The following is a 72,089-nucleotide window of genomic DNA, read 5'->3' as shown; positions in this document are numbered from 1 at the left end:
TCTTGTTAACTTCCTGTCTCGTTGATTTGTCTAAGGTTGACAGTGGGGTGTTGAAGTCTCCCATTATTATTGTATGGGAGTCTAAGTCTCTTTGTAAGTCTTTAAGGACTTGCTTTATGAATCTGGGTGCTCCTGTATTGGGTGCATATATATTTAGGATAGTTAGCTCTTCCTATTGAATTGATCCCTTTACCATTATGTAATGGCCTTCTTTGTCTCTTTTGATCTTTGATGGTTTAAAGTCTGTTTTATCAGAGACCAGTATTGCAACCCCTCCTTTTTTTTTGTTCCCCATTTGCTTGGTAGATCTTCCTCCATCCCTTTATTTTGAGCCTATGTATGTCTCTGCATGTGAGATGGGTCTCCTGAATACAGCAGACTGATGGGTCTTGACTCTTTATCCAGTTTTCCAGTCTGTGTCTTTTAATTGGAGCATTTAGTCCATTTACATTTAAGGTTAATATTGTTATGTGTGAACTTGATCCTGCCATTATGATATTAACTGGTTATTTTGCTCGTTAATTGATGCAGTTCCTTCCTAGCCTCGATGGTCTTTACATTTTGGCATGTTTTTGCAATGGCTGGTACTGGTTGTTCCTTACCATGTTTAGTGCTTCCTTCAGGGTCTCTTGTAAGGCAGGCCTGGTGGTTGCAAAATCTCTAAGCAGTTGCTTATCTGTAAAGTATTTTATTCCTCCTTCACTTATGAAACTTAGTTTGGCTGGATATGAAATTCTGGGTTGAAAATTCTTTTCTTTAAGAATGTTGAATATTGGCCTCCACTCTCTTCTGGCTTGTAGAGTTTCTGCTGAGAGATCTGCTGTTAGTCTGATGGGCTTCCCTTTGTGGGTAACTCGACCTTTCTCTCTGGCTGCCCTTAAGATTTTTTCCTTCATTTCAACTTTGGTGAATCTGGCAATTATGTGTCTTGGAGTTGCTCTTCTCGAGGAGTATCTTTGTGGCGTTCTCTGTATTTCCTGAATTTGAATGTTGGCCTGCCCTACTAGATTGGGGAAGTTCTCCTGGATGATATCCTGAAGAGTGTTTTCCAACTTGGTTCCATTTTCCCCCTCACTTTCAGGCACCCCAATCAGACGTAGATTTGGTCTTTTTACATAATCCCATACTTCTTGCAGGCTTTGTTCATTTCTTTTTCTTCTTTTTTCTTTAGATTTCTCTTCTCGCTTCATTTCATTCATTTGATCCTCAATCGCTGATACTCTTTCTTCCAGTTGATCGAGTCAGTTACTAACGCTTGTGCATTTGTCACATATTTCTCATGTCATGGTTTTCATCTCTGTCAATTCGTTTATGGCCTTCTCTGCATTAATTATTCTGGTTATCAATTCTTCCACTCTTTTTTCAAGATTTTTAGTTTCTTTGCGATGGGTATGTAATTCCTCCTTTAGCTCTGAGAAGTTTGATGGACTGAAGCCTTCTTCTCTCATCTCGTCAAAGTCATTTTCCATCCAGATTTGATCTGTTGCTGGCGATGAGCTGCATTCCTTTGGAGGGGGAGATGCGCTCTTATTTTTTGAATTTCCAGCTTTTCTGCCCTGCTTTTTCCCCATCTTTGTGGTTTTATCTGCCTCTGGTCTTTGATGATGATGACATACTGATGGGGTTTGGGTGTGGGTGTCCTTCCTGTTTGATAGTTTTCCTTCTAACAGTCAGGACCCTCAGCTGTAGGTCTGTTGGAGATTGCTTGAGGTCCACTCCAGACCCTGTTTGCCTGGGTGTCAGCAGCAGAGGCTGCAGAAGATAGAATACTGCTGAACAGCGAGTGTACCTGTCTGATTCTTGCTTTGGAAGCTTCCTCTCAGGGGTGTGCTCCACCGTGTGAAGTGTGTGGTGTAGGTCTGCCCCTAGTGGAGGATGTCTCCCAGTTAGGTTACTCAGGGGTTAGGGACCCACTTGAGTAGGCAGTCTGTCCGTTCTCAGATCTCAACCTCCGTGTTGGGAGATCCACCGCTCTCTTCAAAGCTGTCAAAGAGTCGCTTGCATCTGCAGAGGTTTCTGCTGCTTTTGTTGTTGTTGTTGTTTAGCTGTGCCCTGTCCCCACAGGTAGAGTCTACAGAGACTGGCAGGCCTCCTTGAGCTGCTGTGAGCTCCACCCAGTTCGATCTTCCCAGGGCTTTGTTTACCTACCTAAGCCTCAGCAATGGCGGGCACCCCTCCCCCAGCCTCGCTGCTGCCTTGCGATTAGATTGCAGACTGCTGTGCTAGCAATGAGGAAGGCTCCGTGGGCGTGGGACACCCCTGGCCAGGTGTGGGATATAATCTCCTGGTGTGCCCGTTTGCTTAAAGTGCAGTATTGGGGTGGGAGTTACCCGATTTTCCAGGTGTTGTGTGTCTCTGTTCCCCTGGCTAGGAAAAGGGATTCCCTTCCCCCTTGCGCTTCCCAGGTGAGGCGACACCTCGCCCTGCTTCAACTCTCACTGGTCGTGCTGCAACAGCTGACCAGCACCGATTGTCCAGCACTCCCCAGTGAGATGAACCCAGTACCTCAGTTGATAATGCAGAAATCACCTGTCTTCTGTGTCGCTCGTGCTGGGAGCTGGAGACTGGAGCTGTTCCTATTCGGCCATCTTGCTCTGCCCTTTCTCCAGGTGATTATTTCTTAAAAGTTATTGTCAGGGACTACATCTGTTACAGTTTGATTGCAATATCAAATTAAAAAGTGTCAGTCATACGGTTGATTCCTAGAAACGTCATGAAGTGGAGTTACGTTTATGATCCACAGTCTGGTCTTTGGCTTCAAGAGTCCAGAAACATAATCTCAGGGACCCAGTCTCAGTGACCTACTTATAATCAGCAGACTCACAATGCACTGGTCAATAAGAAAATTAAATGTACTCTTTTATAATAAGATATTCAATTGTAACATGAGTGGTAATTTTCTTCTTAGAGTGATCAGTGCCTTTTTGTCCTATAGAAAAGGATAAAGGGGAAGTGAAATACGAAGAAAAGGTTGCTGAGTGCATATAAAATCAGCACAAAGGGTGTGGCTGCTCCTGCTATGGCAGTCTGATGCACTCATAGCTGCAGTAGGGACATGCTTCCAAATCCACAGGGTATTGAATTAGCCGGTATGTGTCTGCTAACACTTGGGCTGTTCTGCCTCCCTTTGTTCCTTGTTTTCTTTAATATCCCATACAGACAACTTATATCCTTTTGAGACTTTCTTCCTGTAACTATTGGGCTAACTGCACTGTTAGCCCACCATATTACCTAGAGAATTGTAATAAGAAGACACAGCCTTTATCTTCTTCCTGGGGAGATACTGGAGACATTCTGTCTCCTTTCATTATGGTAATTTTCTTTTTTAACACCTTTATAGAGCTATAATTTACATAACATACAACTCAACTACCTAATGTGCAAAATACAGTGTTTTGAGTATATTACTGAGTTATGCAATTATCACCACAATCTAATTTTAAAACATTTTTATCGCCCCAGAAGGAAATCCTGTACCATTCATAGTCATTCAGTATCTCCCACTCCCAGACCTAGGCAACCATGAATGTCCTCACTGTCTCTATAGATTTGCCTGTTCTGGGCATTTCACGTGCATGGAATCATGTAATATGTGGTCTTTTGCAATGGGCTTCTTTCCCTTACCATGATGTTGTCAAGGTTCATCCATGCAGTACCATGTATTCATTAATACTACACTCTTTTCTCTTTTCTTGGCTGAATGGACATACAACATGTTATTCATCTGCTCAGTAGTTGGTAGACGTTTCGGTTGCTTCCACTCTTGGCTATCATGAATAATACTGCTAAGAATACTAGTGTATAAGTTTTTGTGTAGATACAGGTTTTCATTTCTTTTGGACATAATGAAGACAGGAATTTCTGGATCATACGGCAACTCTACATTTAATATTTTGAGAACTCCAAAACTGTTGCTCCAAGTGGACCAGCAATATATGAGGGTTATGATTTCTCTACATCTTTTCCAACACTTTTATGGTCTATATTTTTTATTGTAGCCATGTAGTGGGTGTTGAGTATGATCTCATTGTGGTTCTGACATGCATTTCCCTAGTGACTACTGATGTTGAGCATGTTTTCATGTGTTTATTGGTCACTTGTATACCTTTTTCAGAGATCTCCCTATTTAGATCCTATGCCCATTTAAAAACTGAGTTACTTTAAAAATGGTTATTGAGTTGTAATTGTTCTTTGTATATTCTGGATATGTCTTTTATCAGATATATAAATTACAGATAATTTCTCCATTTTGATGACTTTTCTTTTCACTTTCTTGATGGCATCATTTGGCTAAACTTTGTCAATTTTTCTTTTCAAAGAGCCAACTTTTGGTTTTGTAGATTTTCTCTAGTGTTTTTGGAATTCCTATTCCATTTATATCAGCTCTAACCTTTATTGTTTCCATCCTTCTACTAGTTTGGAGTTTTGTTTGTTCTTCTTTTTCTAGTTTCTATGATGAAAGTTTAAACATTTATGGCTATCACATAATTTAATTCTGTTTTTGTTTGAGAACATACATTAAATTGTCAGGTACAGTGAGTTCCTCTTCAAAGGTGAAACTTCCTAGTTCTTTGTATTCAGATTCAACTTCATTGTACGTTCTCACCCCCAGTTACTTGCTCTGTAGACAACTATTCCCACTAGTCCTGACCTGCAACTCACCTTCTCCATTCTTTCTTGTTTCTCATCTTAATTTGTAGCTAGCCACACCCTGACATGCCCAGACATGCCTTGTACTTGTTCTGTAGAAAACCCTTCCCACCTTAGTAATGAACAGTCTCTCCATCCCCTGCTCTCTTCACAAATTGTGCATTTACCCCAATTGGAAAAGTTTAGGTCTTAGCCAATTGGGATAGTTTAGATTGTGTGGTCCAACTCCAGCCAATGGGGAAAGGACACAGAAACAGAAGCTGCGTTAGAGACAAAAACCCTTCTCTCCTTTGTTTGGGGTGCTTGTGCGATCATGACTGATGCAGGCAGCACCCTTCTGCAGAAGTAAATTTTGCCTTGCTGAGAAATTCTCTGTTTGAGTGCTTGTTCCCTTGGTGACTTCGAGCTCTCATTTCCAACAATTTGGGGGCTCATCCAGGATCCCATTCTCCTCAGGGAAAGGGTCAGTCCCCTCTTGTGAGGAGACGCATCCCGCTGCTTCATTGTGGTGGCCTCAGAAGTGAGAGATCGAGACCCACCCAGTGTGATGAATAAACCTCGGCTCTCAGCAACATGGGAAGAAAGGCCTACAGATACTATGGTGACTAAGTAACTGTGTGCACAGACCAAAGTAAGAAAAATCATGGGGGCAGTGAAGTATTCTTTGGTGGTTGGAACATCTTGAAGGTAGAAAGTATATGAGTGAGACACACAATTGAGTGCAAAGCAAGTGTGGTCCTAATCTGCGGTTCCATAGTCACCTCATATGGCTTATGACAGATTCCTCTCATGAGGTTTATACTGACATGCCCATGCTAAGAGGGACTTAAATTTATCCCAGGGAAGTAGCCAGAGATGAATGAAGCAAAAGAAAAGGAGTGAAAGAAACCTCCAGTAGGGGGGTTGAGCCTCCAGGGAAAGGGTGCAAGAAATCTCTGGTAATATAGGTTGAGCCCCATGACTTAAGAAACTCAGGGAAACACCTAAAACTTCCAGAATGAAGGAGTGTAAGAAACCTCCGGTAGTAGGGTTGAGCCTTCAGGGAAAGTGTGCAATAAATCTCTAGTAAGAGAGATTGAGCCCCATAGACTCAGGGAAACACTGAGAAAACATGAAGGACCTTAGGGAACTGATAGTTAAACGGATTTGGGAATCAGTACCTGAAACCCAAAGTATTTTCTGACCATTTAATATAAAGCAGGGAAAAGGTGAAGGGCCCATGAGTTTGTTTGTTTGTTTGTTTATTTATTTATTTTTTTGAGATAGAATCTCCCTCTGTCACCAGGCTGGTGGGCAGTGGCACAATCTTGGCTCACTGCAATCTTTGTCTCCCAGGTTCAGGCGATACTCCTGCCTTAGCCTCCTGAGTAGCTGGGGTTACAGGTGTATGCCACCACACCCAGTTAATTTTTGTATGTTTAGTAGAGAAGGGGTTTCACCATGTGGGCTGTGTTTGGCCAGACTGGTCTCGATCTCTTGACCTTATGAATCTGCCTGCCTCGGCCTCCCAAAGTGCTGGGATTGCAGACGTGAGCCACTGTGCCTGGCCGAGTTTTTAAATAGACTCAAAGAAAAATTGAAAAAAATATGCAGGCTTAGACATAGAGGATCCCCTTAGGCAGGGGAATGTTAAAGCTCCATTTTGTTACTAGTTGGCCAGATATCATGAAGAAATTACAAAAAAACACAGAACTGGAAAGATTGTCTTACAGAGAAATTTTAGAGGGAGTCCCAAAAAGTATGTGTAAGAAGGGATGAAGAAAAGCAAAGCAAAAGGCAAAAATCATACTGTCTGCTCTAGAACAAAGTACCCAAGGCACCAAAACCTGTAAAGAAGTAAGCCCCTACTAAGGCCATATAAAGAGTATGAAAAAGCAAAGCAAGGGTACTTAAAAATAGGGAGAGAAAAAGGGCAAACAAATGTTTCAAATGTGGAAGAACAGGTCACTCCAAAAGAGAATGTCCTGAATGGGAAAAAGAAAACAAAGTCATCCTTATGGCCTTTGAGGAGGAATAGGGAGGTCAAGGGCCCTGTTTCTTTTATGTTGAGTCCCACCAAGAGCCCTTGATAAATTTAGAGGTAGGACCCACTTCTTTACCTTTTTAATGAACTCACGAGCAGCTTGCTCCTCTGTTTGTTATACTCCATCTGGTGTACTTTGTTCAAAACTATCCTTAATCAGAAGGCAGGAAGGTGGTTTGCTGACTCAAGGATTTTAAAGTATGAGGCTATATTATTAGAAAAGGATGATTTAACCTTAACCACTTAACAATTCACTTAACCCTGCTGCCTTCTTAACAGGGAATCCAAACCCAGAGAGCCATGGGCACAAATGTTTAGATCAAATCAGTTATCAAACCAAAGTTAGACTAGACCTAAGTGAAACGTCTTTCCAAATAGGGCATCACCTTTCTATAGATGGCTCTTCCCAGTTTGTTGAAGGAAAAAGGCATAATGGGTACTCCATAGTTGACAGGAACACCCTCACAGAAATAGAATCAGGAAAATTACCAAACGACTGGTCCACCCAAATGTGCAACCTATTTGCCCTAAATCAAACCTTAAAGTTTCTACACAATCTGGAAGGAACAATTTACACTGACTCCAAGTATGCCTTTGAAGTAGTCCATACATTTAGAAAAATCTGGACTGAATGAGGCCTTATTAACAGTAAAGGTCAAAACCTAGTCCACAAAGAGTTATTAATACAAGTGCTACATAATCTCCAGCTGCCAGAAGAAAGAACTATTGTTCATGTCCTACCATGAGGACACCAAAATAACCCTTCTTTTGAAAGTCAAGGAAATAATCTAGCTGACCAAATAGCCAATGAAGCTACCTCTTCCCAAACTGCACCCATTTTCCATCTAACCCTTCATCTTCCCCCTCCAACCACAACCCCCATCTTCTCTTATGCAGACCAAGAAAAACTAACAAAATTAGGAGCTAAGGAAAACATAGAGGGAAAGTGGGTACTACCAGACAGAAGGGAAATGTTGTCTAAATCTCTTATGAGAGAAATACTATCACAACTTCATCAGGGAACTCCTTGGGATTCTCAAGTGATGTGTGATGTTGTTCTTAGAGTTTATGGATGTATAGGAATCTATACTCTTGCCAGGCAAGTCACAGATAGTTGCATAGTATACATAAAAACCAATAAATAAAACTTAAAGACCATTCAGGGGAAGAAACCCAGGGTCGAGGCCATTCCAAAGTGTCCATGTTGACTACACTGAACTACCCCCAATAGGCCACCTTAAATATTTACTAGTCATAGTAGATCATCTCACCCACTGGGTAGAGGCTATCCCTTTTTCAAGTGCAACAGCTAACAATGTGATCAAAGCCCTATTAGAACATATCCTACCAAGGTTTGGTTTAATAGAGGATATTGATTCAGACAATGGGACCCATTTCACTGCCCTCATCATTAAGAAGTTAAGTCAAGCATTAGGAATAAAATGGGAATATCATACACTATGCATGGCATCCACCCTCATCAGGCAAAGTAGACAAAATGAATCAAACCCTCCAGACCCATTTAAACAAAACCAGAAACCCAGAAACCAGCTACCTTGGACAAAATGCATTCCTATCACCTTGTTAAGAGTCTGAACTGACCCCTGAAAAGACATAGGCCTATCCCCTTATGAAATGCTTTATGGGTTGCCTTACCTAAACTCTACTACTGGCCTTCCTGCTTTTGAAACAAAAGACCAATTTCTCAAGAATTACATATTAGGTTTGTCTTCCACCCTCTCCTCCCTTAGGATTTAAGGTCTCCTGACACAGACCCCACCCCTCAAATTCCTGGTTCACCACCACCAGCCTGGAGATAACGTCCCCATCAGAAGTTGGAAAGAGGGAAAGCTCAAACCTACAATGGAAGGACCTTATTTAGTGCTTCTAATAACTGAAACAGCAGTCTGGACCAGTGAAAAGGGTTGGACTCATTACCCCCGGGTCAAAAGAGCACCATCTACTTCCAGACCCACCCCAACCACAGTAATATTGAAAAGAACAGTTTAATCTGTCTCTTCCTCCTTTTCCTCTTCTCCCCAGCTACCTCACATCTTATTATTAATATAACTAGGTCTAGTTCCCCTCAAACCATTACGTTTGATGCTTGACTTGTTATGCCCTGTGGAGATCTCCAAAGCCAAAGGAAGCTAGCCTCTTTAGAAAAGTACCTTTGCCCTTCCAGGATAAATAAAACTGCCTATAAGAATGACTCTTGCACCAAACAAGCACAAGGCAGTTGCAGTTATTGGAAGTTCTGTTTTGGCTGGGGAGATGTGGTCTGGACCTTCAAGTATCAAGGCTGGACCTCTCCAGGAGGAGGCTACACTAACCTAGAGCCTTACATCCACTTTACCAAAGAGACAACTCCCTCTAATTGTTAGCTCCAACAATGTAACCTTGTGCAAATCTCTATTACTTTCCCCACCTCTACCGACACTAACCCCACTCTAGGTTGCTTCCATGGCCTAGGACCTGATGTTCCTATCAGGACGCTATAGGATCCTTTGAGATGCACTTCATTGCTCCTCCACCCGCTTCCCTTCCTCCTCCTTCTGAACTTTCTTCCAATCAAACAGCTGTTCTTTCCATACCCAATGACAAAACTATAGTAGACATTGTAGAAGTTAAAGATTTAAAAAAAAACTTTAGCGATTGAAACAGGATACCATGATGCAAATGCCTGGCCGGAATGGATTAAATATTCTGTTCACACGTTAAACAAAAGCGGCAGTTTATGCTTGTGTGGCAACGAGACCAGAGGCCCAGATAGTCCCCTTCCCACTTGGGTGGTCTTCTGATGGACTAGGCATGAGCTGCATGATGAGTCTCTTTCAAAACCCCACAGCCTGAGGCAATGAGGCGTGCAAGAATCTCTCACTGCTATTCCTTGAAGTTAAAGGCTCTGTGGGTCAGCTCCGAGGGCCATCTGGCCTCCAGCTTCTGATGTTAATTGTACCTCGTGTCTCTCATGACAGGGGGAAAGATTAACCTCCCTCAGAGACCTAAAAGAATGCAGTGAAACCAAGCCTTTCCAGGAGCTTACTAGTCAAGCTGCCCTTGCTTATTCCCTAGGGGATGTGTGGTGGTATTGTGGTGGACCACTATTGGGTACTCTGTCAAAGTAAATGGAGAAGCACTTGCGCTTTAGTCCAATTGGCCGACCCTTTTACCCTGGCATTTCATCAACCAAACAGGAAAGAAAATCACAAAAAAAGAAGTCCCCCCCTTGGGTCTTTTGACCCTCATGTTTATGTAGATGCCATCGGAGTTCCACGAGGGGTGCCAAATGAATTTAAAGCCTGAAATCAAATAGCTGCAGGATTTGAATCTGCATTATTCTGGTGACCAACTATAAACAAGAATGTAGATTGGATAAATTATACTTACTATAATCAACAGTGATTTTTCAGTTACATAAGAGATGCCAGCTGAACAAGTAGGCCCTACCAGCCAAATGGCCTGGAAGAATAGGATAGCCCTCGATATGATATTAGCTGAAAAAGGTGGCGTATGTATCATGATTAGGACCCAAGGCTGTACTTTCATCCCTAATAACAGTGCCCCCGATGGAACCATAACAAACGTGCTACAAGGTCTCACTACCTTACCCACCGAGTTAGCTGAGAATTCTGGAACAAATGACCTCTTCACTAGTTTAATGGAAAGGGGGTTTGGCAAATGGAAGGGACTCATGATCTCAATCTTCACCTCCCTTGCAATTGTAAGAGGTGTACTTATTCTTGTAGGATGCTGCATTATACCCTGTGTCTGTGGATTGGTCCAAAACTTATTGAAATACCTCTCGCTAAAACCTTCTCCAATTCTCCCCCACCTTATTCAGATAAACTGTTACTTTTAGAAAATCAAGAAGAACAGCAAAGTCAAAATATGTTAGACAAATTTGAAGAAGAAGAATTCTGAAAATCAAAAGATGGGAAGTTGTTAGGTACAGTGAGTTCCTCTTCAAAGGTGAAACTTCGTTGTTCTTTGTTTTTGGTATCAACTTCCTTGTATGTTCTTACCCCCAGTTACTTCTCTGTAAACCACTATTCCCACTAGTCCTGAACTGTAACCGCTGTGCCCTGACATGCCCAGACATACTTTGTACTTGTTCTGTAGACAATCCTTCCCACCTTAGTAACTAACAGTCTCTCCCTCTCCTCCTCTTTTCACAAACTGTGCATTTACCCCATTTGGAAAAGTTCAGGTATTAGCCAATTGGGATAGTTTAGATTGTGTGGTCTGACTCCACCCAATGGAGAAAGGACACAGAAACAGAAGCTGTGTTAGGGATAAAAACCCTTCTGTCCTTTGTTCAGGGTGCTCTTGTGATCGTGACTGATGCAAGCAGCACTCTTCTGCAGAAGTAAACTTTACGTTGCTGAGAAATGATCTGTTTGAGTGCTTGTTCTTTTGGCGACTCTGAGCTCTTATTTCCAACATATTTAAATATGGTTGGAGCCATATGTGGCTTAGAGACTAGTTTTGCCCTATATTTAACTCAGGACTTCGAGCTCAGAGATTCCCTCTCTGGTCATTCTCAGAGGCTAGTGTTGGGCAAGCACATAATCTTCCCGACCATCAGACATGACTCTGGTTTTGGTTGGGCCCTCTTTGTTTTTTACCACTAATTTCCCCATTTACCTTTTGTTCTTCTCTGTGGTATCACCTCCAACTGGCAGCCTCCACTAATTGCTACTGATTGCTTTATTGATTTTTACATTGTCCTGGGACATAAATTGTTCCATTGTCTGATCCAAATATAGCCAGGTCCCATGGCAGGGTAGGGTATTGCTCACCTTTGGGTCTTGGTCTGACCCTCCCTGAGGAAGAACTTCTGTACCGTGGAGCAGAAGGTAGGCTGCAGTGGGGATGAGGATTCACTCTTCACCAGCTGCTCCATCTAGATCCTCCTTATGGGCTAGAGCTGCATGGGTGTGGGGAGTGGGGAAGGGGGAAAGGTTAGGAGTTAGTGCTGCCACTGGTACTGCCATTGCGCAGTAAGAATTTCCTGCAGACAACCTTTGAGGAACTTGAGATCTGCCAATGTTCACAGGCTGCTGAAGCTACCCCAAGTAGTTCTTCTATCCCAGAAAGCTGGGGAAGAAAGGGGCTACCACTTCATTGCTGAGAAAACCTGAGCAGCTCTCAGAAACATAGAGCTGTGCAGGAAAAGCAAATTTCATTCTTCCTTATCTTCTCTGCTCAGGTGTTCCCTATGGTGTGGGAGTTGACGGTGGGTGAATAGGAGCCTTTCTCGGCTTCTCCCATCCTCCTGGTACAGGATTTCCACAAGATGAAGTTGTATGAAATAGAATCTGTCGATGTTCCCTGGCTGCTGAATCAGTAGGACTAGGTCTTCTATCCAGGGAGCTGGGGGAGACAGAAGCTGCCACTCAGCTGCTGAGCCTACTGGAAAAGCTCTTGCACAGGTGGAGCCGTGCTGTATGTGTGTGTGTGTGTGTGTGTGTGTGTGTGTGTGTGTGTGTGAGAGAGAGATACAATTTTGTTTTTCTTTTATATCTGTTATTTTTCTCTAATTTTTGTTTTATGTACATTTTCTTTTAGTTTTTCTTTTTGATTATTCATCAGTGACTTTTACTTTCCTGTAGTACCTACCTGCAGGAAGCTCTCATGGTGAAGGGTGACATCAGGATCATATTCCATGCATCAAAGCTCTGAAAGTCTCTGCCACACAGGCAGAATTTTACAATTTGAAATGACAAAAATTGGTCTAACATGATCAATATTGAGAAATAGTCACGTATACTTATTGGACTTTAAAAGACAATTTTAAAATCTATGAAAAGTTGAGAAAATGATCAAGTTTTATAAGAGGAAATGCAGGTAAGCTGGATTCACTTCTCCATGGCAACATATAAAGCCAAATGAAAGGGAAGCAATGCCTACAAGATCTTCAAGGAAAGAAAGTGTGAGCAAATAATTTTCTATCTAGCCAAACTAGGTATGTTTTAAAATAGGTTTTAATACATAAAAGTTCAGAAAATACAGTTTCCTGAGCCATTTTAAAAAGTGACGCTGGAAAAACTTCAGTAAAACATAAATTGGCTAAGGAAGCCAGAGCAAAGGTAATATCAGTGAGCACTGATAATATGTATCTGTAAAACTAAGATTAAAAATATATGAAAATTAATGCGACAGATTATAATGGAAATGTATGTGCCTTGAAAATCTGGAAATGATACATATACTAGTATATGAATATGAAAAAGAAGGTAGCAAAAAAAATGTGAAGTGGCATAGTTTTGCTAATTGCCTAATTTGTAATGTCTGGGAATCAAAAGTATCACATGAAGGTGCAAAATCAAGTATTTAAATCATAAACATGTTTCACAGTCCAAAGGTGAAAACTAAGAAATACATTGGCTAAATCTTGGCAGTGGAAGGAGAAAAGAAATATGCCAATTTTTGTCTTATATAGAGAACTGTATTAATTTCCTATTGCTGCTCTAACAAACTACCACAAACTTAGCAACTTAAAACCACATAAATTAGGCTGGGCACTGTGGCTCATGACTGTAATCCCAGCACTTTGGGAGGCCGAGGCGGGCAGATCACGAGGTCAGGAGTTTGAGACCAGCCTGACCAACATGGTGAAACTACATATCTACTAAAAATACAAAAGTTAGCCGGCATGGTGGCATGTACCTGTAATCCCAGCTACTAAGGAGGCTGAGGCAGAAAAATCACTTGAACCTGAGAGGCAGAGGTTGCAGTGAGCTGAGATCGCACCAGTGCACTTCAGCTTAAGTGACAGAGTAAGACTCTGTTTCAAAAAAAAAAAAAAAAAGAAAAGAAAAGAAAAGAAAAAGAAACCACACAATTGTATTATCTTATGGTTTTGCAGGTCAGATGTCCAAAATCGATTTTACAAGGCTAAGGCCAAGATGTTGGCTGGGCTGTTTCCTTCTGGGGATTCTGAGGGAAGAATTCATTTCTTTGCCTTTTTTAGTTGCTAGTAGCCACTTGAATTCCTTGGCTGGTGGAATACAAGTGGTCACTAGAAACTGAAAAAGGCAAGATGAACCCTTCCTCCATCTCCAGAGTGCATCACTCCCATCTCTGCTGTGTCATCAGATCACCTTCTCCTCAAATCTGGCTCTTGCATGCCTCTTACATTGGGTCCCATGGGTAACCCAGGGTAATCTCACCATGTCATGATCCTTACATTACTGGTAGCTACAAAGTCCCCTTTTCCATATACAGTAACATGACATTCAGGTTCTGGATATTAGGACATGCACATATTTGGGGGCACTTGTTCAGTTTACCACAGAAACTATTGTGTATTTTATTCAGACGCAGATGATTAAGGTGATTTTATGTAATCGTGATTATGAGGATAACCACTTCACCTTTATAAGCATTGTTATGGACTAAAATGTGTCTCCACAAATTTATATGTTGAAGCCCTAACCCTCAATGTGATTGGATTGAATTAAATGAAGTCATAAGGATGGGGCTTTAATTCTAAAGGACTGGTGTTTTTACAACAAGAAGAAGAACTACCAGAGCCCTCTCTCTCTTTTTTTACATCCATGCAGATAAAGCCATGTAAGGACACATCGTGAAGGTGGCCATCAAAGAACAAAGGAGAGAGGCCTCACCAGAACCCTCCTATACTGGTACTTCGATCTTGGACTTCCAGCCTCCAGAACTGTGAGAAAATGAATTTTTGCTGGTGAAGCCACCCAGTCTGTCATACTTTGGCATGCCAATCCTAGCAGACCAATATAAACAAAACCCATTCTAAGTATCAGAGGAACTAAATACAAAAACAAGAAAAAATAGTACCCTATATTATTAGAAGCTGTAAAACAAAACTCACCAAAAACTTTACAAAACCCAGAAAACTTAATGCAAAATAATAGGAGAGAATTAAGTCAAAATGTGTCTGTGAAATTAATAAATACAAATGGGCTTAATTTACCTACAAATACAAAAATATTTTCAAATTGAATTAAAAAGCAAATCTCAGCTCCATGCTACATATAAGGAACACTCCCTAAATAAAGAGATTTAGAAAAGTTGCAGATGAAATAAAACATTATACTAGAAAAAGGCAAAGAAAAAGAAAGCAGAGGTAGTGATGTTGTCCTAACACAAAGGATTGAGTTGTTAAATCAGAGTTCCACGAACCAGACAATCTACTATATATCAAACTTTATTAGTAATTTCCAAGTGACACAGCTATAGCAGGCAGGTGTCCAGGACATTCAGATATTCACCAGGTCCCTTTTTCTTGCACTGGACATACTCTTTGGCCAACTCATAAGATGATATTTCTAAACGGGTCTGTGGTCACTTTACATGCATGGCAGAGAGCATTTAGGTTATGAAATGCCTTTATTTTATCTCAGATTTATATAACTTACATAACTTATGTGACATTTTCCAGGAGACATGGCTCATATGTTCAAAGATTCTCAAGTTATTTACCACAAACAATCCTAGAACAGGAACATCCTGCTAAAAGCATTCAATAGATAAGGACTCTTTTCTTAGCTATTTCAATTATTCAACGTATTTTCAAAAGCATTTTTTAAGGTATGTTTACAAGGTGATTACACTGAGCTAACTGCCTCCTTTATTCCCAAGGAGTTTCTCCCAAATCCTATAACTGAAGAGAAATGGGTTGCAGGATAGTTGCTTAACTCCATCCTTCCCAGATATTACTATCAGACAAGATGAAATGTGGGACAGAAAGAATTAAATTAGTGTTAATAAGTGAAATTGTGCAATGAAAACATAACAATTGTAAATAACAATGCATCAAAAAATATAGCAATAACATTCATAAAACAGAAATTGCAGAAGACAGGAGAAATACAATTGTGGTGAGGGAATTTAGATCACCTCTTTCTTACAACACACATCAAGTTGACAGTAAATAAATAAGGATATAAAAGACTAAAATAACATGGTTAATAAGTACATGTAGTTGACATTTACTAAACTCTGTATCCTTAAATTGGATAAAATATCTTCTTTTTCAAAAACGTATGGAACATTCACATTTACCATCTATTGAGCCACATAAGTAAATTTCAATATACTCCGAAACAGGAGAAAAGAAAAAAGTTCAGACAATTTGATCATAGTCACATAAGAGTAGAAATAAATTTTAACAATTAGAAAACAGAAAGATTTCTCCTTTTGAATATTTACAAAACTCTCAAGCAACTCTTAGATCAAAGAGTAAATAGAAACCAAAATTAAAGAATTTCCTGAAAGCAAGACAATGAAAATATTGTGTTTAAAGACCTTTGAAATAAAATAAAATGAGAATTCAGAGGAAAATTCAAGCCTTACATACTTTCAACTATTGAAAAAAGGAAGAAATAAATTATCCTCCAAATGGAAAAGATGGAAGAACAGGAATAGATTAAACTGAACAAAACCAGAAGAAAGGAATTAGTAAAGGTAAAAGCAGAAATTACGAAGCTTTTAGAAAGAAATACGATAGACTAAATTCAAATTTGGTTCTAAAAAAAAAAAAAAGAGAAGTGATAGAATAGGTAAAACACTATGTTTGAAAAGGGGAAAATTTCAAATATAAAAATTAAGTAATCATAAGGAAGGAAGAAACTATAGGAAGATATAATTTGCCAAAATTAACACCAGAAAAGATTTTCCAATTTTTTTTTCTGATTTTTTTTTTCCAATTGCATCCTGGTAAAAAGAAGAGCAGATTCTTATTGAACCTATGCAAAAATCTATATGGCCATTAAAAAGTAGAGAGATTCAATAAGAGAAGTGAATGCTGTGGAGAGTGAGAATCAGATGTCAATTAAAAATAATTTCCTTTTATAAAGTTGGAGTCTACTAAATTGCTACAGGTTACAAATAGCTCAAAGATATCTAACGGGTGGTGTGCAGGTAAATGTTTAACCAGTGGCTCTTTAGAAAAAAAGAAAACAAGACCTTGACTGATAGTGTCTGCTAGCTTCTGTGGTTTCAATACTTCCCTATCATGGTTGAGTAAGCAACCAATGTGATGTCACTGCACACAGCACACCATTATACAGTACCCACCATGTCCATATAATAGACTTCTCCAGAGCACAGACGAGAGTAAAGCACAGTAAAATAGTGAGGAAGTGATTCATTTGTTTGTTTAATATCTTTATTTATAATATAATTTATTAATATAATAATGTGATTTTATAGTATAATATACTTTTATAATATAATATATAGTTAACATTTATATAATTTAATTTTTAGTAGAGTCTGTTTTTAACAACAGATCAAATGTTCCCAAAATGTTAACAGCTGATTTTAGCACACTACTTACTTTAACTATGCTTTGATTAAATCATCCCCCTCTGAGAATTATAGGTATACCTGCACTCCTGCCCAATGATGTAAACACACAGTTGCAACATTGCTTGTGATAGCAGGAGATGAAAACAACCCAAGCTTCTATTTGTGAAGGATTGGTTACATAAACTCTGGTATAGCCTCAAAGTGGAATGCTCTGAAAAAGTTAAAAAAAATTTTTTTTAATTGAGAAAACTGTGTCTCAGTACAGAAATATCTCCAGAATGTACAACTACATTAAAAAAAAATGGTGGGGAACAATTAATATTTTTATGTAAAAAAATAGAGTACATAATTTGATTTTGTTTGCATAAAGAAACACAACTCATGTAAAAGAAACTGAGAAAGTTAGTTTGCTTATATGAGATAGGAGTAGGATGGGAGGAGGAGAATAGGAGAGAGCAAAGCTTCCAAATATCTTTGTAAATAGTTTTGACCTTTGGTTCATGTGAACATATTAGCAAAACAATTAATGATCTTTTGTTGTTGTTGTTGTTGAGACAGAGTCTTACTCTGTTGCCCAGGCTGGAGTGCAGTGGCATGATGTCAGCTCACTGCAACCTCTGCCTTCCGGATTCAAGCGATTCTCCTGCCTCACCCTCCCAGGTTGCTGGAATTACAGGGGCACGCGCTCATGAATGACTACTTTTTTGTATTTTTAGTAGAGACAAGGTTTCGCCATGTTGGCCAGGCTGGTCTCGAACTCCTGACCTCAAGTGATCCACCCGCCTCGGCCTCCCAACGTGCTGGGATTACAGGCGTGAACCGTCACACCTGGCCAACAATCTTTTTAAACTAAAATTTCTTTTTAAAATAAAAAGAAATATTGCTTGTTTTGACCTATACATAATTTTTTTTATTGTTTACCATCTAAGCTTGATAAATTATCCTATATAACTTTGAATGTTACTTTCACATGTTTCATGTAATCCTGTTCATGTCAATTATTTTTCCCCAAATAAACATATTTGCTGTATTCACTTATTCGATATTTTTCTTTTCATTGACTGTGGAATCGATGAGTCTTTCCTTCTACTTGCTTTAGTTGTCCAAATACACCCTTTTTATAGAGAAGTTTAACATACCAATATTGACGCAGTTTTTCAAAATCGTTTCCGTTGTGACCATTTGTTCCTGTTTTAAAATTACATTAGGTAGCTCTTGCACAGTAAAGACAATGAAGCCAGAGTTCATGCTTCAGTGTTAAAGAGAACACTTGACAGTCTTCTCACATTTTAATTTCACTCTTATGACTCATCTCTGCTTTCATTCAAACTAAAATTTTTGTGCAACCTGGGAAGGTGAAAAAAAATCACTGGGTTGGAATTCAGGAGAAAGATTCTGTTCCTAGTCCTCCATTTATTAAGTGATCATGGTTCTAGGGCTTAACCTCTTGGAATGTGTTTTCTTAATTATAAAATAGGGATAGTCAGTTTTTTTCTGCATAAAGTGCAAGGAAGATATGACCAAATATGGTATTTTTAAAATATGAAGTGCCTTGATGAAAGCAAAGACTCAAACAAATTCATGATATTATTATTACCATGACCACAGAGGTGCCTTAATATGCTGCTTAGATTTTGAAATATAAAACATGTCAATACCTTTGAAATAAAGCTGGATTCAAATTTTGCTGTGTCATTGAAAGTATTTATGTCAGTTCTATCTCTGTTTATTTTTAATCTCTTTACCAAGAGTAATATTTTATAGTACCTACTCCCTCTGCTGTTTGAACGTCCTTGTTTTCACATTGTGTTAAACTGTGAGTTGGGGGCAGAAATAAATCACACAGAATTTGCCTCTGTGTCAAGTGAAACATGCTTGCAATTATCTCGTTCTTTCTTAGGGTAGATTAGTCAAACATTCTCTATTCTTTTTTTTCTTTTCTTGTAGTTTGTAGAACCATGCTTTGATCTTCTTTCTAAATATGATTTTTTGAGTGCAGTCTAAAGCTTTTAATTTGAATGGCACATGCTGTGAAATGCTAGAAACTGAAGATCTTTTTCTTATAAGACAAAGGAGTCAGTAGACATGGTATTATTAGATGTCATGAGCTACTGCGGCTTCTCCACTTAGAGGATTTTTGTTTCTAGACTCTGAGTGCTAACTGAATAATTGTGAACTTTACTGTAAAATAAGTAAAATTTTGAGCAATCACTGCCTTCAGATACAAAGCTTATTCCAAGTATATTGCCTTTGGGGTCATGAACTCTTAAGTTTTGTTAAATTCAGTGAATTTATTGATCTTCATAAATGTGCACAATGCTATATGGGATCCAAAGAAATCCACCAACCAGTTTTCTCTAGACTTGCATTCTACCACCTTGGTCATAATTATACTTCAAGATTTATGTAAGAAAAAAGAAAACAAAATGCTCTCGAAGTTGGTAAATTAAATATAACCACTGTCTTAAGGTAATGCTAGCTTTCCAACACATGCTTATATTCTATAAGCATTTTTTCTGGTCCCGAGGCCATCCATTCTCCTTTGCTTCTTTAATGTGAAATGTAACATATAATTTGTCCTTTTTTTTTTGAAACTGGGTCTCACTCTATCACCTAGTCTGCAGAGTAGTGACACCATTATAGCTCACTGTAACCTGGAACTCCTGGGCTCAAGCTGGAGCTACAGGCGGGCACCATTCCTGGCTAATTTTTATTTTTATTTAATAATTTTTGATTTTTAAAAAAATCTTTGTTGTACAGGGCTGACCTCAAAAGATCCTCTCTCGCTGGTCTCTCAAAGCACTTGGATCATGGTGCGAGCCACTGCGCCCAGCGTGTCATTATTTTTAATTCATCCAGTTAATTTATGCTTTGTAGATGCCAGAAATTGTATTGGAGATATGAATAAAAGTATCAGTATGAATATTTATTAACTGAAAATGCTTTTCTCTCTTTGCATACAGGACAGTGGGTTTGGTGAGGTGGAGGGTGATCAGAACACTTGCATGACCAGACCAAGTTCTGGGGGACTGAGCACTGTGGGTTTGGTAATAAAGACCCGCTGTCCCAGGGTGAAGTTTGTCTTCCCTCTGCAGAAGCTGACAGCATGGCCGCCTTGTTAGAGCGTTTGCATGCCAAGGAGCCAGGTGAGTGGGGAGGAAGAGTTTAATGTCTGCTGGTTGCCCAGGCTACACTCTGGAGATTCTGCACAGCCTCTCCCAGTTCATTCAAGAGCAAGGCAAAATGCAGCCATTCAGGGACTGAGGAGTCCCTCACTCCCAGGGAAGCCAGTTATTCTCCAAACTAGCAGTCAACCAGTCCCTCTCTGGGCAGTGCTTTTGTGCATCTGCCCTAAATGTCCTTGCTTGCTCAATTGTGCATCAGTAATTATGGTAATTCCTGAAGATGAAAAGCTCCCGGCCTTCTTGCTCTCCCTGGAGACTCATGTCTTCATCCATAAACTGAAACTGTAAGGCAGTCATCTGAACTATGAGCAACACTTTCATGTAAAGAATGTGTTCAAGCCCTTTAAAATGGCCTTTTTGATTCAGTTCTCGGAAGCTGAGAATGGAAAGTGCCTACAACTACACTCCAAACCAGAATTTTCAAGTACAGTGAAGGCGGGAATGATGGAAGTAGAGAGGCATCCACTTGTCCTCCAGACCCACTTGAGGGGCATCATATCAGAGCAGGAGAGTCAGTTCAGGCAACGTTTGTGAAAATAATCCTTGAAGGGGTCTGATCTTCCTACCATGCCTCTTCTAAGGCAGATGAGGAGCATCCCCACACTGGGGAAGAGAGTGTAATTCCCAGAAACAGTCTTAGTAACCATTAGTGTGAGGTATTGACAGGGGCTTGGGTAGGGGTAGAGGATCCTCCTGGACTTGACAGAAAACACACCAAACAGAGAGAGAAAAAGAAAAGATCCCTTGGAACTTGAATATGTCTTTGTGAAAGGATTATTTATTTTTAAAAATAATTGTCTTAATTTAATTTGCCTGCAAAAGGATTTGGACAAAGTGATTTTGGAAATTCTATTACAGAGAATCTTATGAAAAACTCAACTTTCTAAAAACTAGGCAGATAGAGGCCGATCAACTGAGACACAAAGTGGCTTTGCCACGTGTGACCCATGGCCTGGCCACACTGGAGCAGCCGGCCACTGCAGCAGGAGACTTCTCTCCCCACAGTCACCACTAAGGATGACCTTTGGTCAAAATCCAGACTAGTGATGACCTATATAGTGTGTGGAGTTGGCTGTGTTTTAACCTCAGTGGAAACATACTGAATTTCGACGAGTAAAAGGGAGAGTAACATCACACAAGCTAAGGGCCTGAGACCTTCTCTACCAGAGAGAGGGCACCTCCATTCCAGAGTGCAAAATTCTCCCATGGCCAGTGGCAAGGGGTGCTTTTTGTGTTCCCGTGGTTGTGATATAAAGTGGGGTGTGGCCCTGGGCAGTGAGAGAGAGGCAGGTGTCTTTTGCACTAGCCATGTGGCATACCCCTACCCTCTACCCCAGGGTAGGAGCACCTTCAGCAGACACTCTGAGGCTCAGTGGGTCTTTGCCCTTTCACTATTTTATTGTCTGTTAATTTCTGTTCATTGAGCAAATATAAAATGTAATTTTAATTGTAGATAGCACTGGTGTCTCCAGTGGCATTCTCTTTGCCAAATAACTTATTTAACTTCTTGGCCGTGTGGACACCGTTGATCACCTCTCCATCCTGAAATTCTTTCTCCTCTTGGTTTCTCTGACTGTTTCTTTTCTTCCTCCTTCATTGATGCCTGTTCTTCATCAGTGTTCTTTGATAGATCCCTATTAAAGCGCATGCTTTCTCTAGCATTTTCTCATCAGCTTGATTTTCTTACCATGTTCACTTTCCACGCCCTTATTCACCTGCGTGGCTCTGCCCTGTGTCTCTCCAACACAATCTGCCCAGCATTAGACAGCCCTGGACCATGCACACAAATGAATGCCTCACTGGTGCCTCAAGCACAGCCTTCCAAACCCAAGCTCATTCTGTTCTTTCTACAGCTTGCTGTGATTCCTCCTGTATTTCTTATTTCAGTTAATGGCACCGTCATTCACTTGGTCACCCAAGCATAATCCTAAAGTAATTATAAACCCTTTCTCCTCCCTTACTTCCACACTCATTCAAACCACTTCTTGTCAATTTGATTTCCTACGTGGTTCTCAAAACTATCCTATCCTCCCAAATCTGCTTAGCAATTGTGTTGTTTTAGGGTTGATTCACCTCTCACCTAGATGGTTAGGAGAGCTTTACTACTGTTCTCTGTCCAAAGGTGTCCTCCTCGCATCAGTCAGAGCCACTTCCACCACACGGTCAGCTCACAATCCCAGCACGGCCGGGCCGACCTACTCTTCCCAGAGTCTGCGACCTGCCTGGCCCGATGCACCACTTTCCTTTCCTCACACCTTCTGTAACACTGCAAGCCCCACACCACCACGTGTCAGGCTCTCACACCTTTGCATGTGTGCCTCCATGCCTTTTCTTCTTGATATATTCTTGCTCAAATTCCAATCCCTACCTTAGTGTCATCTTTCTTCTACTACTAGAGATAATCTAAACTTCTTTTGAAATAATTCTGCCCATACGTCTTATCTTATATGCCATTCATTGCTTTGTGTTGCCAAACTTTCTCTCACTCCCCAACTTAGAGTCTGACATGTGACTGGCACTGACTTTTCAAACCTGTGGATTCAATGCAGTCAAGAGTTTCAGTATAAGCAGTTTCAAGTTTAAGTCTACAGCCGTGAGAAAGTCCTGGTTGCATGTCATCTATGTCACATGCAAATGCACAACACCTTTAGCTGCAACAACACACGATTCCGATTCAATATGGAGCTCCTCACACCTACGCATTCCCTCCAGTATGTTCACCAAACTAAAGACAAGTGATAATTCAAAGACCCCAATCTGGGCATGCCACTCTCCTGCCTGAGAGCCTTCACTGGCTCTTTATTACTCTTAGGCTGAAATCCAAAATCTTTGACATTCTTGACAAGGTTCAGCATGGTCTGTGCCGTAACTGCTCTTGATCACCAGGCTCAAGCACCTCAGCCTCGTCAGGGTGCCACAGAAATGCCCCACTCTTGACCATCTACATTCTTCACATATGCTGTTCCCTACCTGGAATGCTCTTTCTTCCCCCTCTCCTGGATAACTGCCATAACTGCAGTCCTTAAATATCAGCTTCAATGCCATTTCAAGAAGGCCTTCCCTGATGTTCTCTGACTGAGCAGGGTTCCCAGACACCAGGTCTTCTTCAGGGAATCTGCACACAGGTGTAGACTACACTCCACCTAAGTGTGCAGTATCTCACAGGATGCTTCACGCTGAAGACAAGACTGATTTGGGTATTTATTTTGACAGCTTTCTGACAGATATAAGTGCGTTATGAAAGGGATGCTATTTTTAAATTTCATGCAAATTTGCTGCATTGGCTATCACTGTTTATTAAACACCTTTTCTACATAACATTTGCCCAAGCTGGATGGATTTAATTGTTGTTAATTATTTATTAATTATTCCTAACATTAAAAAAATTTAAGTCCCATCTCTCACACTAGATTGCACATCCTCCTTGAGAAAAGATTGTCTCTGTGTTGGTATTGTTGTACCCCCAGAGGGTGCCTTTTCTTCAGCCACTTGGGGATACTCTGCAATATCTGCTGAGTGAAGTGAGCTGAAGCCAGCTGCATCCCGGCTCAGCAAGACTCCATTGGCTGCCCTGGGGTCTTAAGCTAACGAAGTTGCTCCCTCCAGCTCTGCACTCATTGCTGCACAACAATATCTGTTGTTGGAGCCACAAGAAATGGAGTTAATTGCAATTTACTGGTAGGTTATCTAGTCTATCTAACAAAAATGTCAAAGCCACCCACCAACCAAGATGCTCCTTAGCATTGTAGCATTATCCAATAAAAACCACCACATTTTCATCTTTAAAAGTGCTTTCCATGTACTTAGTTATAAGCATAGTGTTTGCATTGAGTAGAATGGCCAAGCCTAACCACGCGTGCTTTATATCAGTGTGTACCAGTGCACAGCATTTTAGCAGTTTATTTTTCCTTTCTATTTTATGAGCTTTTATCCAATATTATGATAAAATTGCATATTCCCAAGAGCATGACTCAACAGAAGCAGCTGTACTTCCTGGATTTAGAGACTCGGGTGGGTTCCCCTGGCAACCTGAGCCACCTGAAGGCTTCTCCATGCTCTGTTCATTTTGTCTTCCCTTTGTTTTGGCCATTAGTTTGGTAAAAAAGAAAGATAAGAGTGCTCAAATGAAATAAAACTACTTTTATCATAATTAGTCTTGTTTTACCTTCAAAAGACTGTCTCAACTAGAAGAGGCCCCCCCCTTTTTTTTTTTTTTTTTTAAATCAATGAGAATGAGAACCTCCTATTATAGTTTGGTAACCCCAGGCTGGACTTGTACCCCTGCGTTTGTTATGGAAGGGAACCCCGTCTGCACTCATGATATATGTGAGAAATGGAGTTCAAGAGTCTGAATTGTTGAAATTGTATCAACTTGGTAACTTCTTTAAAGGTTTTCACCTCTTTACAATTTTACCTAAATCTTTTCAAATAATAACTTTTCCTTTCTTTTTCCATCTTTGCTGAATATCCCCTTCCTAAATGTATTTTGTCTTTGGAGGGGAAAAGTGGTTCTGTATTTGTCTTCTTACATGAAATAGTTCTATTCAATAAGCATATGGCAAGAGCCAGAAACACCTGTGTTTGAACCCAGATCTAACATTACCAGCTGTGAGACCCACCTGTGCACTAACCAAAGAAAACAACCAATGTGGTAAATGAGTACAAAAGAAGCCTAGATAGAAAATACGGGCACCTTCAAAAGTGTGTAGCACAAACACAATTGTATCTTTGATGCATGGAATCATAAATAGACAAATAGGTAATAGATAAAAAGATAGATGGATAATTTTGAACTTCCTTTCCTTTTGACATACTATTTTTACTTTCTTTTTAACACTGACACCGCCCAGTTTTTGTTAGTTTCAAGTAAACTATTTGCTGGATTGGTTTGGTGGCAGCGTGGGATCACTGTGGCAGGAAAGGAGCTCCCAGACATGCGGGGAAGACAGTCTGCCATCTTCCTTATGAAGAGGGCACACTTAGACACGCGGAGGTCTCAGCAGGTCTGATGTGTTACTGAAGCAGATGTGATCCTCCAATGACAGTTTGCAATCAGACTTAAAAGAACTCTAAGACTTGATAATAATTTTCAAAATTATTTGAAGGAGTTGAAGGGTTGAACAAAGAGAAGATTTCCTTATGCTCTTCATATTACACTGCTCAAAAGAGTTGTGCATCTGTGCATCTCTAGGCGGGAAGACGCTGGTGGTCAAATCCCACTTTGGGGTCATGGCGTCTTGCAAGAGACAGGAGCTCCCTTCTGCCCTCAGCTGATGGAGGGAAGGGTTGTATCAGCCATTAGTGTGCCCAGGTGTGGCATGGACATTACCTGTGGAATGCAGTGGGGACCTGTGTTTGTCAGCCTGAGGCAGTGAATCCACTGGGAAAACTGAGGTGCCTAAACCCCGAGTCTCCCCCAGGCCTGCCTCCAGTACCCTACGCAGAAGGGGAACTTCCCCACTTCCTTTCAGAACCTTCATTTTAGGGGCTGAGCCCTTGCTCCCCTTGGGTCTTGCCGGTCCCTTTGCCTGAGAAGAGAGTGTCTCTACTCCAGCAGAATCTGACAGCGATCCTTGGACTAGCAGAGTTATGCAAAGAAATGATGGTGACAGTTTATTTATGGATGCTCAGATTCGCGGCCGGCCGTATGATGGAGGCGGTGCTACTGTGAGGGAGAAGTGAGGAGAACATGATGGCTGCAGGGATAAATGTAAAACAGAGGCATTGTCACCTCCTTAGAGCACCACCGAGGCCCGGGTAAGGAGAGTGTTTTGCCCTTCTCAGATACTATCAGCAATTCAGGTAATACCCGTAAGGTGCAGTTTGTCTGCAGCCTGTCATCCCAGTTACAGCAGACGGAATGGAAGAGAATACAAGGAAATATTCTATTTATGTGTCTTTTAAGTCATTATTTTATGAACTGGTCTTATTCTAACTGGATCATTTTGCTACTTTCTTTGTATGGGTCATTCTAATAAGAGTAGTTCCTGACTGCGAACTATGCAGATAACAAGTTCTAGACACAGTATGAAAATCCAGGTGCATACTTGCACAAAATAGGCACGCCCCTCCTTTTTACTAAATCTAAATGGCTCAGTCTCAGGTCTCCGGGAAGGCCGCATGGCCGGGGGCTAGCTTGTGTGCCGCTCGGGCAGTTAGTGGGCCGGGCGAGCCTGCGGGGCTGGAGGGGACTCGGGGCTGAGAGGCTGGGGAGTTGGGGGCTGACTCCGGGCGGGCGGGGCGGGGCAAGGACCGGCCGGCCTGGGGCGGGCGCACCAGCCGAGCTCTCTGCCCGCGGGTCCCCAGCGCCCAGCCGTGTCCCGGCGGCGTCCCGCCCCGCCCCGCCCCGCGGAGCCGCCACCAGTAGTGGGAGCCGCGCACTGAGAGGCGGGGACTGCGCTCAGCGGAACAGCAGCCCTGGGACCGAGAGTGGGGCCGGGGTCCGAGATCAGGTGACGCCAAGAGCTGAGTGGGACTCTTGAGCGCGCGGTTCAGCACCTACCAGGGCGTCCCCTAAATTACCTCGCCTTCGCCTGTCTCTGGGAACCAGAGGTAAGCTTTGGGCTTTCGAGGCGCAGTTCTAGCTAGACCTCCGTTCTGGGAGGTGGGAAAGGGGCTTGACCCTGGGGGCTCAGATAGGCAGTCTGGGGACAGTTCCACCAGGGGCTGGTGCCTAGAAATGGTGAGGGAGGCACCCCAGGAGCTGAGAGAGAAGGAGTGAGCGCTCTTCTCCCCTCTCTGGCACCCAGCGGCGCGCCTGCTGGCCGAGAAAGAAGCGAGAAGTCTGTCCTCCCTGTCCTGTTCCCGGCGACTTGCGGCCAGGGTGGGGGTCCGCAGGCTCCGGGTCCCCAGCGGCGCCAGCCAGGGCGGGGGCAAAGTTTGCCTCTCCGCGTCCAGCCGGTTCTCTCGCTTCCGCAACCCCGCAGGTGCCGCCTGTGCTGGTCTTCCCGCTGCAGCCGCCCCACCATGGACTCCCCGGTCCAGATCTTCCGCGGGGAGCCGGGCCCTACCTGCGCCCCGAGCGCCTGCCTGCCCCCCAACAGCAGCGCCTGGTTTCCCGGCTGGGCCGAGCTCGACAGCAACCGCAGCGCCGGCTCGGAGGACGCGCAGCTGGAGCCCGCGCACATCTCCCCGGCCATCCCAGTCATCATCACGGCGGTCTACTCCGTGGTGTTCGTTGTGGGTTTGGTGGGCAACTCGCTGGTGATGTTCGTGATCATCCGGTGAGCGCGGGGTCGGCGCGGCGCGGGGGGCTGGGCAGGGCAGGGAGTGAGGGTCGGGCCCCGCCACTGTAGCGGCGGTGGGGGCAGCTAGCCAGGCGATGGGAACTCTGTTCTGTGAAGGATGCTGGAAGTGCTACAGGGCGGCCTCCTAGAAGAGGTGAAGGATTTTCTGGGAGTTTCTGGTGGAGTGCTGAGAGGTTCACACAGGCGAATCCGAGCGGCCAGGGGCATCTGGAAGATTTCAGAGTGACCCCCCCGACTCCACCCTAGGGCCCAGCGTTTCTGCTGAAAACTCTATGAGCAGGGCAAGGTGCCAGAGTGCTGACAACAGGGTCAGGGTCTCCTGGTGAAGGGGTTAATCCATTTACCTGGTTGCCTGCGCCAGTTCGTAGCACTTTGTTTTGCCCTTTGCAAATATTTCTTAAGAAAAATTTCAAGCCCACCCAATGCACTGAAGATAATTCCGAATTTCCTGTGACTCCTCAGTCTGGTGTTTTGGCTTATGAAACAAAAGCTGATATATGATCTAGCATTGTTGATATGCATATAGGAGCCTTTTTAGTACCAAATGTCATCCCATTTGTTAGGAATATCAGTAAATAATATTTATCTTCTAAAGCATGGCCTGTGGAGCTTTTCAAAAACTGCTTTGCTGTTTTTTTTTTTTTTTCCACCATGAGAAATTGAAGGTTTTATTTTATTATTATTTTTTTGTGTGTGGAAATTTCTTTAGGTCAACTTCCAATAATAAATATCCCAATGTCCACGTATATGCTAATTTTCTGGTAAGCAAAGTGATTCTGACTTTAAGAAAGAAAAACGAGAAAAGAAAAACCTAACTTTGTTCTGCACTCTTCTTAAGATAGATGTGTTTCCTTTTCTGGAAGCACTAGAGTTTTGTCAACACACCTGTGAGAGGGAGTAGGACACTTGTGTTCCTTTGAGGAGTCTCTGTGAAATAAGGGTGGGGTGCAAGTCACCCTGGCTAGGGACTCTGAAAGGATGAATAACTGATTTTTTTTAAAGCTTGATTTTAGTTTTGAAACAAGCCTTTTGTTTATTATGAACTTTAGCAACCATATCATGAATGATAGCATAAATCTTTCCCTTGGAATATTATCATAATAAAAATACTGCTTTATCTTTTGTTTTTTATTTTGTTTTGTTTGCTTGAGAATGTCAGGTCTTTTATTCCTATGTATGCTCTGACATTAAAAACCATCATTTAAGTCTCCAAACACTTATTATAAAGCTCATTATACCAACAACTAGTGTTTATAGCTTGGTGCCCTTGTTTTTCATAATTGCCTTTTGCATTTCGCAGGAATTCTATCCATGATGAGTAAAGGTTATAGAAGAAGGTAATATTTTAAAAGTAAATTGTTTGTCCAAGTCATTAGTAATCTCAGGGCTGGCCTCCACTAAAGAGACAATTAGACAAAAGAAAAGACAACTGTATTTTAATTTAATTAAAATTTTTAGGACATCTTTGGTACAGAAGCCATTTTTTTTGGTGGTGGGGTAATAGAAACATTGTTACACAAAAGAAAGCTCTAAGAAAAAAAAAATTAGCTCTGTTTCTACCCATATCATATTTGGGTGCTCAAGTAAAACAGATACATATTATTGTTATTTGAATGAGCCCCTGAAGTCTCCAGTTTGAAAAGAGCTTTGTAGTTGCTCTACAACCTTTTACAGACTAGGATTAAAAAGAATGAAGAATCCTAAAATAACATTTAGATGTTATGTGCAAATATAACTCCGTGGGGAACATTTGACATGGAAGAAGGAAAAAAAATCCTGTGGATTAGCTAGGACTTTTAATGGATAGATTTCCCAAAGATATCCAACACTAAAGTGTGTTATAAGGGGATAAGTTCAGCTAAAATTATAAAAGGAGTTGGATAGTTCACATACATTGTTCTCCATTCTTCCACTGCATTCTCAATACTTAAAGGTTACATTTGATGATAAACGAAAAGCGAAGAGTTCTACTGCCATCCTGGAGTGCCAACCTACTGAAATCTAGCTAGTTCACTTATGGCTAGGGCACATACATCTCAAGTTCTTCACAAGTAAAAGGTTAATGTCTAGTGAACCTAGTTCACTTAAGTCTATAGCTAAGAGGGAAAAGGAGTATTTAGCATTATTTCATAATGATAGATGGTTCAAGGATTGAAAAATAAAACCTTTGAAGAAGAATTGATGTACTTGGGTTTATTTATCTTAGGAAATGAAGAGACTGAAGTTGGAGAGAGGGTGGCATAAAATGGCTTGCGTTGTGATCATCAGGCTTGAGTGCAAACCAGGGTGTGGAGGCCCCGCAGCCCTTGTAACTGAAGAGACTGAGTAGCTGTGCTTGAAAGATAGAGGATACTATTTTAAAATATTTTACATGGGAAGGGCTCCTAGCATAGTTCAATCTCATAGAAAATAATTGTAGAAATGGAACTTAGATGGTCAGAGTGTGGGCAGGCGCAATCTAGACTGTTCAGCTCAGACCTGGGGAGGCAGACCTGTGGAAAAAGATTTGGCTACTTTTAGGCCTGCCTTACAAATAGTTTTTCCCACCTCAGGTCCCTGGAGTGCTGCCTCATATCTTCTGATTTAAAGTTTCAAGAGTTCTCATCATTTAGTGTGTACCAACGGACATAATCCCTTGATAATTAGGGCACATTAACTTTCACTGTGGAGACCTTAAAATGTAAATGCTCCAGCCTCCTCACTCACCAGGCTTTGGAGTTTGTGGTTGTTGGGTGTGAATAGGGGTGTGACCCTCAGGATTCTTTTTTTTTTTTTTTTTGAGACACAGTCTGGCTCTGTTGCCCAGGCTGGAGTGCAGTGGCATGATCTCAGCTCACTGCAACCTCTGCCCCCAAGGCTCAAGCGATTCTCTCACCTCAGCCTCCTGAGTAGCAAGGATTACAAGCATGCACCACCATGCCCAGCTAACTTTTGGTAGAGATGGGGTTTCACCATGTTGTGCAGGCTGGTCTCAAACTCCTGACCTCAAGTGATCTGCCGGCCTTGGCCTCCCAAAGTGCTGGGATTACAGGTGTGAGCCACTACACTCAGCTGACCATCAGGATTCTAATCCTGTGGTCTCATGACTTCCTCCTGTGCAGGATTCCCCCGTGCAGTCTTCATTTTTTATTAATTAATGAACACCATGACACCCACAACCCTCTGCCCTGCCAGAGGCAGCCCTACCTCTGACATTGTAAACATCCATTCTCCCACTCTTACCACAACTGCATACATGTTCGACTCTCCCCTCCCTTAAAGAAGGTGACTGACACTTAATGAACACTTAATATGTGTCAAGCAGGTAAAGCTACCTTCTTCACATGAATTATTTAATCTTCGCAACTATAGGTATATCATTACCATACCCACTTAATAGATGAGGAAACTAAAGCACAAAAGATTGAAATAAACTAAGGTCACACCTGGGTAACTCACGGGGCCAGAATGATCCCAGCGGCCTGACCATAGATCCTGCGCTCTTACCCATTCTGCTTCTCATTTCCCACCATACCACTCCTGCAAATGTTTGGATTCTTTCTTTCCAGGAGGTTCTACATTTTCTCCCAGACTATCTCTTTTTCTCTTCCCCATCCTAGACTCCATGAGCTATCACTTAAAGCTCTGTCTTGACAACACACTCAAGTGTCCTGCCTTCTTGTACTTCTGCCAGTGTCTTCCACTAAAGCCTTAACCCTTGATCAAGCCAGTAACCTACCTTCCTTATTCCTATACCCAGCTAGTTGGATGCTGTTGGATAAAATCAATTTTATCTTTGTCAAGACAAAGTCACCACCTTCAAGTATATCTGACCCTAATTCTCCCTAGACATTTTTCTGTGCCCCTCTTCTATTTTCCAGAAAGAGCCAATTCCTTCTTTCATTTCCCATTTTAAAAAATGAATTCAAATCTACACTTATTCCAAACCCTCCACCTGATCATATTCTCTTCATGGTCATATTCTTTACTCTCTTTATCATATTCCCTTCATGAGTGGTCTTACCCAGTAGTTCACCAAGACACTGGAGTGCAGCCCTCAGGAACACTGCTTCTCTACATACGCACACTGGCAGCCACCCTCCCTGCATCTGTTTTGTCTCACAGGAATTTTCTCCTTCCTTCTATCCAAGGCTAATTCCTGCTCCTGGGTTTTGAAGCTCGTTGCCTTCTGGGGTCTTTACCATATAAGCTATCTCCTTTCTACTGTGTCTGCAATCTCTCCCTCTTCACCTGCTCTTCAGCACATGAACATACCCAAGCGTCTGTCATCTTACAAATAATCAACAACCCACTGTCCACCAACCCTCCATTTTCCTCATTTCCTTAGCTAATGTCCTTTCATCCTTCTGCCTGTCATGGGTAGGCAAGCTTCTTGGAGGAATAATCCCTCCTCTTTGTTTCCTTTTCTTCCACCCGGTCCTCTGCCCTGAGCATTTGAGCTCCCCCCATGCTCCTTCACCAAAGCCCTGGTGTGTGTTTCAGATGCTTGTTTTAGGTCACTTTCACTTGGTTTGTGTGGAGGGTCTGGCATGCTTGGGTGACCTTAGGGCCTCACTTTCTCGAATAGCACCCTCTTCTTGGCTTCCCCCGCATCCTCTGGCATTCTCCTTGCCCCCCTGCACAGATTGCCCTTCCTCTGATGTTTCCTAAATGCTCATGTTCTTCAGAGCCTTCTCAGCCCTCTTCTGTCCTCACTTTGCACATTCTCTGTATTAGTCATGGATCAGCCGAAGAAGCAGGACCAGTAGGGGATGTCCATGTTAAGAAATTTCTCACAAAAAAGTGGCATAGCTGACTGTGGGACTGGCTAAGATAGGAAGTCAGGAGAGACAAGCTGCTGCTCTCCAGGCAGGATTTCTCCTTCCTCAGGGAGCTTCGGCTCCGCTTTTAAGGTTTTCACTGATTGGATCAGGCCGCATTTTCAGATTACCTAGGATGATCTCCCTTGCTTAAAGTCAATGATTATGGACTCTAATCACACCTACAAAACACCTTTGCAGCAGCACTGAGATGAGTATTTGAAAACCTGGGGACTATAGCCCGGCCAAAGTGACTCATCAAACTGACAATCACACTCCCTTTCAATGGTTTCATCCATTCTTGTGGCCATAACTGTCAGGTACATTCTGACAAATCCTAAATCTAATTCTCTGTCTCTCTCCCAGTTATCCATTCCTTTCTGCAGACTCAGCTGGCCTCCTTCCTTCTAAATGGCTCATTGTGATGATCTCCCTGGCACTTCAGGTTTCTAGAGCCTCCATTAGTTTGCTGAGGCTGCCATAACAAAGCACCACAGACTGGGTGGGTTAAGCAACCCCTGTTGTTGACTGTCTCACAGTTCTGGAGGCCAGAAGCCTGAGATCAAGGTGTCTGCAGGGCTTTCCCTGAGGCCCAAGGCCTCTCTCCTCGGCCTATAGATGCTGCCTTCTCCCTGTAACTTCACATAGCCTTTGCCCTACACATCTGTGTCCTAATCTCTTCTTATGAGGACACCAGTCATATCAGACTGGGACCCACCCATATGGTCTCATTTACCTTAATTATCTCTTTAAAGCTCCTGTCTCCAAATGCAGTCAGCCCTCATTCTATATCTGTGAATTCTGCATTCATGGATTCAACCAATCATGGCTGAAAAATGTTTTTTTTTTTAAATTGCACCTGTACTGAAGATGTACAGACTTTCTTTCTTGTCATTATTCCATAAACAGTAGAGTATAACAACTATTTACATAACCTTTGCATTGTAGTAGGTATTATAAGTAATCTTGAGGATCTGCATAAGTTACATGCAAACACCACCTCATTTTATGTCAGGGACGGGAGCATCCATGGATTTTGGATCCGACGGGGAGTCCTGGAACCAATCCCCCAAGGATACCGAGGCAGGACTGTACAGTCACATTCTGAAGTACTGGGGCTTAGGACTTCAACATAGGAATTTTGGGAGGGCATGGTTCAGCTCAGAACACTGCCCATCCTCTTTCTGTTCTCCTTAAGAGGGCACTCTGTCAAGCTTCAGTTTTCACAACAATTATGTATATGTTCTCGTTTTGTTTATTTTTGTAAATTAAATGTAAGCATAAACAAGAAAAATTTGTTAAGAAAAATAGGAGGAATCAGACAATTCTTTGATCCTTGGTCTTAAGTTTAGCCTCTTCCTTTTCTCATTAGTTGTAATTAATTTGTTGCTGTCAGAATACAGACCTATAGGGTTCCATTTCTCGTGAACCATCCTCTGGGAGACCTTTGCTTCCCTACAGTTCAGCCTCAGCAGTATTGAAACCTCCCCAAAGGGAGAACTTTGTAAGGGGCCTAGAAGAAAACAAAACTGCAAAGGTACTATGGAAATGGTTACATTTCCTGACCTCAAATTTCTGCACCAAAGGGAGCCAACTCACCCAAACTTGCTAGGCATAGAGCTTGGTCCTTATAAAAATACTCATCTTCTTGCTTATAAATAGTGGGATACAGTGTTTCTTCCCCAATCCACTGAACAGAAGTTCCAGGCTTCCTCTGCTGGGATCATCCTAGGCTATGTGCCATTTACTGACTCATTCAAGTCACCCCTGAGCCAGTCTGGGCCTCATGGTTGTTCTTTTCTCAGTCTCACCAAAACTATGTGGCTGTCTTGGAACTAGAGAAGTGTGGGACGGAATGGGGTGACAGAGTGTCTGGCACAATGCCTGCCTCTTCTCTCCCAAGTTTCTTCTTCTTCCTCCTTGAAGTACCTGTTGTAATCACTGTTGAATTACTGATAAATTGTTGTAATCACTGTTAAATTACCTGTTGTAAACACAACTGTAGTTGTGTGTACATACATGTTCCACATTCTCACAAGTGTCAACATAGCCTACCTTAGATAATATCACCAAATCACATGTACAGAGGCATTCAAAAAAAGCAGAGGTACAATATCGTACCTGTATAATTCACCAATGGCTGTTCCCTACAGGACACCAGTCTTATTTTAGGCTTTGGTTAATATAGTATGTTCTAATTTTTCTTGAAACTGTCTTTAATTTCTTGATCCTGTCTTTAAACAGTTTCTTTAATACAAATGTAGCAAAAATAACTTCAGAAATTATTTTCAAGAGACTATCTTTCATTTCTCAAAGTAATTTGTATACATTTGACAATCTTTTGAAAGAGAGAATTACAACTGCTTACATGGATTAACCAAATTATTTTCTCCCCTGTGGCATGTGTGATCGCAGATGGAGGCCAAAGCCTTGTGGCACTGTTTTCAGGGATCAGAGACTATACAACTGCAGAGAGAGAGAGAGAGAGAGAGAGAGAGAGAGTGAGCGCAAGAATTCAAGAAACCAGTTGGGTGATCAGGTATAGAGCTCCTAAACTTTAATAGACTCCAGGCAAAACTGTAGCCTTCAAAATCATTTCTTGATTTGTTGACTTTACGTGTTTTCTGATGCCTGTCTCAGAGTTAGTTTCAGAAGGAATTTGCTTCTCACTGGTACAGAATAGCTCCTCTCCATGACTCATTCAGCTGCATCTCATCAGCAGCAATATTTTCATGTGGCTGTGCAGTTGGCACCTCCCTTCATTCCCGATTAACTTGGATGCACTTAATTGTCGTGGCCCCAGGAGTCTCTGTGTTCAGCTAAAAACCTCAAATTGTATGGCTGCAGAACAGTTGCCTTTTGAAGGTTTAGCTTATGTGGTTTCAGTGGTGCAAGTAATACATGCTTAGAATCATATTAACAAGAGATGGTTTCAGAATAACATTTATTTATTCCTCAACAGAAAGATCAGCACTCGTCCCTTTTTTTCCCTTTCTTTGGAGGGGATGCAGGTTTATGTATTTGGTAAGGAAGGCTTATATATGAAGAATAGATTTTAGGAGGGGGATAATACTGTAAATGGCTTGTTTAACACTTGCCTTCTCCATTGGCCAAGCAGGTTGGAATTTCAATGGAGGACAACAAAACCATGTGATGAATTCAGAGATCCCAAAGGAACTGGTTTGAAGTGGGCAGGGAAGCCTTGGATTAAGAATGGCTGGAGTTACATGCAGTCAGAGATCAGCTATGACAGGACTGATTTTCAGAGCTCCTGTTGAGCTCACACAAATTCACAACACACCTATGAAATGAAGATTGTTAGAACTCGTTTACAGTTGAGGAAATCAACTACAGAGGTTTAATGAACTGCCCAAGGGCAGGCAATTGTTAAATGATCAATCCAGTATCACAGCCCAATTTGCTTAGCCCTGAATCTTCTCAGCGCCCTCTGCCTGACTGGGTTGCTTCCTGTCCAGTGGAGGACTGGCTTCATGGGAAGAGGGCAGCACAGGAGGGCCATCATCCCCCTCTCCATGTGCCCACACTCTGTGGCTTGCTCTGACTTAGGTCAGGTTTCTGTATAAAAATAGGAAAATTAACTTTAAGTATCCATATACTGCTAGGCATCCAGGTAGTTGTGCCCTAGGAAAGTGCACGCCAGTTATTAGCGAGGTGCCATTTTCTTACAGGTGCTGTTGGGCGTGAGAAGTGCTCACCCTGCATGTACCCCTGAATGCACTAGAACATTCCTTCTGGGGGTCCAGAGGCGCATGATTCCCCAGCCGGGATAACTGAGAGGAGGAGCTTAGCAGTTCCCGGGGGCACTGCCTGTTCCCGTGGAATCATCGCTTCCAGTTACCCTTCCTTCCTTGCTTGCTGCCACTCTGCATGGACAGCCTGCCCCTGCACAGGGCTGTGCATCCGGATCCTGATCGCACGTGGCTGCCTGCTGTTCTCTTGATGGCTTTGCACTTTGCATGCAGGAGAGTGATTCTGGAGAGCTGCAAGGGCCTGGCTCCTATGTGAGCATGACTCCTTCAGAATACTACAGACTGAGGGATATCAAAGTCAGATCCTTTGAGAAGCAGTGAATTTAATTTCCTTATCTTTCCTTTCCATTTTCCTTGCTTTCTCTTTTTGCTTTTTTTCTCTTTTCCTTTCCTTTTCTTTTCTTTTCTTTTACCTTTCTTTTTAAGCAGACAAACAAACATAGAATCTGTCTCTTTGTCGCCCAGGCTGGGTGCAGTGGAGCGATCAAACCATCCTCCTGCCTCTGCCTCCCTCCTTTCTTTTCTAAAATTAATAAACTACTGCCCCTTTAGAAAAAAAAAACCCTACAATTTCAATAGTAAATAACCCAGAAGAGCGTATAGAAGTTAATTTCATTGAGGTGAACGGAAACTAACTGAAAATTTTAATGAAACAATCTATGTTTTTAAGTAAGTTCCACTGAGAAGTGACATCAGCACGGTCATCAATCTTCATTTTATTTTTATTTTTTAAACAGACTTTCAAAAAAGCGGTTTTAGCTTCACAGAAAAATGGAAGGGAAGTTACAGTTCCCATATACCCCATGCCCCCACACATGCACAGTCTCCATTCTCACATTCCCCCAGAGTGGGGCATTTGTGGGACCGATGAGCCTGCATTTACACATCATCACCCAGAGGCCATACTTTACATCAGGGTTCATTATTTCCCCCCCCAAGATTTGGTGAGGCATAACTGACAAATAAAAATTACATATATTAAACATGTACAACATGGTAATTTGATACACATTAATTTGTGATTACCACAGATTACACAGCCATTACCACACACAGTTACCATTTTGTGTGTGTATGGTGTGTGTTGGGGGGGGTGAGTACACTTAAGATCTACTCAGTCAGCAAATTTCAAGATAAGCAATACAGTATTGTTGATGCTAGTCCCTGTTGTACATTGGATCCCCTGAATTTTTTCATCTTATACTGAAGCTTTGTATCCTTTGACCAGTACTCTCCGTTTCCCCCACTGTTTCTGATCATTTTGCACATAAAATCTAGAATGTCATGCATCTGGAAGACATGCCCAGGAAAATGCTCGTTGGCCATACAGAGAAAAGAGCTCCCAAACTCATCTCTCATCATGCTCATCTTCCATCATTTGTGAAAAAGGACTGCATTTTCCCTGCTGCTGCAGAGCTTTCCTCCCAATGAGTTTGGTGTCCTGGGCATCTTTGGATTCCAAGGGCAACTCTAGTGTTGTAAGAGAGCTCCCAGCTTCCTGTGGGTCAGTGGCATTTGATCACATTTGTGTTTTCACCAAACAGCATTTGTTCAGGTGCATTCTATGGACCTTTAGGTTTTTGCTGTATTAAAGGAATCTATTTAGAAAATCACCAGGGCTTTTGTTTCGTTTTGTTTCCTGTTTCTTTTTTACTATACTGGAGCTGAAGTTTGAATTCCCACTCTCACTAGTTTGTGGTTTCAAGCAAGTCAACTACTCCCTTTTAACTCAGTTTCCCCACCCCCAAAAATGGGCCTATGGAAAAATTCCAGAATGTACATGACATTGTTTTGTCCATTGAGGAGTAGTACTTAATGTATTATTACAGTATTTCTGCCTGGGCCTTGCCCTGTTTCTCATGCTAAATGTTTTCTACCCTCATGATGCATACGTGACCATCCTCATCAGAATGCTTTTTAATCTTGAACTGCAGGAAGTGGCAGTATTTATTTCTCTGATAAAATACCTGATTTTTAAAGAAACTTGGAATAAGACAAGCCTGAGTTCCTTTACTTATTACATATAGATTCCAAGAACTGAAAAACAGAGAGTATTTTTAAGATGTTTTCTCAATCTTTTTTTCTTCAGAAGAAAGTGGGGGCAGTGGTATCTTACGGGGTTGTGATATGGCATATTAGGGCTGTGGTAGGTAATGAATAATAACAGTAACAATAGCAGGAGCAGTCATGTGACAATGAAGGCTGGCGTTCACTAAGCAATTATCAAGTACCAGTCTGGTGCTAAGTAATTTTATGCATGTCTCATTTAATCATTATGACAACTTCATCAGACAATATGAAATTCCCCAAACAGTGTCTGTCACATAATGTCATCAATAAATGTTAAAGTGATTTTTTTCCTTCTGGTTTTCAGGGCCCTCTGTGGCCTGACACTACTGTTCCATCCCAGGCAGCCACCTGTGACTCCTCAGCAGGATCCCTGAACCAGGAAATCCATTTCCTCATTGACTCTGAATGAGACACTAGCCAGAAAACTTCTCTCTCTGTCCAAATCTTTTTCAAAGCTCAAGATCCTGCTAAGTTTTCTCTTCAAAATGTGTCCTGATTTCCTCACTACACAGCAATCTTTCGCTTCCATGTATTCCTATAGTTCACATTAGAATCTGGTCTCAGTTTAAAAGATCCTCAGAGCCAGGGTCTATATACTGAGTTTTTCAGTCGTCCTCGAAGTCTAGTATATTGCTACTTATGGGGTAGGGATTTAGAAACATGTTAAAAGAAATGAAAGGGTAAAAACAGGGGAGGAGCCATGCACATAACTGGAGAGGGAAGAGAGAGTGCATGCGTTACCATGGGGGACAAGTGCAAGGGAAGACCCAGAATAACTGAAATCAGTGCAACTGAAAGTGTGTTGGTTTGAAAGGTATATGGTAATCAGTCGTCAAGATTAAAGGCATATTATACTATTGTCATGAAGGTAAAAAGGAGTTCCTGATTAAAGAAGCATCACTGAAATTTAAAAAACAGAAGACAAACCTAGGCAATGCACCTCAACAGCAAAGCATGCTAATAATCCAATAATTACCTCTTCTACCTCCTGCATATTGTCTGAGTACAGCCGTGCATGGAAAGGACAGAAAGTCCTGAGGGTGCCGTGTTGCAGGGTCAGCTCTGCCTTCTCAAGTGCCACCTTTCTAGCGTGGTGAGTGTCACGTCTTCCCAGAAACCCTGCCTGGTGACATTGGTTCCTGACATCTCAGCAGATAACTTTGTTCCCCTCACCATCACACAAGCACCAGTGGCTGCCAATTTTGAAGCCACCCCTCATTTCTCTGTAAAGAGAAGTACACTAGGATGGTCTTGAGTTAAGGTGTCATTGGGGAGCATTTCTAAGTCTCTGGAACACCCTCCGCCCTGTTGCCTGGCCACCATAGCCTTCCCCGTGCTCACAACTCAAGTTCCCTAGGTAAGCCCTCTTTCCCGGCCTGCCCCTCACGTCCCATTCCATGCACTGTACTGTTGTTTTCAGGTCTGTTATGTTGTCAGTTTAGCGAGGACAGCCCACGGACTTTGCTCTTTTCATACCATATGCTTCTGCGGTGTGTATGCCCAAAAGTGCAGCCATGAGCTGCCACCCCACTTCCAGCTCCTCCACACAAGCCAGAACTTCCCACCCAGATGGTGCCATTTTGCTTGAAATGCTTGTGAATTTTTGTAAAGCAGTGTGGGTGAAATGGAAAATAATTTCATATCATAGCGTAATGAGAAAGCTTGCTTGTTTTTTCAGTGGTGGACATACAATGAATGAAAAGACTGGCTAATTCTGTTGCGGTTAGATACAAACAATACCCGGGCTCAACCAGACTGCCTCTGAGCGTCACAGCCTTGCTTTATATTCACATTCACAGAGTAGTCCAGTGTAGTACACAGAAGACTATCTATAAATATTCATTGAAGTCATAGTTTATTCATTACTTTTAATTATACTCTATGAGTTCTCCCCTTCTAGTGTTATAGGTTTATAAGCGTGTGTCTTCCAGAAACCTGGAAGAGGGGCCCTGCCTTGCCATCCCTTGCAGATCCTCCCACTGAGGTCCTGCCTCTGCTGACACCAAACAAATCACTTAACTTACCTGAGCCTGACTTTCTTCAGCTATATGAGGGAAAACACATAAGTCTCTCAGGGAAACTAGAAGGGCAGTAGTTTTGAGAATCAAGCAAGACACGTGGAAGTCAAAATACTGGATTTTGCAAATTACAAAGTGCTGGGGAGATGTAAGAACACACGAATTGGGATCAAACCCCTAGGTTTAAATTTCTGCTGTGCCTTTTATAGTTATATCACTTTGAAAAATTTTAAAGAAAATCCTGTGATTCTTAGTCACTTCATCTATAGAATACCAATACCTACCACGTGAAGTGACTGTGAGGACGAAATGAGACAAAGCTTGGGGAACGCCTGGCAGAGGGCCTGACGCGGGTACTTCAGAAACGTGGTCAGTGTGATTACTGCCTATGCTCATCTCTCTGAGATCTGAAGATGGGGTTTGAATTCTTTACATGTTCAAGTCTTACGCAGTTTCATACATCTATTGGCTATAAATATTTTGAAAAACTAAAATCAAGCTATTACTCTACATTGTGTGACTACTTAAAGATGCACATTACATTTTATGGTAATTTATGCATCATTCCATTCATGTTCTTTGTGTCCAGTCCTGGGGCTCATTTTTATTCTCACCTTTTATATTTAAGCTGACTTGGGTAAATATGACCATGGATGTTACCTAGAAACTATATTCTTTTCTGCTTCCTGTGGTAACTGGTGGCTTCCACCCACGTAAGGAGGGAGGTGGGAGTTGGGGAAGATGACATAGATTAGACATGCTGTCTGGTTCAGGTGCATTCATTCATTACCCCTGGAACACTGTGACATAAATATTATAGTTTCCATTTTACAATTGGGGAAACTGAGGCTCAGGGCGGTTAAGGACCCTCTAAAGTATACTTGTTAGTTTGAAAATTAAGGACGAGGACCCAGGTCTGCCTAAGTTTATAGCATAAAGAATGCCACTCTGACTTCATAAAGAAAGAGGGGGAATATCAGGGTCACAAAATACAAGAGCAGGAGTCAGATTCCTGCTGGAATCCTTGCTAGTATCGGGGGTTTGGGGGTGGGAGGAGTTGAAAGAGTAGAAGGTAGGTTTGTAAGATGCATTTTTTTTTTCAAACATAAAACCATATTTTTAAGAAAATATCTGAATGGATAGCATTTCAGTCTTTCTCGTTAGAAACATGTGGCTCCTTCTCAGTAACGGTCCTTGCTTGGCTACCTCTGTTTTTGTAAAGCCTGTGCTATGAGACCTTGGCCATCCATGTTTAGTCACTTTCTAAAACTTATAGGTCACTTAATAATGTCTGAATAGAAAGTATAAAGGCAAAACACATTTTTAAATAAACTCCTCGCTTTCCAGATTAAATCACTCTTTAGTAAACAGAACATCCAATTGGAAATCAACAAATACCAACTCTAGTACCCGTCTTCACAATGCCTTCCCGGCTGGCCCCAAACACAGCCACTTCCTAATGAGCAGAGATGGGAGGTGGGGAGGAAAGGCAGCAGATACTGAGGCTGGAGTGTGATTCTGTGCGTCAGGCCATCTACTGCCCTTGTCTTATGTACTGTGAGTTAGGTTTTATGATTCTTATTTAGCAGGCACTGAAACGCAGATAAGTCATTCTCTGAGTTCAGACTCAGGACTGTCTGAGTTCACATGAGACCACACTGCCTCCAAGAGGAGCCAGGGCTGTTCTGTTCTATCATGAAATGTTCAGAGTTGTTTCTCATGTGGAAATTCATGTATCAAATGGGGCACACTTGCATTGTGACAAGGTCTTCAAATCTGAGGCTGTAGAAAGTAATCGACATTTGGATTTTCCCAACATATTTCAGCTCTTGACTTTTGAAAACCTGATGGTATGGTTTGGAACTTTTATTTAATGCTCTATGGATATTTGACGAAGCATTCTCTAAGCAAAACAACCCTCTGAATTCAGTCTTAGTTGAAAATGAAGTTGTCCTAAACATCATGTTATGATGTAAAGAATAACTCAGGCATAAAAGCAATCTTTCTCACCTACCTTGAAAATTACTCTTCCCTCAATTGGAAGATGAGACATATTATGTGCTTAGAAAATATCTCAAGGAGTAAAGAAAGAATTATTTCTCTCCTTCTGTACCATACTATGCTTAGTGCTATGACACGTGTAAGAGCAGGATTCAACCCGCTTTATTTACATAACATATTTAAAATGACAAATTAATGGTGCACTGGAGAACAAAAATCAGCAAACCTAATTGTGTTTCAGTGATTGCAACCGAACATATATCAAAATGAAAACCATTTTGTAGTTTCAAATGACATCATAATTATAATGATTGATTTCTCAAAATAACTCTGAGGAAAAATATGTTTTAAACAAGTCAAAGAAAATGAATATAGTGTTTGAAAAATGCTCAAAGCCAAGCGACTCTGGGCAGGATTAAGATGAATTGTCAGCCACAAAATAAAGACCTGTATTATATGCAATGCTAGATCTATATGTCTATTCATCTATCTCTGCTATCTTCTGTATCTTCTTTATTTAAATGTTTTAAAGCAGTAGAATAAACAATAAAGTCGGAGATCTTTGTCCATTTTTCCTATCAATGTCTAAAACAGTCCTTTCACATGTTAGACCGTCAATGAATGTAAGAATAATTGAATGAAGAAGCAAAATCAGTAATACAAAGGCTATCACAAACACATTCACCTTATGGGTTTGACTTGAAAATGGAGGGAAATGCTATTGTTTCTTTTCTTTTAGATACACAAAGATGAAGACAGCAACCAACATTTACATATTTAACCTGGCTTTGGCAGACGCTTTAGTTACTACAACCATGCCCTTCCAGAGTACGGTCTACTTGATGAATTCCTGGCCTTTTGGGGATGTGCTGTGCAAGATAGTAATTTCCATTGATTACTACAACATGTTCACCAGCATCTTCACCTTGACCATGATGAGTGTGGACCGCTACATTGCCGTGTGCCACCCCGTGAAGGCTTTGGACTTCCGCACGCCCTTGAAGGCAAAGATCATCAATATCTGCATCTGGCTGCTGTCGTCATCTGTTGGCATCTCCGCAATAGTCCTTGGAGGCACCAAAGTCAGGGAAGGTAAGAGCAGTCATTTTCATTCCATTCATAAAAATGTAGCTTCAAATTATAGAGACCTTTAATTTGAGAGTGAGTAGGCCATATATCTAGTAGAAATCGATGCCAAAAGACGATGGAAATGTAGTGCCTAAATCCATGGAAGATGAGAAATAGAACAATTTTGTGTCTTTTTCCACCTCTAAACACAGAATGCAATCATGACATTGCCAGAAGAGAGATGCCTGACCTGTCTCCTCTTCTGGCAATGCCTAGTAGAAAGTGGAGGGGTGAGGATGAGGTAAGAAACCACAGGCATGTGGAATTTTAAAGTACAACCTGGCAATTCTAGGATGTACCTTCTCACTCCTTTTTTTTCTCTTTAACAAGGGATATAAATCATTGGCGACATATGCTTGTTCTTTCCTCTTTTATTCCTAAAGGATAACCTCCAAATCACTATTTCTAACAGCTTTGACTGTAGGCCATTCAAAATCAAGTTAGCAGATGGATGGTAGTTACAGATGAGCAGAACCACTTGATTTTGGACATATCAGGTTTTACCCCATGCAAACCAGCCAATATATATATTTTTTGAGACGGAGCCTCACTCTGTCACCAGGCTAGATAGAGTACAGTGACGCGATCTTGGCTCACTGCAACCTCTGCCTCCCAAGTTCAACCAATTCTCCTGCCTCAGCCTCCCGAGTAGCTGGGACTACAGGCACACGCCACCATACCCGGCCAATTTTTTTTTTTTTTAGTAGAGACAGGGTTTCACCGTGTTGGCCAGGATGGTCTCAATCTCTTGACCTTGTGATCTGCCTGCCTCGGCCTCCCAAAGTGCTGGGATTGCAGGCGTGAGCCACCGTGCCCTCCCCCACGTTGATGTTTTTCCTGTATTTCTAGGGCAGTAGTTCTTACTCTTGGCTGCACATTGGAATCACCTGGGTACTTTAGAAAACACTGCTGCCTGCATCTCACCCCTGAAGGGTCTGATTTAATTAACCTGGGGTATAGCTTGGGTGTCAAGATTTTTGAGCTCTCCCCAGGTGACTGTGACCTGCAACCAAGGTAAGAGGTACTGTTCTAGGAGTTTTGCTTTACTAGCAAAATATAAAGGTATGGAAAGCATCTTTGTTGCTCATAGAAATTGATGATGGGGAGGCGAGCAGAGTAGTCACTCTAGGCCTTACTCATGCTGTTTAATGCTCCAGCAGGTATGTAAATGCTCCAGTTTATTAGGGGATTCATAATACCTGTGATAGCAGATAACTGAGTGTATATAGTGAGGACTTTCCAGGTCATAGTGAAAGGGCAAGACGCTAAAATCATAGCTTGTCTTGCATGATACATGGTTTGTTTGCGTTTAGACTTTATTTAGGTTTCAGTTGACAGTTTTAGGTTCATAGCAAAACTGAGCAGAAAGCATAGAGAGCTTCCATTTACCTCCATTTACCCCACACAGGCACATCCTCCCCCACAGAGTGGTACATTTATTATAGCTGCTGAACCCACACTGACGCGTTCTCACCCAGAGCCTGGAGTTTACAGGAGGGCTCACTCTCCAGGTTATGCGTCCTGTGGGTTTGGACAAATGTATAATGACTGTATTCATTGTTTTTTAATGAAGCTGATCTTTTCCCTCTGAAACTACAAAATGAATTTCTAGCATAGCCACAGCAGGTGTCAAGCTATACTACCAGGCAAATTTTAAGAAATGCCCAACTTTCTTTATTGTATCTGCATTTTAAAATATGATTAATCACACATAGGATTTTGTTTCTTCATGCCTACAGTGCCTACAGTGAATAGAAATAAAGTGCAAGAAACTCTTTTGAGGCAAAGCTTTCACTTTGTGAACGTAAAATGTTGACTCTAATATTTTCCATACTGTAGTATATGTGTGTGTACTAAGTGAGGATTTATAGTCCGCTCTTACTTTTATTATAGTAGCTAGGACTTATTATAATCGCTGTAAGCAGAAACAGTATATTCTTAACAAAATGAATACCCACAAGAAAAGCTTTAGTTTAGCTATTAGAACTAACTCTATAATTATGACAAGCATGAGATGCTGGAACAGGAGCCATCAGAAGCCGCAGCCCTCTGATATTAATACATAAGGAAACGAAAGTCTGCTTGTTGAACTGAGGCAGTTGTATGGATACTTCAACCTGAAAATGCCCCCTTCTTCCTGAAACAGAACATTTAATAAAAATGGCATGCTTGGACAGGAATTTCTTTTTTAAAAAATGCTTAGTTTTTATGGATTCATAATAGTTGTACATATTTAGTGGGTACCAGCACTATTTTGATACAAGCAAACAATGTGTAATGATCAAATTAGGGTAATTGGGATATTCATCACCTCAAGTATTTATCATTTGTTTGCGTTAGGAACATTATAATTTCACTCTTTTAGTTATTTTGAAATATATAATAAATTATTGTTAACTGTAGTCACCCTCTTGTGCTACCGAACATGATCCTTTTTCTTCGAAGTGTATTTCGTATGCATTAACCAACCCTGTATATCCCCCTCCCCACGACTCTTCCCAACCTGTGGTCACCACTAGAGGTTCTATTCTCCATCTCTGTAAGTTCAGGGTGTTTTTTTAACCTCCCAAATATGATGCTTGATGACATGTGATATTTGTCTTTCTGTACCTGGCTTGATCCCCTTAGCATAACGTGAAGTGCACTGGAATTCTTGTTGCGTCAGCACTCTCTTTATGCTACAAATTCAGCTTCATTGACATTTCTGGAGGATATTTCCAACTCTGTAATGGAACGTTTGTTTCCCAAAGTCTTGTAAAGTAGCCGTTGTTGATTATTTCACCCAGTCATCTAATACTTAACATCTCCCACTACATGCAAGACAGTTTGTTTGGGAGGAAGCTGAGCCTCGGAGTTAAAGGTCTATCCAAATTAAACAGCAGCCCTGTGTGGCTTCTGCTTAGCTTAGCTTAGCCAGTGACTTTTCCATAATAACTACTGTAATTAGGACACACTTTCGAGGGTTTGTTATTCATGTGGTATGTATTTGTTTGTTCATTTATTTAACAATTTATTCTCTTTATGCACCACATGTTCCAAGTACTACCCTAGGTGTCAGGGATTCAATATTGATTAAGGCAGGCTGGATTTCTCCACCAAGGCAGTTCACGTTCTAGATGGAGAGAAAAACTTTAGGAAGATAACACACAATTACAGATCAGACAAGCTTCTGTCTAGGAAATTGGGTGAGTATAACATGTAGACAAAGTATAAGTTACCGGGGAGAGGACCATTTAAGAGACAGATCTCCATCTAAACATCTCTGAAGTGACATATAAGCTGAGGTCAGCCACAAGAAAGAGCTAATGCTGAAAACAAAAGCTAAGCAGAAGAAAACAAACCAAACCATGGTCCGTACTTCCAAGGAAACTCTTCTACCAGATTCAACAAACAAGTAAAAACCCAGAATAGAATATTTATATTGAACTCAGATTTTTTTTTCATGTGTCACTCATCAACAGTTGTGTAATGGGTATCTTATATTCTATGATAAATGATAATAGTAGTGATTTTAAAATAATTTACCATAAACACTAAAGCAAAAGTTAATAGTCTTCATAGTACTATTACTTTGGACAATGACTTTTTAAAAAATCAAAAACGACAAATTTCTCTGGAAGTGTTCATTTACTACTCCAAGGTTTGATCTGGTGTTTCATTGATACATGAAGGTCTCTAAGATAGTTATCTTTATTAATTGTCCAAAATGATTATATCCTTTTTATTTTAAAGTATATGTAATTAAAATTCTAGTAAGATGGGATGTTCTATTATCCCAGTCTATTAAGAGTGAATTAAAATGTTTTAGAAAACATTAATAAAGCTGTTTTGCTATTTAAAAAATATTCATGTGCAATTTTTGAAGACGATTTTTCCAATGTCAGAAGAAAATATTTTCATTATAGTAATCATACTCACGGTGTTGCTCATGACTACCTTGTCTGTGAGGAAGGACCAGGGCAAAGAGAGCTCTCTCTGTGCTCGCTGACTGCTCGGGGCAGGGGTTGGAAATGTGGGCTGGCTGGTGTTTGGGGAACGGCGAGCCCATGGACCCCCATTAAAATAGTTTAGAAGGTGTCCATCCTGAGTCCCTGGTCTTCTTAACATTAAGGCTACTCCAAAGAGAATACTACCCAGCAAAGAGAAGCAGAGCAAATAAAGCAATTTTCTAAGTAATCACATACAAATGTTTGTTTTATCTGAGTTACATAATAATGTTGGTAAAAATGAAAATAAATGTGCCTGATGTACTCAGAATTCCCTTGATGATGATGATGATTCTCCCCCACCTCCTCCAAGGGTTTTACTTGTGTTTCAGTAATGCCCTTAATCACGAGTGTCATTGGTTCCATTAAATCACAATACCTGAGTCATATTTAAACAAATTTCATATCAATTTTTGTTGACCCACATAATGATTTCCTGTAAACCAGTTAATGTTTTTCAAACAAGTTGGCTTTTGTTAAATTCAGTGGCTAGATTTGAAATATTTAGTCATTTATTACAAATACACATTAGCTTTTTTATTGCCAGAGCCTTAGGTCTGGTAGAAGTATTAATGAATGGAAATAGAAATAAGTACTCATGCTATACATCAACTCTTTACCTCTTCTGCAAGCCATCAATGTCAAATCAACTTCTGCAGCTAGATGAGCAAGATTGTCAGCTAATCTTAATTCTACAGTATTGTGTATGTTACCAGTAAACAGTGACTGTCATCATTGTTCCATGCACAAAGATTAAGATGGCTAATAAAATACAGAATTCATTAGTAATTTGGTGATCTACTTCAGGTAATGTCATCTTACCATAATGGGACCATTGCAATAAAAGGTATTAAAATTCACATTTAAAACACTTTGCAGCCACGGTAATAACAATAACAGGTTTCTGTGTTGTGGTTTTTATTGCCCTCCTCCAGACGTGGATGTCATCGAGTGTTCCTTGCAGTTCCCAGATGATGACTACTCCTGGTGGGACCTCTTCATGAAGATCTGCGTCTTCGTCTTTGCTTTTGTGATCCCTGTCCTCATCATCATTGTCTGCTACACCCTGATGATCCTGCGTCTCAAGAGCGTCCGGCTCCTTTCTGGCTCCCGAGAGAAAGATCGCAACCTGCGTAGGATCACCAGATTGGTCCTGGTGGTGGTGGCGGTCTTCATCGTCTGCTGGACCCCCATTCACATATTCATCCTGGTGGAGGCTCTGGGGAGCACCTCCCACAGCACAGCTGCTCTCTCCAGCTATTACTTCTGCATCGCCTTAGGCTATACCAACAGTAGCCTGAATCCCATTCTCTACGCCTTTCTTGATGAAAACTTTAAGCGGTGTTTCCGGGACTTCTGCTTTCCACTGAAGATGAGGATGGAGCGGCAGAGCACTAGCAGAGTCCGAAATACAGTTCAGGATCCTGCTTACCTGAGGGACGTCGATGGGATCAATAAACCAGTATGACTAGTCGTGGAGATGTCTTCGTACAGTTCTTCAGGAAGAGAGGAGTTCAATGATCTGGGTTTAACTCAGATCACTACTGCGGTCTGACATGAAAAGATAGAATTTTAAATAAACTTTTAGAGATCTCATGGTCTGAAGTCATCAGATGCAGACCACGTTCGTGATCAGTGGAAACATCAAGGATGAAAGATCCATGCAACACATGCACCTCTTCTCTAGGGTACAGAAGTGAGGCAGACCCTCAGTTCCTCTGATGAACGAGGGAACCCATCTTTTCCTTCTGGTTTCCTAGATAAGGTTCAGCACCCGTCTGCTGTGGCTTTCCTATGAAATGTAGTTTCAAAGCTCGGTTTAAGAAAAAAGGAAAAGAAAAAACATTGCTTTCAGAGCTCAGTGGGTATCCAGTCCAGATGTTTAACAATGACAGCAATGACCTCCAAGGGAATGAGAACTATTTCCAGGGTTCGTGCCCAGCCCACTGTATGCTATGTGGACACGCATTTCATGTGGCTGTGTGGTGAGAATTCCAGCTTATGTATGGCTTGGACCCACATCTGAGGAATCTGATGTTCACTTATACCAGAACATTATCTTGCTATTTATGAAATTATTTAAACATTCAAAAGGTTGTTTTTAACATGGTTTAATTTCTCGAAAACTACAGTTTTTTTTTTTTTTCTTAGCATGCTATTCAGGTAGACAGTCTTATAATAAAGCATGTCCCATTGTCAAGAAACAAAATAGTGTGAATATCACTGAAAATATATATAGTATCTTCTGTAAATAATAGTACATGTGCAAATAAGGAATAGACTTGCCTCCCAGCCAGGCGATTTCCTGAGGGCACACTAGTGATATCCCCTGAGTTGCTAAGTTGATGCTGAGAAATTTTGCTGGGAATTAGTCATGGCATGATCTCTTTCAGACTCCCTGAATACCATTTAGTCCTGTAACAGTGCTCATAACTCATGTGTTAATGAATCACAAAGGTTTCAGCTAGCTCCCAGGTTGTAGCCTTAGCAGGATCTAGTTTATTTGCCACATCTCTTTATGAATATATAGCGATTCGCAGATCCTCTCTATTCACGGAGAGGAAGGTGTTTTGCTTCTGTAGATCTCAAGGTACTATTCTGTGGCTCTCAGCAGGAAGTAGAATTGTTCCTAAATGTGTGCTGAATGAGGACATGATGTCCCTCCTGGTGCCAGGACACATCCTGCATGGCATTCTGTGAAGGGCATACCTGCTGAGGATAATGCCAGGAGCAGCACATTTAGGGTAATTTTGCTAAAACTTCCAGATGACATATAAATTCCCTCTTTTTCCCCCTGAAACTTACCATTTCAGAGGTAATGGCTTTTTCTGTAATTTGCTTGAGAAGAAAAAAGGGATAATTTAGAAATAACACTCATCTCCAAGCCTATATAGTATTAGCGCAGCATCCTCTGGAATTTAATAGAAAAAATGAATATATAGCCCTATGTAACTACAGACATCATTAAAACTGTTAGGTTCTGTTCACCATGCACTTTCTTGGTGGTGTATGTACTCTCACGTTTTGGAAACAAAACCTTGCATTGAAGGTTTTACACATGGCTTCAGAATGTTACTCTGACAATGTTTGCCTCTACTCCAGATTATCATGGCACCGAACGCAGATGACATATGGCAGAATGAAAGTGATTTCTCCTAATGAAAATGAAGTGCTCTTTTGAGTATTTCTTGTTTTATTGAAATTCCTGGCTGCCCTTGTATTTTTATAACTGAATGTAAACAGGAATGGCTTAAATACTGGTTTCCACTAATCCCATAGTAAAAAATCTTGGCTATGGTATAGGAAGGATATCTATATAGATGATAGTTCCAGAAACAAGCCCTGGTGAAACAGGAAATATAAAAACTTCTTTATGGAACAGGAAAACCCAAAAGACTTTCTCGTCAGATTCCTTTCCAGTGCAAAATATAACAGAGATAGGATTGTGAGATGAAATCAGAGTAGTGTGTTTCCTTTAATTTTTTCTGTCTTCTTCTTGTTTTGTTTGTTTGTTTGTTTGTTTTAGAGACAGAGTCTTACTCTGTTGCCCAGGCTGGAGTGCAGTAGTGTGGTCTTGGCTCACTGTAACCTCTACCTCCTGGGTTCAAGTGATTCTCCTGCCTCTGCCTCCTGAGTAGCTGGGATTACAGGCATGCACCACTACACCTGGCTAATTTTTGTACTTTTAGTAGAGACGGGGTTTCACCATATAGTGCAGGCTGGTCTCGAACTCCTGACCTCTGAATATTCAGCTGCCTCAGCCTCCCAAAGTGCTGGGATTATAAGTGTGAGTGGCCACACCTGGCCTGTTTCTTTTAAGTTAGCGCTTCACATGCTCTCACAGCATTAATTGCCATGATTGGTTTGCCTGATTTTCCTGCATCTCCTCATATGTAAGTCTGCAACCCAAGGAAAGAATAGTAGCTTGTGTGTGTCCACAAAGGGTGTCCAAGCTTCTTGATTCTTGTTAATACCGACTTCCCAACATTGAAAAACGAGCGAAGAAGGGAATATCATTTTAGGGTACTGCTTTAAAGGAATAATAGAGTAAACAACGTGGTAGGGAAAATACCACTTGCACAAATGTATTTCTTTGTCAAAGCGTGTACATACTTTCTTTATGTCCTATGTCCTGATGTGAAGCAGGGATCACATTGCCATTTATTCATTGTTCCAGGCAGTGCATTTGTTCAAACCCCTCTGGCTCTCTGATATCTCTCATCTCTTGATGTTCCTATTCTCTGACCTCAACAGGGAGGACACTGTCTGTTGTGTCTCTTTGAGACCAGAACTGCATGTGTTTAACCTTCAGATCCATTCTCTGCATGAACCCTATCTTTCCACCCTGGTAAGAAGATCTAGAAGACAGGTCCTAGCGAGGGGTCAGAGAAGACACAGAGAAATGAACCAGCCATGCAGGGGCAGCACTGAGGAGGAAACCCCCCACTGTAACTGGGAGGAGAGTGGAAACACTCTTCGTGTCTCAGAGTAGTTACCAATCTAAGAGCATCCCTCGAGTTTAAGTCAAAACTCCAGGCTTAATACTAAAAATAATACATCATTTGGGAAAATAGCTTGGAGAAAAAAAATCAATAAAGAGTCACATAAAATCTTAAGAAAATGGTTCTATTCTGTGAAATATTACTGAGAAATAAAGTTCTTAAACCTGTATAACTATTGTGAGACAATTTATAGGTGTTTCATCTAGTCCTGGGACGAAATAAGATGACTCACGCAAATGCAGGGAGCACATTAGCTGACTTTAAATTGGAACATTGTAAAGAGAAAGCTGTGAAAGGTTGTGTGTCCTGTCAATGAGATTTATTTTCTAACCAAGAGCTATTTGGATGATTCAGTGTAAATCTGAAAATCACATCCAAAAAGGATATAACCCAGCTTCCTTAAGGCAATTTTCTTCTCTGAGATAAGAGTAGACTCATATGTTCTTTACTAGAATGTATATTATTTTATCTTGTACTTTAAAAGATGATAATTATGCATTGTATATACAATTGTGTGCCTTGCAATAAAATCAAAATTGTACCTGCTAAAAATCATGACAGTCAATTATTGTGGTAAATTATTTATTCTGTAATTACTTCAGTGATGCTGCACTTCAACAAGAACAATGGAAAGTGTTTCTCAAAACTATAAGGGTTACTCTAACTTTCCATCCATGACAATGTTGTGGGTAATTAGTGGATAGAAACAAAATATATGGGGATCCAAACTGTGATCTTTAGTTTCCAGACCTATGAGTTGTGGGGATCTAAACTGTGGTCTTTAATTCCCAGACCTGTGAATTGCTTAGGATAATTCACCTGTTTTCACAATAATGCTGCGAGGACCCCAGGATCAATGTGACCTACTGCCCTCACAATGAAAATCCACTTTTTTCACTACAGAAACATGCAAAATTCAAAATCAAACTGTTCCATCAACAAAAGCATAACGAAATAGCAACTCCACCTAGAAGCACAAGCAGCCCCTGCCCTGCTCCCAGTACAATACAACCACATCCCTGCCAAGAATGATCTGTTTCTGTGTTCTAAACCACATGGTATTTTATACACAAAGAACAACTTAAAACCCAGTATTTCGACAAAAGAAAGATTTGTGGAAGTAGAAGCAAAACTTAGGCTTGGGAAGTAAAAAGGGACTCATCTTGCTAATTGGGAAGAACACACTACTAAGTCCTAGTCTCTTTTCAAAACAAAGCAAATTTCTTATTCCTGTTTATCTTTGATTGGTAAGTCAATTTCATAATGGATTGGAGTGCAAGTGTGGTAGGGGCCTCCACTTCCATTTTTAGTGGAATCTTTGGTTGCTTAATGAAATAAGGATACAAATAAGTTAGAAAAGGTCTAAGGAAATAAGAGAGCAAACAGTTTTTCATCTGAATTAGTATCCTTTCTTTGCACTGGTTGTTGGGTATTTGGGTATATAAATTCTGAATATGGAATATAATTAGAAACTTATTTCCTAAAGAAAAATTTAATATATCTGGGGAGAAAACTCAATATATAGCAAGTTTTAGGCCTTATAATATCTTCTTTATGATTAATTGGGAGCACTATACCTTCCTCACATTGATGCTGATGGTCCCCATGTTTGTGAAAACTAGTGACAACATAAAACAAATGAACAAACAGGACAGTTACTTTTTTTTCAATAACTTGTGTTTGAGAGAATATTCAGTATATTCATGTATTTTTGTCAGGAACTGTGCTAGATTCTGAATATACAGTGGTGGTAAACAAAACAGACACCCCCCCCCCCCCTTTTCTTAGTGCTTTACTAGTGGATTTATTAGTGTCTTAAGTGGCCAAACACATTTTTGATCTTACAGTCTACAAATGACAAGCAATTAAGCAAGTAACTGCAATATATTGCAACAGCAGCACAAATTTTAGTACAACATAACCTATTCTAAAAGGTCTATTGTAACCAAAAAGCAGGTTAGTTGCTTGCTGAATGCAGAGTCCAGTTAGGGAGAGTGAGATCTGATATTAAAAAAAAGGTGAATTTATTCAGAAGCTAGCCTGGGGAAGGGCACAAAGCACCCTGCATTTAAATGTGCTGCTTCACTTTGGGAGCAGAAAGAGGGCACTTTTATAAGATAGGGGAGTAAATGAGCTAGGGAAGGCAGCCCCCTGCTACTGGGCAGTTATATACTGGGCAGTTGAGTTGGTACCTTCCTGGGCAGAAATAAGTTGCAAAAGTGACCAAGTGGGCATGCTTTTGACATGCTTTCCTGAGGTGACCCCCTGGAGGTGAGGGTTCCCTGGGGCATGCTTTGGTCTGCAAATCCACTGTCAAGGAGAGATCTTGTAGCACATAGATGAACTTGCCCTGTGGAGAATGTCTGGCCAGGGGAGGTGAAAGGTGGCATTTGCATTTCTAAAGGAATAAGTGGGAAGAAGGGAGTAGAGGTAAGGGGGAAAGAAGAAAAGAAGAAAAAATAACAAAAAAAAATTAAACCAATTTAGCAAATTGAAGGTACTTGGTTACACTATTTATCCATCTACCTAGATATATTTTTAAAATCGTTTTATCTGTGTATTTATGTTATACTTGAAATTACTAGAAAAGTTAAAATAAAAACTATTAAACTATTTGGAGACAGTGAAAGTGGCAACTACTTTCAATAATATATGACTTATTTGAGCTTGAGTAGGTCAAGGAAGCCAATATATTGGAAGTCAAATAATTTGGCAGCAATATAACCTTGGAATGACCCTAGCGGAGGAGACATTGTTATGAGCTATGCTATAAAAGTGCATGTAAGACACAGACTGAACTACAGGCTCTAGTGTAGCTGTTTTTAATATTTTTAAATGGAACTAGGGAGGAAAGAGGTAAAATAGCTGGTCCGCAACCAGTTCATTTGCTTTGTGAGGAAGCCCACCCACCCCCCTGGCAACCAGGTGGACAAGCGAAGAAAACAGGTGACTGTCTATTCTCCTTGCCAACTAGACCTCTGATAGTGATTTTTGCTATGTGGAAAAAACCTGCAGAATATCTTTAGCAGGATGTCCCTGGCTAGAGGATTACTTATAATAAACCTATACTCTAAGGGTTTATGGTTTTGCATTATACAATGGATGTGTTTCACAACTTACATGTTCTCCTTGTTGTTTGAGGTGAACTGCAACTTCATTAGAAATCCCAGCTATTATTTAGGGGAAGAGAGACCATGTCTGATGCAGGAAAGAAGGACTAGGAACCACCCTTTTAGTTCCAGATTTCTCTCACTTCACCCAAACTGGAGATATTCTGTATTTTTAAAATTATCAATAAAACTTGATATTTCGGTGTCATAACACATCTCACCCAGAAATTCAGGTTAAAGCTTGAGAGTTATTTACTAAGGAAAGGTATTAGTAAGTTTTTGTTTAAAAAGAACAGTGCTGCTACTGATAACACCAATAATTATAAATCCTTATATTTATTGCTATACCAAGTGTTTTATGTGTCCTGAATTACTACTCTCAACAGACCTACGAGTTAGTTGTATAAAACTTGGATGTATCAAGTAAATTTGCCAAAGCCACATTGTTAGCAAGTGGAAGAGGTGGGAAAAATGTGATTTTTACATGCAAAATGATGGGAATTCTCAGGGTCAGTGTTCACGGAGGTTAGTGAATTGCAACTAATGAGATTGGGAGGATAAAAACTAGGATAGACTTGGAAATTAGACTGCTTGGTTTCAAATCTCAGCTCCAGTTGGGATTAGTGTGGTTTTGTGCAAAATGCTATCTTTCCTAGACTATAGTCTCCTCAGTAAAATAGTGACCAAATATTCACATAAAGTTATTGTGCTCATATAACTATAGTAAGTACTCACTAAGTGTTAGTTGATATAATTATTATTATTTTCAATTGACCTCACTACAAAAACATTGGATTCAATGATTTCTATGGTTTCTTCCACTTCTAAAACAACATGACTCTGGATTCCCATCAGCTGCTTCTCATAGTCGTCTGATACGTAATGGACTCATGAGATCTACTGAGTAGCGGGGACATGACTTATTCCTACTGCCATCTCCTTCCCATTAGTAGTTGCAAAATAAAACTTGGATGTCACTGTGTGCTGGGAAGAAGGCCTGAGTATCTAGCAAGAGGAAACACAGGTCTTTGGTCTTTCTGCATAATGAGAGCTTTGTTTCCTTCTCCAAACTTAAAAGTGATCCATTCTTGACAAATGGATTGCCTTATCACCATTGGTTCATCCGTTCTGGAAGTGAGGGTTTGTCCTAGGAAAGGGAAAGGACTGGCTTGGTTACTTTCTCACCCAAGAGGGAGCACAGGGTTGCTGATTCACAAGTCATGGGGTTTCCCCTGCAGTGAAGCTCAGGGAGCTGATGTGTCAGATGAGGGATATGGGCAGATTCAGTGTTCAAATGATGATGCCGGGACTCTGCTTCTCTCTGTATCTCTCTGGTACCTTCATTTTCAGGCCATGTCTCTTTAAGTGTGGCACTGGCAGGTCTAGGCTCACATAGTTCATGCAGCTCATAAAAACTGAGGAACAGAGAGACCTTTTTTTTTTTTTTCCAGAACCCATATATTCAAGGATGAGATTCTAACTGTCCTATCCCTGAACTAATCCCATTGCTGGGGGATGTGTGCTTCAGTGGGTCTGGGATCAGCAACGTGTTCCCAGAGCCCCTTGGGTGCATGTGCATGTGTGTATTAGCAGAGGCATCAAGAAGCGTTAGTTTTCCTTGAACCTCATAGAATCGGTTTCTACTGGAAACAGGGATCCTACTACCAGAGAAGAGAAAGCGATGCTGGAAAGAGGAATACAATGGCTATCTACCACAGTTTCATCTAGTTACACTTTCACCCTTTCCTCGATGACTCTACAAAAAGGAAGGGGATGAATCTTGGAGAATGGAAAAATGGGGAGGACAGCTTTGAAAGGAATGTATGTGAACAGCGTGTTTGCTGGTGGAGGTGGAGAGTGACCTAAGGTGTGGGGTGAGTGGACAATAAGAACAGAGGTGTCACGAGCACAGACTGCCCCATGCTGGAGGGACATGGAGTTTGACACCTTGCACTACTTCTTCCCTTCCACTCTGGGAAATAGGCTCCAAATTCACATATTGTCAAGAAGAAAACCCACACTGAGAACATGTACATTCCCCAGTATCAATTCTAAGTAGCAACTAATATCTAAGTGTATGCATTTTGTATTAATAGAAAATAATAGAAGATACTTAAAATTAGTAAAATTTAACACGGAAGCCTCAGAGTAAGGGATACCTTTGAAAAGTTCCAAAACTGACATTATTTTTTAAACAGTACAAGGTGACATCTGTTAGAAATCAATGAGTATTTTCAGTTGCTAGAAATAAAAACACTAAAAATGGGACTGCTAACACAAAACACAATATACAACAATTGCTTCCCTCTGCTGACTAAATTAATGCTTTTCCTGGACCTTCTGTAAAGATGGGCTCTTCAACTCATGGACTTTGTCATATGGTGGCTTTCTGCACCTAGTTTATCCTATGACTGTCCCCTCTAAATGACACACCATTTTGAGATATGCAGACCTAGGTATATTGTTGGCACGGAGAAGTGATTATGATGCAGGGACAATGAGAGGAAAAGACACAAAATAATGTGTCTTTAGCTTACTTACAAAGAAGGGGATTCTGCCATCCTCCTTGCAACCCCACACAACACTGCGAACTATGCCAGCTGGAGCATACTTCAATTTGAGTGAAAATTAAGAGTGTTTATCATTCTCTGGGATGAACTGAGGCATGAACCACCATATACTGATTAGGTTTGTCTTTAATTGTGACTTTTATTGGTAAAGCACAAAATATTTTCCCATAGCCTGTTTACATTTTGGAGCTCCGCTTTGATGACCACACTGTGATACGATGACCCTCTAAGGTGTCTTCTATCATTCTATGAGCTTCCTCACAGCTTCATTTTCAAATTTCAAACTGTATCTCTGCTTTTCTTTAAGTCATATTTTGAAATTGTTCTTCCATATCAGCATTTGTTTCTAAGGGCTACTTTTAAAGAACAAGGGTCTTTGTAGTTAGATCAACATTCAGGCAAAAATTATTTGCTTTAAGGGAGGTCTCTTTGGATTATGTCATTTAAATACTTGTCCAGACATAAGTAAGGATGTTAACACTATCCCGTATCCCACCCTCCTCCAAAAAAATCCCCACAAATATTTTGACAGGGAGCAAAAACTTTGTGAGTCAACATTGTCTTTGCTACTGCCTTGTTTTGGTGAAGTTTTCAGGTATGGTTAGGCTTCTGTGTTTCGTGAATCAGCTGCCAGTTGCACTGAGCTTTCCTGGCCATATCTACTCAAGCAGACTTTGCTAGCGTCTTTCTCACCATTTTCATAAAACAGATCCTAATGACTGGCAATCGACGGGTAAAGTATCAGCTATTTTACATCACACTGTCTATATCATCACACTCTCTGTATCATAGGAATACCGAAGGAGTAAAGATTCAGTCATGAAGAATGAATATACAATCAACTTTCATTGTCCTTTAGGGAGAGTCTCATAATATGAGAAATTTAATTGTCAAATAGTCCCAGATCATTGATTCTTTTCCTACTTGCTTGTACTATTGGGAAATCACATGGCTCACAAAGTAATAAAAGTATATTTTTAAGATCTGACTCATTGCAGCAGACTGGATGTTCTCAAATGGTACAACATCTTTTATTCTAAATGATCTTCATACAGTAAGACCTTGGCATGTCTCTCATCTGGTATTGGATCTATCCCTTCCTTGAACGTGGACAAACCAGTGTTACTGTCACAATCCACAGAGTATGTGACTTCTGAGACTAAATAAAAATATACCCTGCATTTCTACTTTTCCCTTTTGGGATTCTTGTTCTTGGAACCAGCTGTCATCTTGTGAGAAATCCCAGGAAAGCCCTTGCAGAGATGCCACAGGTAACAGCCCCACTGAGGCCCCAGTCAACAGAGGGCATCAACTGCCAGATAGGTGAGTAAAGGCAATGCCCTAGATTTCAACCCTTGGCCGTACAGTCACTCTCAGCTTTTGTCTTTGCAGCTGGAAATCCAGACAATGTGGTTCAGAGCAATCCATCCTTGCTGTCTCCAAATTCCTTACCTACAGAATTTGTGAGTGCAGCTGAGTTTGTTTTGTGCCACTATGTTCTGCAGCAGTTTGTTACGTAGCAATAGAAACTGGAATGCACACCGCTAGAAGGTTACTGAATTTCACCCCATTCCTCCACTAAAACCTCCCCACTCACCTCTCCACAGTGCACGTGGGAAATCTACTCCTCTCCATGATAAAAATAATCATCCCAAATAGATTCAGCCTTTCTTCATAACCTCGTTAGCTCACCAATTCACCTCCTCTTTAAGGAATAGTAACACATAAATGCTAAGGCTTCTAAGAAACTCACGTAAACCCTATTCCTCTGACTACTGCTGGGCCACAGAAAGCTAGACAATGAACACAACTAAAAAGAAAACCTAGTGGTGGCAGAGAATAGTGCAATGAAATTATTAACAGTGGAAATGAGCAATACATTGAAACATTTTATAAGGACACAGAAAACAATTTCTCTTAGATATGAATAATTTCCCTATCATAATAAAGTATTTGTGATAAAAAGTAAATTTGTCCTTGCACATTATCTCAGATTCCTAAATATTACTGTGTCAAATTTATGCAAATGTCAATGACAAAATTATAAGAAAGTTAAAAAATCATGGTTTTGGGAGCCAGAGAAATTTGTATTCAAAATCACCTTCATCGACTGACTTTATGACTATGAATGTATTATTTAACAGTTCTCAGACCTAGTTTCTTTGTGCACTAAAAACAAAGATAAAAATGCTTATCTTCTTGATCTGTTAACATATTAGATTGTTTGAGATTTTGAGTTAGGAATCAGAAGTACAAATAGATATATACTTTTTTGATACTGTGTTAAAATGTATTTCCCAAGGCAAATTATATAAAGTTTAATAAGCTGAAGAAAACATCAAAGAGTCCATAATTGTTTCTTCTCAGAGTAGTAGCAATTTATTTGATCTGAATTAATGGCAGTTGGGGTTTTGGATTATATGAATAGATAGAGAAACAAGTTCATTAAAGCTTTACAGAACAGGAAGGCCAGCAGGGTTTAAAGTTGGCTTTATAAAACTCAGAATATTTGGAGCATAGTTTAGTCCAACTTTCCTTTAAGTCTGATAATAGATTTTCAGACAACAATATAAGGTAAAGTGAAGGGTGGGGAGGAGGGAATCTTTTATTGCCTTCATTCTCCATAAAAGAGAGGCTATAACTGACTTAAATGCATAGAATCATTTATTATCTAACAAACATATAAATCTCTCTCTCACGCACACACCCCCCGACACACACACTCAAACTGTAGCTTCTGTGTGAAGCATAAACGCTGCAAAGCCTTCCACACCATTTGGCAAAGAGCATATGAGGATGCTGTGCTCAGCAGAAGCTGTGAGTCAGCCCAATACAGGCGGCCCCATGACTGTGGGGCACACAGAGCTAGAGGTGGGAGCAGAGGCCTAGGGATTACTGCCCCCTCACCCCAAGCTTCAGCAGGCAGGGGCAGTGGAATAGGCTGCAGGCCACAGCGTTGGTATACAGGTCCTGGCTCACGTCCTCTGGGAGCGCTGGGGAGCCAGGAGCAGACAGACCCTCACTCACAGCAGCCATTCCTTCACTGCAACCAAGTGTGCCGCGGAGACCCAGTGAGGAGCGACACAGGGTGATGGGATATGTGGAAAAGAAATGCTAAGACTCAACAGGTGATTTGGGAATGATTAAAGTGACTTGAACTTACAACACTTGGAAAGCAGTTTTATTATACATATATTCACATAGTTCTAGCTAGAAAATAAAAATTTAGTTTTAATTTTTTGCTTTGGACATTGATACTTTACATTAACTTCATTAAATATTTCTCAATAACACCCCTGTTTGTTATATATGTATACATACACGTCCATATACAAAGACACACATGCGCGTGCACACACACACACACATACACGACAATGTTCATAAAACAAGAACACTAATACTGTCACATGATTGGTAGCATTGTCCAATTGGTAGATAATTGTCAAGCTTAATTTTAATAGTGGGACATTTAATAAAGCATCTTACAGTTATTTACCTATACCAACTGAATGTTTGGTTTATGGAATCCCTTTATAGGACTGAGATCGCTGTTGCTGCTTAATGGCTTTTACTGAAAAACCCAAAGTCTCCTGTTGGACACTGATCTATTGTAGGAATCTTAACTTTATCGATTACTCCATCAGGAAGTACTTTCTTTACCCTTAGTATACCCGTGGTACCCTTCTGTTCCATTCACACAACATTTGTATTAAATTATCTTTTTCTAGAAACATTTGGGAACATGTTCCAATCTCCTTCCCATTAGCTACCTGTATACAAACACAAGCCCTCTCAGGGCAGCTTCAGAGTCTTACACATAATTTTTATTCCTCAGGGCCCAGCACAGTGCCTTGCATATTTCAGAGTCAGTTAAATATTCAGAATAGAGGTGTAAATGTTTTAGTTTTCTACATACGATCTAAAGAATCCTTAACAATATGGAGTTATCTTTCCTTCAAAGAATAATGAGCAGTGGATCAGGAACCTGGAGCTTACGCTCTGCTTTTAACTAGCTGCATATCTTAGTCTTTAACTTCCACGACTCTTAATTTTCCTCTGTAAAACAAGCAAGTGTACACAACAGTCATAAATATTATATTCTATGAGCAAGCCTAATTTTTACCTGTGCCTTCTTCCTCTCAGATTTACTGTGGCCATATTGGGGACAGATGCATGTCACGAAGGTTTCTTTCCTGGAGGCATTAGTCTGTGATAACAGGTATTTTTGTCACTTCAAAGCTTAGTTGAAAATGGCGTTTCAGGAAATGGTGTTACAGCTCTGATTGGAAGAGCTGGATGCTGTCCTGCTGGGCACCCCTGAATACTTTCCTGAAATGAAAATAAAAATAAAAAAGTTTCCTGACTCACTTTTTATAAAGTTAGCATATCACACTCCTGGTAAATCAAGTCTGTACTGAATTTGTGGTCACTGTTAGTTTGAAAATTGATAGTGAGAAATTAAAGTACATACATTAGGCTGAATTCTATTCCCCTCTTTGCCCACCAGAAACTCATATGCTGAAGCACTAAGCCCCAGCACCTCAGAATGTGGCCTTATTTGGAAATCGAGTCTTTACAGAAATCATTAAGTTAAAATGAATCCATTAGTGTGAGTTCTAATTCAATATGACCAGTGTCCTTATAAAAAGAGGGCATTAGGACACACACACAAACACACATAGAGGAAAGATTATCTACAAGCCAAGGAGGGAGGCCTCAGCAGAAACCAATCCTGCTAACACCTTGACCTGAGATTTCTAGCCTGTAGAGCTGTGAAAAATATAGATTTTTGTTGTTTAAGCCACCCAGACTGCAGTACTTTGCTATGGCAGCCTGAACAAACAAATATAGTCTACAATGAATCTCAAAATCTGTAACATTCTTTAATTCGAATTTAAACAACATTGTCCAAAGTAAGATTTTTAGAGATTTCAAAATTTTATTGAGTTTCTTTCCCAAAATGTTTCAATTTTAAGAATCAGATTGTGATAGACATCATTAAGATGGCCGACTAAATGAGGCCAGGAAGAATATCTGCCAGTGAGGGACCAGGTCATCAGAAAGACTGGTCCCCTCCTAGCAGATCTTCAGAGGGAAGCATTGAGTTGACAGAGGGAAGACACAGAAGCTGGGCTGAAGGCAGAGGAAGCTGGGAACCCCACACAGGGCTATCATGCACTGGGACTCATTCCTGGCCATCAATAGCTCCTGGGGAAGGAGTGAGTTGAACAGGCAAGGAACAACCTGCTGTCACCAAAGACCTCTGGAACCCTGGCAGGAGGAGACCTCTTGACCAACACAGACTCTTGAGTAGGCAGGGAGAGCTGCTTAGAGAAATGGCAGGGGCAGAACTCCAGCTTTAGTGGCCAGAGGATTTCATGTGAGAGTGTTTGTAGTGGAGCACCACCAGGAATGCCCATCCCCTTAGGCTTGACTTGCTCCCATAGGAGACTTTAGCACCAGGGGAACGGTTGGACCTGATCTCAGCAGAGTGGTCTTGCCCATGAGATGGGGCCAATCTGACCTTAACACCCGTTAGTCTCCTGGGCTCTTCCATGGCCCCAGCCTGACCACTCCTGTTTGCAGTGCTGCTTCAGGTGTGGGTGAGGGGGTTGTGTACTCCTAGGGGCAATATCATAGCTCTTGCCCTGGTGGATGGCACCTGACCAGCAGAGAGTTCCAGCACAGCAGCCTCATGGACATACACCAACCCACTCATATTCTCACCCCACTGCAGCCTTCCCTGTGCTGCTTTGCCTGCATGCATTTGCCCATGGACATCCCCTACATTGCTTTGCTGGTGTGTGTGTATGCGAGTGGACCTTGCCTCTCCTTCCCTGTCAGCATACATGTGCACATGCACCCTGCCATGCTACTGCTGCCAGCATGAGTACACCCTACCTTCCTTCCCTCACTGCACCACTGTTGCTGTCAGAGCATTGTCGGGCATGGAGCCTACCAGTCCCACCGCCACCAGTATCCTGCCCTTGTACCAACACTGCTGCTGGCATGGAACTAGGCACAGAGGACACTGGACACACTCCCACCCTCAGCAGCAACTGTCATATACACGAATGCACACAGAGGACAGGCATAGTCCTGTGCTCACCAGCACCCCACCACCATGCTAATACCACTACAAATGTGAATGCATACACACATGCTGGTGGGGTCCCCCGCATCCCATCCTACCAAGTCATGCTGCCACTACTGCTGTTCCAAACTCACACAGAGGCTGAAGCCCTGGCACCTGCTAGCACCCCACCATAGCTGATGAATGTGCACCCCACCATGCTGCCAGTGCTGCTGAGGCTGGCATGTGCAAACAAGGATGGATCCCACTGCCACTACCCTATGAAGCACTTTGGATGGCATCACTTATCATAGTGTTGTGACCAGCAGTCTGGGAGAACAATGGACCCTCTAGCACAGCAGGTTCCTAACCTCCAAAGGTCATAGAGCAAAGCCAGGACCACATACCAGTCCCCCAGAATTAGAGAATGTAGTCCAGGAGGGCTGAGCTGAGTCTTGGCCTCCTGAAATCTTCCAGAAATGAAGCCAGTTGACCAAAACCACCTTATACCACAATCAATCCCTCAAGGTCATAAAATAGGATAAAAGAAAAAAAAAAACAAAACGCATTCAAAGAATAGCAACTTTAATGACTGAAGGAACACAAGTCCACAAAGATAAAAATGGACCAGCACAAGAACTTTGACAACTCAAAAAAGTCAGAGTGCCTTCTTTCCTCCAAATGACCACACTAGTTCTCCAGCAAGGGTTCATAACTGGGCTGAAATGGTGGAAATAGAATTCAGAACATGGATAGGAATGAAGATAATCAAAATTCCGGAGAATGGTGAAACCCAATCCAAGGAAGCTAAGAATAATGAGAAAATGATACAGGAGCTGGCAGACAAAATGACTGGTACAGAAAAGAACAACATAACTGACCTGATAGAGCTGAAAAGCACCCTACAAGAATTTCATAATACAACTGCCTATATTAACAGCAGAATAGACCAAGCTGAGGAATGAATCTCAGAGCTTGAAGACTGGCTTTCTGAAATAAGACAGTCAGACAAGAATAAAGAAAAGACTGAAAAGGAATGAACAAAACCTCCAAGAAATACGGAATTATGCAAAGACACTAAATTTGCAATATATTGGCATCCCTGAAAGAGGAGAATGGAAGCAACTTGGAAAAAATATTTCAGAATATCTTCCATGAGAACTTCCACAACCTAGCTAGAAAGGCCAACATTCAAATTCAGGAAATACAAAGAACTCCTGCAAGATGCTTCACAAAAAGCTGATCCCCAAGAGGTATAATCATTAGACTCTCTAAGGTTGAAATGAAAGAAAAAATGTCAAATATAGGTAGACAGAAAGGACAGATCACCTACAAAGGGAAGCCCATCATATTAACAGTGGATCCCTCAGCAGAAACACTACAAGCCAAAAGAGACGGGGGGGGGGGGGGATGGGTGCAGGGGGCAGCACTCTATATTCAACATTCTTGTTGAAAAGACATTCCAATAAAGAATTTCATATCCAGCCAAACTAAACTTCATAAGTGAAGAATAAGATCCTTTTCAGACAAGTACATACTGAGGAAATTCATTACCACCAGACCTGCCTTATGAGAGCTGCTGAAAGAAGTACTAAATATGGAAAAGAAAGTTACCACTACAAAAAGACACTTAAGTACACAGATCAGTGACACTATAAAGCAGCCACATAAACACGTCTGCTTAATAAACAGCTAACAGAACAACGGGAAGATAAAATTCACACATATCAATACTAACCTTGAATGTAAATGGACCAAATGCCCCAATTAAAAGGCACAGAGTGGCAAGCTGGATAAAGAAGTAAGACCCAATGGTATGCTGTCTTCAAGAGACCCATCTCACATGCAGTGACACCCATAGGCTTAAAATAAAGGGCTGTGGAAAAATCTACAAAGCAAATGGAAAACAGAAATAAAGCAGGGGTTGCAATTCCAATTTCAGACAAAACAGACTTTAAATCAACAAAGGTCAAAAAAGACAAAGAAGAGCATTACATAGTGGTAAAGGGTTCAATTCAACAAGAAGATCTAATTGTCCTAAATATATATGCACCCAACACAGGAGCACCTAGCTTCATAAAGCAATTTCTTAGAGACCTTCAAAGATACTTAGACTCCCACACAATAATAGTGGGAGACCTCAACACCCCACTGATAGTATTAGACAGATCATCAAGGTAGAAAGTTAATAAAGATATTGAGGACCTGTACTCAACACTGGACCAAATGGACCTAATAGACCTCTACAGAACTCTCCATCTCAAAACAACAGAATATACATTCATCTCATTGCCACATGGTGCATACACTAAAATCAACCACATAATTGGACATACAACAATCCTTAGCAAATACAAAAAACTGAAATCATACCAACCACTCTCTTGGACCAAAGTGCAATAAAAATAGAAGTCAAAATTAAGAAAATTGCTCAAAACTATACAGTTACATGGAAATGAAACAACCTGCTTCTGAATGACATTTGGGTAAATAATCAAATTAAACAAATTTACAAGGAAAAAAAACATAAAAAATTGGGCAAAGGACATGAGCAGACACTTTTCAAAAGAAAACATACATGCAGCCAACAAGCATATGAAAAAAAGCCTAACATAACTGATCATTAGAGAAATGCAAATCAAAACCATGATGAGATACCATTTCACACCAGTCAGAATGGCTATTATTAAAAAGTCAAAAAATAACAGATGCTGGTGAGGTTATGGAGGAAAGGAAATACTTATATATTGTTGGTGGGAGTGTAACTTAGTTCAACCGTTGTGGAAGGCACCGTGGCTATTCCTCAAAGAGCTAAAACCAGAGCTACCTTTCAATCCAGCAATCCTATTACTGGATATATACCCAAAGGAATATAAATCCTTCTTTCACAAAGATACACCCACACATACGTTCATTGCATCACTATTCACAACAGCAAAGACAAAGAATCAACCTAAATGCCCACTAATAGTAGACTGGATAAAGAAAATGTGGTGCATGCACACCATGGAATACTATGCAGCCATAATAAAGGACAAGATCTTGTCCTTTGCAGCAACATGAATAGAACTGGAGGCCATTATCCTTGGCAAACTAATGCAGGAACAGAAAACGAAATACCACATGTTCTCACTTACAAGCGAGAGCTAAATAATGAGAACACATGGACACAAAGAGGGGAACAACAGACACTGGGGCCAACTTGCAGGTGGAGAGTGGGAGGAGGGAGAGGATCAGAAAAAAGTAACTATTAGGTACTAGCTTAATACCTGGATGGTGAAATAATCTGCACAACAAACCCCCGTGACACGAGTTTACCTATATAACAAACCTGCACATGTGCCTCTGAACTTAAAATAAAAGTTTTTGTTTTTTTCTTTCTAAAAGAGTCAGATTGCATTTTGCTCAATAGTTCATAAACAACGGGGCTATGTCATCCGACTATATAACAGTGCAATTTCTGGAATGAACACATCTCACTGATTGCCAGAGATAGGCCAGTGAATACTCCCTGAAACCCTAAAAAAGAGAATTACTTCTTAATGACTGTTAGCCTGAAAGACAATGATAGGTTTCAAGATCTCTAAGGCAGCAGTCACAGAGATCAGCACCTATTTCCCTATGTGAATTTATTGTTAATCCCAAATGAGCTGGTTGAGATAAAGTATTAATTCACTGAAAAGAATACTCTGGGGAAAGAGAGTGCTGATGTATCATTATTTTCATGTTCCCTCCCATGCATATTTTGTATTTCATCATTATTAACCATTGATATAGAATGTATATAAATCCTACCTTTTGGTAGGATCATAAAACATTGGTACTGGGGGTAATTTTAAAAATTAACCCTCTTCTCTCTTACAAAACTAAACACCTGGATTACCATGCAATTTGGCAATTGAACCCCCAGGTACTTACCCAACTGGATTTAAACTTAGGTTCATCTAAAAACCTGCACATGAATGTTGATAGCATACTTATTCATAATAGCAGATTTATTCATACTTGATAAAAACTAGAACAATCAAGATATCTTTCAATAGGTGAATGGATAAATGGTGGCATATCCATATAATGGAATACTAGTCAGCTGTTTTTAAAAAGAGCGATCAAACCACAAAATAACATGGGTGATCCTTACATGCATATTTCCAAGTCTCATTTTCAGAAGCCATTCTTAAAAGACTACCTCCTGTATGATTTAAATTATATTACATTCTGGAAAAGACAAAAACTAGAGTGAAACTAAAATGATCAATGATAATAAGAGGTTCAAGGAGAGAGAGAGAAGATTATAGGTGAAGCACAAGGGATTTTTTAGGGCAGCGAAATAATTTATTTGTTACTGTAATGATGGACACATGATATTATGACACATGTATATTGGAATTGAGCAATTAGGTTAATGGATGGCAGATATATGAGCCAGGTTACCAAGTTGCACAGGAATTTGCAGACAAGCAAGGGGAACTAGAATCATCCATGTAGTAATAGATTAGAACTGGAGACATCAGTATGACTTCATGTTTGTCCAGATAATTACATATAGAAAAATTTATAGATGTGTATGTGTGTGAGCTATCATATACACTTGTATTTCTTTGCTCTGTCAACTGAGAGAATCTAAGTAAAATGACACCAGTAGCAACGAGCACACTTAGTGCTCAGATCACAGTTTCTAACGCCACTCTCCAATATAAGTCATGAGCAACAATTCTAAGACTGAGGCAGGTAATATACAAGATTAGCCTGGAACATCTTCCAGTGCCAGAAATTGAGAATATACTCAAAATAAATAAGTAATCTTCTAATACTGGGGATATGTCAGAGGATACAGGAATCAATTGAAAGATATCCCATGGCTAAAGCTAAAACAATTTGAGCAACAGAATAAACTAGTATTGAGTTATAACCCAAAGTGTAATAGAAATATTGATGAGCCCACTCTGGTCTACAAATAACTAAACAAATAAATAAATGTGAGAAGAGACAAATTCCAAATATTTTATTCAGATATTCCTCCCTCAAGGAGGTATTGCATGATTCCCTACTTCTTAAGTATAGGCTATGCAGAATGGCTGTCTTCCAAAGAATATAGTATGGAAATGGGGGGAAAGAGTAACTTTGCAGTGGAGAAACCTGGAAAGCACTTCTTCAGCCAGGTGGTCAAGGTCACTATCAAGGGTGACAAGTCATGTTGACAGTATGTAGATTTGATACGATGTGACAAAATGGCACTTTGCCTTGGGCTTCCTCCCAAAACAACCATAACTCAAGTTTACAACACAATAAAAATGTCAGACAAATCCCCAAAGAATGATATTCTACAAAATACCCAAATAGTACTTCTCAAAACAGTCAGGATCATCAAAAATAAGGAGTCTGAAAACCTGTCACAGGTAAGAGGGGCCTAAGGAGACAGACATTATGACTAAGTGTAACGTGGCACTCTGGATGGGACACTGAAACAGAAAAAAATTAGGTAACAACTAAGAAAATGGAAAAGTATAAGGTCTTTAGTGAATACTTATGTATCAATATTGGTTCACTAATTATAACATGTATGCCTACTAATGTAAGATGCTCACAATAGTGAAATTGGGCAGAAGATATATGGAAAATCTCCATACTATTTTCTTAATTTTACTGCAAGTCTAAATTTCTTCTAAAAAATAAAATCTATTTAAAAAAATCCCCCTAGTGCTATTACATATTCAGTTCTGTTTTCTTCACATTATTTTTTTTTTGTTAGAAAGCTAGTAAATCAACTAAGATTTATTTATTTATTTATTTATTTTAATTTATATTTGTTATTATACTTTAAGTTCTAGGGTACATGTGCACAATGTGCAGGTTTGTTACACATGTATACATGTGCCATGTTGGTGTGCTGCATCCATTAAGTCGTCATTTACATTAGGTATATCTCCTAATGCTTTCCCTCCTCCCTCCCCCTCCCCACAATAGGACCTGGTGTGTGATATTCCCCTTCCTGTGTCCAAGTGATCTCATTGTTCAATTCCGACCTATGAGTGAGAACATGCAGTATTTGGTTTTCTGTTCTTGTGATAGTTTGCTGAGAATGATGGTTTCCAGCTGCACCCATGTCCCTACAAAGGACAAAAACTCATCCTTTTTTTGGCTGCATAGTATTCCATGGTGTATATGTGCCACATTTTCTTAATCCAATCTGTCACAGATGGACATTTGGGTTGATTCCAGGTCTTTGCTATTGTGAATAGTGCTGCAATAAACGTACATGTGCATGTGTCTTTATAGCAGCATGACTTATAATCCTTTGGGTATATCCCCAGTAATGGGATGGCTGGGTCAAATGGTATTTCTAGTTCTAGATCCTTGAGGAATCGCCACACTGTTTTCCACAATAGTTGAACTAGTTTACAGTCCCACCAACAGTGTAAAAGTGTTCCTATTTCTCCACATCCTCTCCAGCACCTGTTGTTTCCTGACTTTTTAATGATCGCCATTCTAACTGGTGTGAGATGGTATCTCATTGTGGTTTTGATTTGCATTTCTCTGATGGCCAGTGATGATGAGCATTTTTTCATGTGTCTGTTGGCTGTATGTATGTCTTCTTTTGAGAAGTGTCTGTTCATATCCTTTGCCCACTTTTTGATGGGGCTGTTTGTTTTTTTCTTGTAAATTTGTTTGAGTTCTTTGTAGATTCTGGATATTAGTCCTTTGTCAGTAGGTGGCGAAAATTTTCTCCCATTCTGTAGGTTGCCTGTTCACTCTGATGGTAGTTTCTTTTGCTGTGCAGAAGCTCCTTAGTTTAAATAGATTCCATTTGTCAATTTTGTCTTTTGTTGCCATTGCTTTTGGTGTTTTAGACATGAAGTCCTTGCCCGTGCCTATGTTCTGAATGGTATTACCTAGGTTTTCTTCTAGGTTTTTTATGATTTTAGGTCTAACATTTAAGTCTCTAATCCATCTTGAATTAATTTTTGTATAAGGAGTAAGGAAAGGATCCAGTTTCAGCTTTCTACTTATGGCTAGCCAATTTTCCCAGCATCATTTATTAAATAAGGAATCCTTTCCCCATTTCTTGTTTTTGTCAGGTTTGTCAAAGATCAGATGGCTGTAGAGGTGTGGTATTATTTCTGAGGACTCTGTTCTGTTCCATTGGTCTATATCTCTGTTTTGGTACCAGTACCATGCTGTTTTGGTTACTGTAGCCTTGTAGTATAGTTTGAAGTCAGGTAGCGTGATGCCTCCAGCTTTGTTCTTTTGCCTTAGGATTATCTTGGAGATGCAGGCTCTTTTTTGGTTCCATATGAACTTTAAAGCAGTTTTTTCCAATTCTGTGAAGAAACTCATTGGTAGCTTGATGGGGATGGCATTGAATCTATAAATTACCTTGGGCAGTATGGCCATTTTCACAATATTGATTCTTCCTATCCATGAGCATGGTATGTTCTTCCATTTGTTTATGTCCCCTTTTATTTCACTGAGCAGTGGTTTGTAGTTCTCCTTGAAGAGGTCCTTTACATCCCTTGTAAGTTGGATTCCTAGGTATTTTATTCTCTTTGAAGCAATTGTGAATGGAAGTTCATTCATGATTTGGCTCTCTGTTTGTCTGTTACTGGTGTATAAGAATGCTTGTGATTTTTGCACATTAATTTTGTATCCTGAGACGTTGCTGAAGTTTCTTATCAGCTTAAGGAGATTTTGGGCTGAGACAATGGGGTTTTCTAAATATACAATCATGTCATCTGAAAACAGGGACAATTCGACTTCTTCTTTTCCTAACTGAATCCCCTTGATTTCTTTCTCTTGCCTGATTGCCCTAGCCAGAACTTCCAACACTATGTTGAATAGGAGTGGTGAGAGAGGGCATCCCTGTCTTGTGCCAGTTTTCAAAGGGAATTTTTCCAGTTTGTGCCTATTCAGTATGATATTGGCTGTGGGATTGTCATAAATAGCTATTATGATTTTGAGATACATTCCATCAATACCGAATTTATTGAGAGTTTTTAGCATGAAGGCTGTTGAATTTTGTCAAAGGCCTTTTCTGCATCTATTGAGATAATCATGTGGTTTTTGTCTTTGGTTCTGTTTATGTGCTGGATTACGTTTATTGATTTGTGTATGTTGAACCAGCCCTGCATCCCAGGGATGAAGCCCACTTGATCATGGTGGATAAGCTTTTTGATGTGCTGCTGGATCTGGTTTGCCAGAATTTTATTGAGGATTTTTGCATCGATGTTCATCAGGGATATTGGTCTAAAATTCTCTTTTTTTGTTGTATCTCTGCCAGGCTTTGGTATCAGGATGATGTTGGCCTCATAAAATGAGTTAGGGAGGATTCCCTCTTTTTCTATTGTTTGGAATAGTTTCAGAAGGAATGGTACCAGCTCCTCCTTGTACCTCTGGTAGAATTCAGCTGTGAATCCATCTGGTCCTGGACTTTTTTTGATTGGTAGACTATTAATTATTGCCTCAATTTCAGAGCCTGCTATTGGTCTATTCGGGGATTCAGCTTCTTCCTGGTTTAGTCTTGCGAGAGTGTCAGTGTCCAGGAAATTATCCATTTCTTCTAGATTTTCTAGTTTATTTGCGTAGAGGTGTTTATAGTATTCTCTGATGGTAGTCTGTATTTCTGGGGGGTCAGTGGTGATATCCCCTTTATCATTTTTTATT

At 40.8% G+C, this 72,089-nt stretch overlaps 1 protein-coding gene across 1 annotated transcript; it reads left to right on the top strand.

The window, feature by feature from the left end:
- Nucleotides 1–26,508: 26,508 nt before the first annotated feature.
- Nucleotides 26,509–52,205, top strand: OPRK1 (opioid receptor kappa 1). The gene is made up of 4 exons (XM_008000627.3): nt 26,509–26,703; nt 27,078–27,374; nt 42,796–43,148; nt 48,106–52,205. The coding sequence occupies exons 2-4, from the start codon at nt 27,118–27,120 to the stop codon at nt 48,636–48,638; spliced, it is 1,143 nt and encodes a 380-aa protein (XP_007998818.2). The 5' UTR covers nt 26,509–26,703; nt 27,078–27,117; the 3' UTR covers nt 48,639–52,205.
- The last annotated feature ends 19,884 nt before the right edge of the window (nt 52,206–72,089 follow it).

This window comes from Chlorocebus sabaeus, chromosome 8 (genome assembly GCF_047675955.1).
Source record: "Chlorocebus sabaeus isolate Y175 chromosome 8, mChlSab1.0.hap1, whole genome shotgun sequence".
NCBI lineage: Eukaryota > Metazoa > Chordata > Mammalia > Primates > Cercopithecidae > Chlorocebus > Chlorocebus sabaeus.
The sequence above is the reverse complement of the archived record's forward strand: the minus strand, read 5'-3'. Positions and strand labels throughout refer to the sequence as shown.

Bases quoted from the DNA above. Each gene is read 5' to 3' on its own strand.
- OPRK1 (XM_008000627.3), top strand. From the start codon at position 27,118: ATGGACTCCCCGGTCCAGATCTTCCGCGGGGAGCCGGGCCCTACCTGC. The intron at 27,375-42,795 runs GTGAGCGCGGGG...CTTTTCTTTTAG, and splicing joins GTGATGTTCGTGATCATCCG to ATACACAAAGATGAAGACAG. The intron at 43,149-48,105 runs GTAAGAGCAGTC...GCCCTCCTCCAG, and splicing joins AGGCACCAAAGTCAGGGAAG to ACGTGGATGTCATCGAGTGT.